The sequence below is a fragment of the Canis aureus genome, chromosome 30 (assembly GCF_053574225.1).
Source record: "Canis aureus isolate CA01 chromosome 30, VMU_Caureus_v.1.0, whole genome shotgun sequence".
In the NCBI taxonomy this organism is placed as follows: domain Eukaryota; kingdom Metazoa; phylum Chordata; class Mammalia; order Carnivora; family Canidae; genus Canis; species Canis aureus.
This window is the reverse complement of record NC_135640.1, coordinates 40,268,850-40,338,007: the sequence shown is the minus strand read 5'-3', so window position 1 is coordinate 40,338,007 and position 69,158 is coordinate 40,268,850. Positions and strand designations below refer to the sequence as shown.

General features: G+C 55.6%; 1 protein-coding gene and 1 long non-coding RNA gene across 2 annotated transcripts; both read left to right on the top strand.

Annotated features, from left to right (window-relative positions):
• Positions 1-12,935: 12,935 nt before the first annotated feature.
• On the top strand, positions 12,936-14,540 carry LOC144302004 (uncharacterized). Its single transcript, XR_013368924.1, has 2 exons — positions 12,936-13,091; positions 14,274-14,540. It is a non-coding gene; the product is annotated as an uncharacterized LOC144302004 (long non-coding RNA).
• Positions 14,541-16,390: 1,850 nt separating this feature from the next.
• On the top strand, positions 16,391-44,202 carry RIPK4 (receptor interacting serine/threonine kinase 4). The gene is made up of 8 exons (XM_077879280.1): positions 16,391-16,610; positions 27,938-28,229; positions 33,304-33,452; positions 34,938-34,987; positions 37,196-37,354; positions 38,122-38,225; positions 40,033-40,294; positions 41,691-44,202. The coding sequence occupies exons 1-8, from the start codon at positions 16,429-16,431 to the stop codon at positions 42,848-42,850; spliced, it is 2,358 nt and encodes a 785-aa protein (XP_077735406.1). The 5' UTR covers positions 16,391-16,428; the 3' UTR covers positions 42,851-44,202.
• The last annotated feature ends 24,956 nt before the right edge of the window (positions 44,203-69,158 follow it).

Sequence of the window (69,158 nt, the reverse complement as noted above, 5' to 3'; positions counted from 1 at the left end):
TCCTTGACATCTTTCTGTTACTGCAGAACTCTTCCAGGATGTAAGGTTAAGGAAAAGCCATTTACCAAAAAGCTAAAGTGCCTTTAACAGTATCCGTCTTCAAATCTTATAATTTTGGGTGACACAGACTTTTGCGGGCTTGACAGATTCGGGGCGGCCTCAGACTTTGTGTGGAATCAGGGTGATCCTGCTGTCTGGGTACAGCAGCAAGGGGAGAATTTAGCCTTCTTCTTTTCTGGAACGCACCCTAATTTTGTATTGATGTGGGGAGCTGATGGTCCCCGCCTCGTCCACTTACAAACCACTTAGGTCCTGAGCATCTCTGATGAATTAGAACAGGTCAGAAGGTCCTCAATCGCTCCACTTCCGAATGGGAAGCACGCGTGTCGGCACATTTTAAGATCAGGCAGCATGTGGCTGGGCTCGCATGACCCAAAATAAAATCTGCTGTCCGACTAATGATATTTTCCAAATTCGAGGCCCTGTTCACAGTAGCTTTTCTCATGGGAAATGTCAGTTGAAATAAAACATCTTCTTCTGTGCAGTCTCTCAAACACACACACACACACACACACACACACACACACACCCCGATTCACAAATTCAATCCAGGTTCTAAGATTTTCGGTTAGCATTTTATTTTATTTTTTTTCAAATTTTATTTTATTCATTGACTTAAATAATCTCCATGCTCAATGTGGGGCTCAAACTTATGACCCTGAGATCAAGAGTCTTGTGCTCAATGGACTGAGCCAGCCAGGTGCCCCTCGATTAGCATTTTAGAATAGATTTTTTTTAAAGATTTTATTTTTTTATTCATGAGAAACACACAGAGAGAGGCAGAGACACAGGCAGAGGGAGAAGCAGGCTCCATGCAGGGAGCCTGATGTGGGACTCGATCCCGGGTTCCCAGGACCATGCCCTGGGCCGAAGGTGGCGCTAAACCGGGGTGGCTTAAATATTCATTTAGTTTGTCTTTGCAAGTAAGTGTTAAACATGCATAAGGGGATCCCTGGATGGCTCAGCGGTTAAGCATCTGCCTTCATTGCCCAGGGCATGATCCTGGGGTCCTGGGATCGAGTCCCACATCGGGCTCCCTGCATGGAGCCTGCTTCTCCCTCTGCCTGTGTCTCTGCCTCTCTCTCTCTCTCTGTGTGTGTCTCTCATGAATAAATAGATAAAATCTTTTAAGAAATAAATAAAAATTGATTAATTAGAGTCTACCAAAGCCACAGAATGAACTAAGATGAATCCCCAGAGAAAGTGAACACTTAATTTTTTAGAATAACGGCAGTTGATGCTAGATCCTGAGTCTCCCTGTAATGAGGAGTTTTACGGGGTTGTTCCTTGGCCTGTGATTCGATGCTGAATACCCTAGAAACGAGTCTGGTTTGCCCAGCAATGACTATATCTCTCTCAATTTCTAGGTTTGCTCAATGGCTGTTTGCAACTTTTGTGCCCATCTGCCCTGTGGGCTGCCCTGTTCTCCCTAAACTGCCTTTAGAAGTTGCCAGAAGTACCACCCGCAAGTAGTTAGAGCTTATTGGAAACAGAATCCGTACACTTATTCCAGACAGTAGACATTCCTTTAATAATCTTTGATACTAAAGTAGGCTTTTGGAAAAAATCTTTTACGTATTTATTTGAGAGAGAGAATGGGGCAGGGAGAGCAGAGGGAGAGGGAGGAGCACGCTCCACGCTCAGCAGGGCTCGATCCCACAACCCCAGGATCATGACCTGAGCCAAAGGCAATTGTCGGACGTTTAACCAGGTGCCCTAAAAGCAGGCTTTTTGATAAGGAATACAAATTTCATGGTGGTTCCTTGCAGAGGCTTTTTTTTTGCAAATAGGAGAGTTGAAACCTTGAGTCAGAAAACCTGTCCTGGTTTAATGGTTCCCTTGGTTTCCTTGTCGTCGGCTGTTGGAGCGCGTTGCCCACCGTGCGGTGTGGCTTGCACGTGTCGTCTCTGACACGTATGGCCTTCCGCTGCGGTTTCTGTGATACCCGGGGAGCGTCGAGGGCAGGTGGGGAGACCGGGTAACAGGTTGGCCATAGATCAGGGGATCGGGGGCCCGGGTGGTGGGGCTGCAAAATGTCCACGTGGGACGTTTCATGGACCCTGTACCCCGAGTCTTCTGACTGTCCTGCAAGAGGGTAAGTAGAGTTCACAGAATCTGCAAGCAGGGCCAGGAGGGCAGGCTCCGCGTCCTGGGCCTCTCCCTGGGGCCTGCGTCCCCACTCCCTGGCCTGCGTCCACCAGGCCATGCAGCTCCGCAGGCGCCAGCCCTGGCCGTGTGCACCCGGCCTCCTTCTCCCCAGAACGCCTCTGCCCTTTCCTGCGCTCGCCCACAGATGCTTGCTAGTCTCGGGAACATTCCCTCCACAGAAAGTGAAAGTTTTAAAACCCTGATCTACAAGTGCGGAGAAAGGAGAGCCTTCGGAAAAGTCATTCACGTATTTAAAATGGTTTGTTAGTTTAAACGTTAATGAAAATTTCTGAGCCAAGGGTCAATAATCGGCGCTGCTTCATAACTGGGGACGAAGTAGCACATTCACGCCAGATGCCAGTAAGGCCGGGCCCTGGGCGACAGCGAGGGAGCCAGGGACCGAGGGTAGATGGGAATCCTGTGCTTTCCGCATCACGTTTCTAAAACATCACAACAAAAACCATTTTAAAACCGCTCTGAGAGAGGGACGCCCGGGTGGCTCAGTGGTTGAGCGTCTGCCTTCAGCCCAGGGCGTGACCCCGGGGTCCCGGGATCGAGTTCCACATCGGGCTCCCTTGCTCCTCCCTCTGCCTGTGTCTCTGCCTCTCTCTGGGTCTCTCGTGAATAAATAAATAAAATCTTTTAAAACAAAAACCTGCTCTGAAATGAGGTGTGCTGTTTTGTTAAAAGGCAATTAATTATTTTAAAGGTATGGATATAAAAAAATAATAAAGGTATGGATATATATGCAGACATACACGTGTGCATGCATGTATGTGTGCATACGTGTACGTGTATGTATATGCCTGTGGGTGTGTGTATAACCGTGTGTGTGGACATGCATATGTCTGTGCCAAGCATCCGTGGGCGGCCAGAAGGGCCGGGCGCCCATGGCCTGAGGGTCTGTGGGTGACCCGCACGTCTCCCCCTGCAGCCGAGCCCCGCGGCCGGGTTCCCCCGGGTGGGGGGAGATGCAGGCACACTGCGGGCCCCCCCGAAGGCGCATGGAGCGAGGGAGTGGGAAGGCAGGGGTGCGGCGCTGCCTTCTCATCCCCTCGCCTTTCTCAGGTCGGGTCGGGTCCCGCTTTCCAGACAGCGGCACACAGCGTGGGCTGGAGGGGCTGGGAGCGTCACCCAGGACCGAGCTGTGGCCCCCTCCCTCCGAGCCGGGCCTGCACGTCGGTGCCTCCCCTCTGGCTCTTGCGGTGTCCGCAGCGAGGCCTCGGCCTTTCCAGGTTCCAGGGTTGGCTGTCATCTGCCAATTCCTGAGACTTCTTTCTGCTTTGGGAGTCCTCTCTCTTCCCACCGCCGTGTCCCAGCGTCGCCGGTGCCGCATCTCCTCCCCGGGGTCACAGGGCTTCTGGAGCCAGGACGCCAGCCCTCCAGCCCATGTCTGCACGGTGTCCTCCCCCTCTGCTTTCCTGATTGCTTTCTCCCTCTCACGCTGGAGGAGCTCCCCGAATCCCCGGTCCCGAAGGTTCCTCGGGGACACATAAGCTGGCCGAGCAAGGTGCTTCCACACTCACTTCCCCAGAGCACCCCCAGATGCGGGATGTGGGACGTGCGGGGCTGCCATGTGGCGGGCGCTGGTTGTGGGGCTCTCCCGGCTGTGAACTGGCCTGGGGGTCCCGTGCGGCCGAGTGGGGAGACTGGCTCAGGCTCACACACATGTGCATGTATGCACACACGGGCACACACACATGTGTACAAATGTGCACGCATGTGCACACACGTGTACTCACGCAGATGTGTGCACACACATGGACACATGCAGATACACATGCAAGTGCTTATGCATGGGCAGGCACTTAGACGTGCACACATGCGGATGTGTGCACACTCACGCACGTGCATACATGCATACGCATGCACATGCATGCACACACATACACACACACATGCACGCACACACAGGGTAAAGTCCATCTGACCACAGGAGGGAGGCCGTCTGCAGATAAAGTCTCACATAAGTCACTTTTTTCATGTACTCTACAGTGGTTCCTTTGATCTCTTCCTGCTTCCGACGACACAGGTTTCACATTTGAGTCATTTTCTGGAAAAATAAATATTGGCTTTTCTCTCAACAAATTCAAAACGAGCATTTAAATGACGCACCATTTGCTTAAGCTTTAAAGTACACACGAAATCAGTCGTCACAAAGCGGGGTTGTGCTGCAAAATAACTGAAAGATCACATAACTGAAGTCGCTTTCGTCTGAGCCCCTCCAGCTGTAGGACCACGAGCGAGCACGTCCGAGCGTCGCGTGGCCCGTCTCCTGGGACAGGATGGGGGTGATTGTACCACCCGCACCTCCCAGACCTTCTCATCAGGACTCGAAACGGGAACTGGTCACGGAAAGCAGGCAAATCCCAATTCCTGCAGAGCCCATTCCGCACAGTCGCGTGTGTAACGTGGACCTACTGTCGTCTCGTAACTTTTAAACAATAGATTATTATAGAAAAGTGAATATGTTTTCTCTGGGCTCCCCCATCAATAGGGAACATAAAGTCCGACAACCTCCCCATTGCTTACAGACGGATGTCTTTCACCTTGTGTTCTCAGAAGGCCCTAAAGTTTCACTACACTAACTAAATCAATGCAGCTCATTTAGGTAGAAATGGGAGTTTCCTGTTTATATAAAATCAGTTGGCAGGAGGGGCAGAGGGAGAAGAGAGAATGTACTGCTGTTGGAGGAACCACCCGACCCCCCAGATGCAGATTCACAGTGCGATGGATAACTGGCCCGATTCACAGCATGTTGGCGTGTTTTTTAAATTAATTTTGCTTATTATTCTGTGCTATTTCCATGACGAATTCGGGGCTCCTAACCTTCTGTTCTCACATCAAATATCTCCGTTCCCCGTGACACAGGTGATGATAGAGTCTGGGCATCACATTTGCTTTATCCCTCAACACATGCCAGTCCCGGCATAATCACACCCACAGCATAACTACTGGGAAAGGTCCAAGGTTGCTCTTGGTTTTTCATAGTTCTTTTGTCTTTGTCATGTCTTTTCCTAGAAGAACTTTCTCACCTCCACTTTGTCAATGCACTTGGAGCAGCTCCCTCTGGTTGGTGAGGCCACCCAGCGCGTGGATACACACTCCGCTCGTCTTATTTTATTTCTGATAGATTTCGATACGCTTCGGACAGACTCGATACGTTTTTGCTTTTTAAAAGTTAATTTTGGGGAGCGCCTGGGTGGCTCAGCAGTTGAGAATCTGCTTTTGGCTCCCGGCGTGATCCCGGGGTCCTGGGATCAAGTCCTGCATCCGGCTCTCCGCAAGGAGCCTGCTTCTCCCTCTGCCTGTGTCTCTGCCTCTCTCTCTGTGTCTCTCATGAATAAATAAAATATTTAAAATTAATTAAATAACTTAAAAAGTTAATTTTGTTTTATAAGCATGTGAGATATTTACATGGTCCTCAAGTCCATCTATAAGACAAGGTGCATACAAAGAAGTTTTATCTCCATCCCACACCCTTCAAAAATGGATAACCTCCAAAAATGCTTATGGATTTTTCTCCCACTCCCTACTTTTTTTGAGATTTTTTTTTTTTTTATTCATGAGAGAAACACACAGAGAGGCAGAGACACAGGTAGAGGGAGAAGCAGGCCCCCTGAGGGGAGCCCAACACAGGACTTGATCCTGGGACCCCGGATCACGCCCTGAGCCACAGGCAGACGCTCCACCACTGAGCCACCCAGGCACCCCCACTCTTATTTTTAAAATAGAAGCAGATGAAGAGGTGACAAATACATAGAAGAAAAATGATAGATAGTAGATAAATTGTAGATAGATAAGTGGATGGATGGATGAATGGATGGATGATAGGTAGCTGCTTTTCTATTCTGCTTTTGCAAATTTTATGGTATTTTAACAGAAATGGGTCTCATTTTGGAAATGGCTGCAACTTGCTCTTTCACTGAATACATTTTGATATCATTGTATTTGTCCACGTTGATGGGCTTAGTGGGAGATTGCACGGCCTCAGAGCAGCCCTGAAAGCCGACCCAAGAGGGAAGACAGTCGAGGCAATGCTGGCCTGGGGCCCAGGGCATGCAGACACTGTGCCGCGGTCACAGTGTCTGTGAGGTAGGGACCCTCAGTTCCACCTTCTCATTCTACAGAGGGAGAAACTGAGGCAAGAGAGCCCACTTCGCCATCGGTAGGTCATGCTGCTGCCTCCTTCGGGCTGGATGCCTGGGATTTCACGGAGGCCCGGACGGAGAGACCCAGGAGGGCAGAGCCAGGCCACCATCACTCGTCTCTCATCCCTTGTCCCGAGGGCAGCGCCTGGGCCTACAGCAGGTGCACCGCAAATATTGGTCAAGTGAATAAAAGACCGCGTGGCTCCTCCGCGGATTCCCCGGCCGCCCGGCTGCAGTTCCCACGCTCCATCCGCAGATGGCAGATGGCCACCTCGTGGAAACGCTCCCTTGAGAATCTGGCACGGCCACCAGGGTGTGTGTGAGAAATAGTACCCGAGGAGCATTCCTTTCCAAATAGATGTCTTGGGGAGAAGAGTCTTGGCTGGTGATGTCTGATGAGGAGCCGCGATAGGAGAGACCCCGCTGGCAGAGCCACACGCGAGCAGGGCTCACAGCCCTGGGTGGGCGTGACTCACGTGGATGTTGGGGGGGAGGGCAGCCCCATCCTGGCCCAGGGCGGTGGGAAAGCTCAGCAGAGCCCGGCGGCTGGCCGACCGTCAGACGCCTTGTGTTAGGATCCTTTCAGTAGGGCTGGTTCGGCTTCCGAACGACAGCCCCTGACTTCCCTGCCTCTTTTTGTCAGAGGATGTGCCCAGACAAGTGAAGTTTCCTGCCCTGACTGCTCATTTCACTGACCTTGAACTCCCGGTAGCATCAAGCTTCACTGCAGAGGCTTAGAAATGACTTAAAACAAAACAAAACAAAACAAAACAAAAGGGGCGCCTGGGTGGCTCCCCCAGCTACATGTCTGACTCTTGGTTCTGGCTCAGGTCATGATCTCAGGGTCGTGAGACTCCTTATCAGGCAGAGTCTGCCTGGAATTCTCTCTCTCTCTCTCTCTTTCTCTCTCAAATAAATAAATTTTAAAAATCTTAAAAAAAAAAAAAAAGAAAATACAAAACTGCTTGCAGAAATGTGAGGCTACCATTTGGGCCGACGAGAAGACTGGCCTGGCTTCAGCAAACAGGATTGAAGTTAAACGGGAAGCTGCAAGGCCCTGCCTGAACTGGGGCTCTTCGGGGGAGCGGAACCCCTGGGTTCAGTCTTACAGATGCAGAGATTTATCATTAGGAACCGGCTCACATGATTTTGGAGGTTCACAAACCCCTAGATCTGCAGGCTGTGAGGTGAGCTCCAGACCCTGGGAGGGCTGATGTTTCAAAGGCCGTCAGGCCAGAGGAATGTTCTTACTTCCTTTTTCTATTCAGGCCTTCGCCTGATTAGACGAAGCTCACCCACAGGTGTGGGGACAGAAATCTGCCCTAGTTGATCCAGCGATCCCAAAGTTAGTCTTATTGAAAACACTTCACAGACACACCCAGAATGTCTGACCACCCTGGGCCAGTAGGGTGACACGTAGAATTAACCACACATTCCCCCCTACCCCAACCCCAAAACCCCCACCCCCTGAGATGACTTATTGACCAGCTACGGTCAGCCCAGAGTGAACACAGAGAAATTTAAATCTCTTGTTTTTGGACAAAATAAAGGATCCTTAGACACGTGGATGGGGCTGGCTCTGTTAGCCTCCCGAGGCTGCTGTACTCAAGCGCCAGGCACCGGGGCCTTAGCCATACAGAATGTTGTTCTCTCCCAGAAGCGTGAGGTCCAGGCGTCAGCAGGGCCAGGCTCCCTGTGAAGGCTCTAGGGAACATCCTTCCTGCACCTTCCAGCTCCTGGCGTTTGCCAGCTCCTGTTGGCTTCCAGATGCGTGACTGAAGTCACATGGCCGCCTTCTCCTTGTGCATCTTCCCGTCACCTGTCCTCCGTGCATATGGGTCGAAATGTCCCCTTGTTGTAGGGGACACGCTGCAGTAGCCTCCCCCCGACCCCCATGACCTCATCATCACTTGACCATCTGCAAAGACCCTATTTAGAAATAATGTCACCTCCGCATTTAGGAGCACAGCGGGTCTTTGTGGGAGAGTCTTGGGGTCTGGGCCATGCCCCCTGCCTCCATCGTCGGGTCCCTGCAGACCTGTGTGCTGGTTCGGCCACCAACGTCCTGGAAACAGCTCTGAGGACCCCACAGGCAGCTCGCAGCTTTAAGACGATGCCGATGAAACATGGGGGGCTGCCCCGTTCCTTTCAGCTCTGTGTCCCCGGGTCCGGGAATCAGTCGGGGGACCCTGCTCGCCAAGCTCTGCTCAGTGTCTGGGCTGTGTTCGCTGGCCTTGAACCTATTCCCCACAGGGCCCCCCTCCTGAAGGCCTGGCCCCCGCAGGTAGGCCCTTCCCCATGGCTCAGGCCGGTTCATCATCCGTGACCACCTGGCCCCCGAGGCTGTGAGCTCAGCAGGAGGCCCACCAGCTCTCCCCAGTGGGTGGTGTAACTGTGCAGACGTCCCCCGCGTGTCCAGTAAAAATAAACCAGGGTCACTTTCCGGTCCCAGTCCGCTGCTGGGCTCTGCCGACCTGCTTTTTGAAATCAGTTGGGCCTTTGCGAAACTGCTCGAGATAGGCATCCAGCTGCTGGAAAGGACCGTTTGGCTGCGATTCTGGACCCCCCACCCCGACCCAGGGCCTCTCGCCAGCCGTAGATAAGACGGGTCCAGTCGCTGCTTCGCCGCTGAGATCATCACCATTTCTGACACGAGATCTGGTTCCGATCTTTACAGCCCAGAGCGGACAGCTTCATCTCCCGCTCTCAGCTCCAGGCCGGTGATAACCTGGGAAGTGAAACGCTCTGCGGGACACACCTGTGACCACGCGGATGCAGGCCGCTTCCTCCCGCCGGTGCCTTCCCTACCTCCTCTCACCCATCTAGCCCCCGGGCGACACTTGGGTTGTCTCAACTCCCGTGAATAATGCTGCTAGGGATGCTTGTGCGCAAAGTTTTGTTTGAATTCCTGTCTTCTGGGTATGCACCTAGGGGAGGTGGCTGCTCAGGTGGGCCTTCTCCGCTTCACTTGTTAAGGAACCGCCACGCTGTTTTCCCATGAATGCTTTTCTTTTCTTTTTTCTTTTTTTTTTTAAAGATTTTATTTATTTATTCATGAGAGGCAGAGACACAGGCAGAGGGAGAAGCAGCCGGGACTCGATCCCAGGACCCTGGGATCACTCCCTGAGCTGCAGGCAGATAGATGCTCAACTGCTGAGCCACCCAGGCGCCCCTAAAGTTGTTCGATCCTAACTACCTAATAAACGGAAGTGCTGGGCATTTCTTTGTCCCCGGGGCCTCTGTAGAAAGATCCTAGAGGTACAAAGCTTGATCCTGCTGGCCCAGGCCCTGGGGGCGCTCTCTCAGTGACCACCCAGCACCCAGCCCAGAGTAACAAAGGGGCCATGCATTTCAGGATGCTGTGAACAGAAAGAGAATAACCTCCCAACCTCTGAGAGGCTCCAAGGGGTGGCATCGAGTTGGGCTGGATGGGTGCTTTTTAGATGGGTCACCTGGGAAGGCCTGGGGGAGGTGGTGACATTGCACAAAAGAGGGGAAGGCAGGTGAGGCCCCCTGGGGGTGAGCGCCTGCATATCCCCGGAGAGGAGCTGCAGGAGTGTGCTCAAGTTGTGGACGAACGAAAAGGCTGGTGTGGCCAGGACTGGGAAGTGTGATGGTCAGTGTCGAACCCGGACAGCGGGCAATGGAGGGACAGGGGATGGGTGTCATACAAGAGCTTCTGCCCGAGGAGCGGCCCAGAGTGGAGGAGCCAAGTATTCATCAGCAGACCCAATAAACACGCTGATACGCCCAGCTACGTGCCCCATGAGCTCGTTACGGAGGAATCTGACCGAGGTGGGCTGAGTGGGAGTAAACCAGGCATCAGCTGAACTTTCCCGACTGGCAGGACAGCTGGTGCAAAGGCCCTGTGGAGCTTGAGTCAGACGACTTGGGGTGGGGGCAATAGCCAGAGAGCTGAGAGCAGCAGACACCAGAGGATGAACCTAGAGAGGCAGGCCATTTCCACCCTAAGACGATGGGACGCCTGGGTGGCTCAGTGGTTGAGCGTCTGCCTTCGGCTCAGAGCGTGATCCTGGGGTTGTGGGATCGAGTCCGGCATCGGGCTCCCTGCAGGGAGCCTGCTTCTCCCTCTGCCTGTGTCTCTGCCTCTCTCTCTCTGTCTTTCATGCATAAATAAACAAAATCTAAAAAAACTTAAAAAGAACATCCAAAACATATACAGAACTAATATAACTCAACACCAAAAGCCCAAATAATCCAACTAAAAATGGGCAGAAGACACAGACATTTCTCTGAAGAAGACATCCAGATGGCCAACAGACACATGAAAAGATGCTCAACATCTCGTGGCATCAGGGAAATGCAAATCCAAACTACACTGCGAAGCTCCCTCCCACCTGTCACAATGACCAAAATCAACAGCACAAGCAACGACAACTGTTGGCAAAGATGTTGGGAAAAAGGAACCCTCGTGCACTGCAAGCTGGTGTAGCCACCGTGGGAAATAGTACGGAGGTTCCTCAAGAAGTTAAAAAGAGCATTACCCTGTGATCCAGTAAGTCCACTCCTGGGTATTTACCCCAAAACACTACTCCGAAGGGATCCACGCCCCCGTGTGTTTACTGCAGCAGTATTTACAACAGGAGGGTATGGACGCAGGCCCCGTGCCCAGTGCCCTGATTGGATACAGAAGTGGGGTGGACACACGAGGAAATATTTCTCAGCCCTGACAAAGAATGAGCTCTTGCCACCTGTGACACCGTGGATAGACTTAGAGGGTATGAGGTCAACAGAGAAAGACGGAGACCATGTGATTTCACTTATATGATCTAAAAAATAAAACATAAATGAGCAGGGGAACAAAAAAGCAGAAAAAGACGCTGAAATAGAGAACAAACTGGTGGTTGCCAGCCAGGGCTCGGGGTGCCCGGGGAGGGGGTGGACACATGGGTGAAGGGGGGCAGGAGGTCCAGGCGCCCAGCCGGGGCGGGTGAGTCAGGGGCTGAGCGCACAGCACAGGACTATAGCTAATGGTACTGTCACCGCGTGGCCTGGTGACAGGTGGTGGCTGCACTTGTGCTGAGCGCAGCAGGACCCGCAGAGATGGTGAATCACCGCGTCCTACCCTTGAACGCAACGTCGTGTGTCACCACGCTTCCACTGAGGCAAGGACAACACTTGGTGAGAGCTGGGAGCTGGAAGCCGGGCCCTCTCCCCTCCTGGGGCGGCCGTGGCCATGGGGGCGCGGGGGGCGGGGGCGCGCGATCTGGCTCCGGGGCCCTCACAGGCTAGGAACACGGAAGGCGGCGGGGACCCAGTCCTGCTCTTGAGCAAGTAACATCCAGATCCTGCAGGGAATTCTCAGGAACAGCCGAGCAAGTCGCAGCAGGAGGCGAGCGGGGCCACCTTCCTGGGGCGGAGCCTGCCGGGACCTGGGGGAGCCTGGGGGGAGGGGAGCGGGGGAGGGGCGGGGAGGGGAGAGGCGAGCTGGAGGCACCTGGGGGGAGCCTCCCGGGGAGATGGAGAGGGGCGGGGGCGGGGACGGGGCGGGGGCGGGGCCAGGGGCAGCCTCCCGAGGAGTGGGCGAGGGGCGGGGCGAGGCGAGCATGGTGGGGGCGGGACCTGGGGGAGCCTCCCGGGGTGTGGGGGAGGGGCGGGGAAGGGGAGAGGCGAGCAGCGGGAGGGGTGGGACCTGGGGGAGCCTCCTGGGGAGTGGGGAAGGGGGCGGGAAGAGGCGAGCAGCGGGAGGGGTGGGACCCAGGGGAGCCCCCCGGGAGATGGAGAGGGGCGGGGGGAGAGGGGGCGGGGCGCGGGCGGGGGCAGGGGAGGGGAGAGGCGAGCATGGGGAGGGGCGGGACCTGGGGGAGTCTCCCGGGAGTGGGGGAGGGGTGAGGGGGAGGGGAGAGGCGAGCAGCGGGAGGGGTGGGACCTGGGGGAGCCTCCTGGGGAGTGGGGAAGGGGGCGGGGAGAGGCGAGCAGCGGGAGGGGTGGGACCCAGGGGAGCCCCCCGGGAGATGGAGAGGGGCGGGGGGAGAGGGGGCGGGGCGGGGGCAGGGGAGGGGAGAGGCGAGCATGGGGAGGGGCGGGACCTGGGGGAGCCTCCCGGGAGTGGGGGAGGGGAGAGGCGAGCATGGGGAGGGGCGGGACCTGGGGGAGCCTCCCGGGAGTGGGGGAGGGGTGAGGGGGAGGGGAGAGGTGAGCAGCGGGAGAGGTGGGACCTGGGGGAGCCTCCTGGGGAGTGGGCGAGGGGCGGGGCGGGGGCGGGGTTGGGGAGAGGTGAGCATGGTGGGGGCGGGACCTGGGGGAGCCTCCCGGGGATTGGGGGAGGGGCGGGGGAGGGGAGAGGCGAGCATGGGGAGGGGCGGGACCTGGGGGAGCCTCCCGGGGATTGGGGGAGGGGCGGGGGAGGGGAGAGGCGAGCATGGGGAGGGGCGGGACCTGGGGGAGCCTCCCGGGGAGAGGGGGAGGGGCGGGGGCAGGGGAGGGGAGAGGCGAGCAGAGGGCGGGACCCGGGGGAGCGTCCCGGGAGCCGGGAAGGGGCGGGGGCGGGGGCAGGGGTGGGAGAGGGGAGCCAGCACCCGGCCCACGCCCTGCGCGCCCCCCCCCCCCCCCCGGCCCCCGCGGCCACCGGAGGCAGGGGCACCTGCCTGCTGCGGGGCGGCGGGGTCGGCGGGTTCCCCCCGAGGGGGAGAAGGGGACCTCCGGCCGCCGGGCACCCCGGGGCCCTGGACGGGGCTGGGGGGGCGCCCCTCGCGCTGCAAGGCCCCCGAGGTAGGACGCCGCAGCCTTGCCACTCGGTCGGGGAAGGGCCGCAGAGTCCCGGGGCTCGCCCTTCCCGCCCAGGGCCCTGCCCGCCTCGGCCCCCCGAGCTCCGGGACAGGTCGGCTGTCACTTCCCCGGGGGCTCCCCTCTCCCCTCCCCCGCCCTGGAGCCCCGGGGGGGGGGGTCCCACTTCTGCGCTGAGTTCTTGGGGGCGCGGGGGCCACCCGGGCTGTGCGCAGCCTTGGCCACTAACCCTCCCCACGGCCACTTCCAAGTCTGGGCTGCAAGGCTTGCACTCACATATTTGTCAGTCCATTTCTATTTTTCCCTAAAATATATTAGAAGCGAGGCAAATATATTATATGCCTTGATGAAAGGTTTTCATTGACCGCGTAGTGGATTCAATCATTTCAGAGAATAGGTGTGCTTACAGAATTATGGACAAGCTTTCTCTTTTGATGAAAATTGCTACCGCTCATTAAGATGGAAAATTCACCTTAATATACATTTTGCCTTATTTAATAATATTCTGATGACTTACTGTATTTTATTTTTTTATTTTTTGACTTACTGTATTTTAAAGCTAAGTTAAAAGCTTTAAATTCCAATGTGTTTATGCTTAATCTCATACCTAAAATGATATGTTAGTATTGATTTTTTTTAAAGCTTCTAAGTGATAGAACACTCAAAAATGACGATCTTTATATTGTGTCCTTTCAGTGATTTAGAGCACCTCAACTAACTGATTTGCCGTGTTCATTTTAGATCTTTTTACCTGTCACTTGTACTTGCCATGTATTTGTGTTAAATATCTGCACAACAAAATAAAACTAAATATTTATTCTCTTTAAGCACTTGAGTGACACCATACCTCAGTATAAAGCAAGTTTGTTTGTTTGTTTTTCTGTCAAAAATGGTAAGATATCTTCTACTTCTCAACTATCTTTGGGGTTTTCTTTAATGGGCACGGAGCAGCCACCAAGGCTCGTCTCCTCACATTATAAGATACACAATGGTAAAATAATCATTAAATTATTGAAACTGTAATCATTAAATTATTGAAATATACTTAGAAATGCCAGCCTGTGACCAGCGACCATTACCATAAACAACACTCCCCTATAATCCCATAGGCTCTAGAGCCTGGGCTCTGTTCACAATCCTGCAAGCTACTTTATTTTCCTTTTACAGATTAAAATACTGAACTTCCTACTGGGGTGAGTGGCCTGCGTGAGGAACGCCGCCAAGTCCAAGGAGGAGCCAGCCGGGTCCACCCAACTCGCCTTGATCTTTGTACCTGTCGGCTTGCTGCTGGGGACCGTCTACCCAGGCTGCTGCGGGCTCTGGTTGTCGGCCCAGGGACCCAGCGCGGGGCCTGCAGCAGCCACTCCATAAATATTTGTTAAGTGAAGCACCAGATGATTAAATAAATGAAATTGCTGTATTTTATTACTAGAACGGTGTGGGCGGTTAGTCACTTATGCTGCTGAACCTCTTGCAGGAAGATTCTAGAGCACAGGAAGTCTGGAGAAAGGTGCCTCTAGCTGAGTTCCGGAAACAGTGTCGCCAAGTGACTCATTTTCTAGTTGTCGATTCATTGTTTTTCTCCACCAAAACAACCACTATGTTTACTTTCACGTGATCTTGGTGTCTTTTTAAAATCCCAATTATTTTTAAGATGTGAGTGTAAATGTTTAGTTACATTTGCTACAATCCATAACCACTGGCCGCTCCAGTCTCCTCCAGGAGATCAATCCTGAGTTTAAGATTATGGGGAGAAGGAGGAGTGGGCCTCGGCTTCCTTCCTAAGAGGCCCACGGTGGGTGGGAGGGTGTGGGGGTGTGCTGGAGGGGTCAGCACTCTCCGAAGAGCACCCCTGTCAGGGAGGGGGCAGTCTGCAGCCCCAGAGTTCCATTACTGGCTGTAAAATAAGACAAGCATATGCCCCGTGGAAGGTAAAACCCATAGAAATAAGTTTGAGGCTTCCACATGCCACCTAGGTTCTCCTTCTTTGGGTAACACAAAAATAGTGCATTAGAGTACCCCCTCCTTGACCCCCTCCCCGGTCCCACCTCCATTCTTCACCTCATTGGGCCCAGAACAAATCTCCCCTCACTCTACACTCCTGCAGGACTGAATGTACAGTGGTTTTTAGGCTGGAAGTTTGCAGTCACACTGCTTGACCTCTGACTCAGATATCAGCTCATTCAGGGCTGGGGACTTTTTTTTTTTCTCCCAATGGTGGAAAAAAACACATCTTTCCTTCCGATTTAATCCACGTGTACAAAAGATACTGTTCTCTGGTAAAGGATGCAGGAACCCTACCGTCTTTCAAGCGTGCTTGAGATTTGCTGTTGGGGTGATTAAAAAAAGAAAACAAGTTACTTCCAATGTGGAACCTTCCATGTAGAAAAAAGCAAGACAACTAATTTCCAGGGAGTTATGCTTCGTGGAAAAAAAAAAAAAAAAGCGAGTTCCAGGGGCATTTGGGTGGCTCAGGGGCTGTGCATCTATCTGCCTTCTGCTCAGGGTGTGACCCCAGCGTCCCCAGATCGAGTCCGCATCAGGTTCCCCGCAGGGAAGCCTTCTCCCTCTGTCTGTCTCTGCCTCTCTCTGTCTGTGTGTCTCTCATGAATAAATCAAATCTTAAAAAAAAAAAAAAAAATCCAGTTGCAAAAGATCTCACGCTGTGTGATTCCTGTGTGCAAACACATATTTCGAAATAACACAATTTTAGAAATAGAGGAAAAAGACGCGTGAGGGCCAGGGCTCGGGGGTTCAGCTCTAAAGAGGGGTGCAGGAGGGGTCCTTCGGTGGTGGACCAGTTCTCCATCTGGACAGCGGTGGCAGGTCCGGGAGCTGCCGCAGGTGCAGAGCTGAAGGCCCCCTGATGAGAGAAGAGGTGAGCCCGGGGACCTCCCAGCAGGATCCGTGGCCGGTGGGAAGGTCAGTCTCCGGGGGGATGGGGGGGGGGGGGTTGGCTACCTTTTCCCTTTTTTGGCAAAGCTGTGCCCAGTGGTGGTGGCCGCGGGGAAACCGGCGCCGAGCCGCCCGCTTCTTACCATCGCGCAGGACTCTCCTGCGACCTGAGCCCACGCACCTGCCCGGTCCGGCCAGCAGGTGCGCACGCCCCACGCGGAACGCGGGGACCTCACGCGCGCCCCGGGGACTCCCGCGGGGGCCCCGGGCCGGCCCGGGTGGGGGTTGGGGTTGGGGGTGGGGGTGGGGGTGGGTCGGGCGCGGGGGGGCGGGGCCGGCGGGCGGCGGAAGTGACGTCAGCGGGCGGGGCGCACACCTGGGCACCTGGGCGGCCGCGGCGGCGCGGGGCGGCTGCGAGACGCGCGCGATGGAGGGCGAGAGCGGGCGCCCGTGGGCCCTGGGGCTGCTGCGCACCTTCGAGGCGGGCGAGTTCGCGGGCTGGGAGAAGGTGGGCTCGGGCGGCTTCGGGCAGGTGTACAAGGTGCGCCATGTGCACTGGAAGACGTGGCTCGCCATCAAGTGCTCGCCCAGCCTGCACGTCGACGACAGGTCAGCCGCCCGGGCGGGGGCGCTGGGGCGGGCGGGTCCCGCGGGGGGTGCAGCGGAGGGGGGTCCCCTCGCCACCTGGGTCGCCGCAGGTGCGCGCGGAGGGCGAGCGGGGCGCCCCCGGCGGGGTCCGCGGAGGCCGGGCCACCTCCGGGGCCCCCGGGCACACTCCCCCGAGGGGTCGCGTCGGGGGGCAGCCTTGCGGGGCGCCCCGGGGGCTGCTCCCTGGGCTGCGGTCTGCGCTCGGCTTAGAAAAATTGCCGTGTGGGGATCCGGGCTTTGTGAGCGAGTTAGGCTCCGTTCGACTCACTTAGTAATTTACGCCGGAGCACAAATTGGTGTAAGACGGTAATTATTTCGGTCGGAAGCCCTGGCTTGGCTTGGCCGGGCTTCCCCGGCGCCGCGGGGCTCGGGCTGGGCCCGGGGGTCGCGGGCCCCCAGCGCCGGAGCCTCCGGGGAGGGGCCTGCACTGTGACCCCCTGCGCCCCCGCGCCCCGGTCCCAAAGCCACAGCAGAACGGCTGCCCCAGAACAGGGGTGCTCTAATTAATCGCGATTGGAGAGCACGGGAAGCCCTCCCCGCCCCCCTCCACCACCACTTGAACCCAGTCGCAGCATTGAGATCTGTGCATCATTTTGGGGGGTGGAGGTGGGAGAAGCAGGTGTGGAGCAGCAGCTCTTTTGTGGTTTCCACCTTTTACGTTTGCATTTTAGTCGTTTCCGTGTAAGCTCCCGTGGAGCCCATTCAAATGCTCATTTGGTGAAAGTTCGCTTTCTACGCGGGCGGTGGAAGTCGTGTCTGTTAATGTTCTGTGTGGAGATTGCCCTTCCTTACAGAGTCAGCCCCGAACGCACAGCCGTAAGGAAATCAGCTTGTTTATTTATTTAGGATTTTATTTATTCGTGAGAGAGGCAGGAGGCAGAAGCAGGCTCCCTCCCCCGCATGTGAGACTTGATCCCAGGACCCCCCCCCCGCCCCATCACAACCTGACCTGAGCTGAAGGTAGTCACTCAACCACTGAGCCACCCAGGTGACCCCAAACGCCTCCTTTTACTTTATTATATATATATATTTAAAGATTTTATTTATTTATTCATGACAGACACAGAAAGAGAGAGAGGCAGGAGGCAGAGACAGGCAGAGGGAGAAGCAGGCTCCATGCAGGGAGCCCGACATGGAACTCGATCCCAAGGTCTCCAGGATCACATCCCGGGCCGAAGGCGGCGCCAAACCGCTGGGCCATCGGGGCTGCCCTTACTTTATTATATTTTATTTATTTATGAGAAACGCAGAGAGAGAGAGACAGAGAAGCAGAGACACAGGAGGAGGGAGAAGCAGGCTCCATTCAGGGAGCCCAACCTGGGACTCGATCCCGGGACTCCAGGATCACACCCTGGGCTGAAGGCAGACGCCAGACCACTGAGCCACCCAGGGATCCCAAATGCCTCCTTTTAAACCCCACATAGCCTTTGCTGTTTCAGACACCTGGTTTTTAATCCTTGGCTTATTGAATGTTGGGACCTCGGAACCGGTGGGCTGGTTGGCGGCAATGCTCTCTTTTCTCGGGGCTGTTTGGGTCCCCAGGACTAAGGTAGAAGGATTGCAGTGCTTTCTGCGGCACCCTACAGTAGCAAGTGGGCCCTGGGTGCTCGCTGCGCTGTGTTTGTGTCCGGGCCTAGGAGCTTAGACAGTGCAGCCTGTGGGGGCTCCTTGCTCTAAGCCTCAAACCCAGCGTTCCTGGGAAACCTCCGTAGAGTGGTGACAAGTGCCGGAAAAATAGCACCAACAAAGGTGAGGTGGTGTGCAAGGCCCTCCTCCCTTCTTTGCTGGGGACCCTGGGAACTTCTCAGGCCGGGAGGGGCGCTGTGGTTATTTTGATAAAATCCAAACCACTTTGAATAGCAGCCCAGGGTTAGAGCCTGAAAGGCAAGACCCTCGCCCTAGAGGCCTTTTTGTGCTCTTGGGGACATGTGACTGACAGGGGATCTTCTCATGAAAGCGAGCTTTATTCATCAGCAGTGCTTTTCACACCAGCTTCTTGTGTCGGGAGAGCAAACAAAAAGTACACAAGCCTGTCCCCGGGCTGACTCATCAGCCTGCATCCGCAGAATCTGTGATTTCCAGCCACCAGGCCCTCGTTCCCTGGGTGGCCCAGCTGGAGGTAGGGTTTCTCCACTTGAGGCGGATCACTGAGGATATTGCAGAGCCTGGGTGAAAAGTGTTTTGTCTTTTAACTGGAAGCCTTTCCTGCCCGGCCCGAAGCGGGCAGGTGGTGGCATGTCCTGGGCGGCCAGGCCGAGGTCAGCATCGCCCAACAGGAAGAGATTCACCTCTTGCACTCTGCCGGCCCGGTAGGGCAGGCTGGAGTTCTTCTGTATTTGCAGCAGTGGCTGATTCCTCCGACCGAGATGGCTAAGGCCTGCTCTTGGTGCAGCCGGCTCCCCGCCTCAGCTCCAGGTTCTGGGCAGGATTTTGCATCCCCTCCCGCAGTGGTGCTGCAGGAGCCGGGTGTGCTCAGGCCTGCAGAGTTGCGTCTAGGCCTCAAAATGGTGGCTGTATGACGTGTCCTGCCAAATTTTGGCAGGTCGGCCTCTGCTCTTTTGATGAACTGCCTCCCATCCCCACCCCGCTATTTGTAAGATGTCCCTTGAAGTGGGGAATAGGATTTTCATGGGGTTCTGGGTGCAGCCCTCACCGCTGCTGGGGCCACCCCAGCACCCGCCCCACACCCCTCGGAGCAGCAGGCTGCCTCAGGCCTGTGGGCATGGACTTCTGTGCAGGGGAGGTCAGGGGCCCCAGACAACCCTCGAGGGTCCCCGGGGGCAGAGAAGCACCTTTCAGAGGAGCTTCCAAGGAGATCTTCAGGGATTTCACAAGTGATACCCTATTGATCTGTGTTTCCCACTCCTTATGGGCATGTCTGGTGGCTTTGGGGAGGTGGGTGGTCTCCCTGGCTCACCCTGATTAGGGGGTCACGAGGGCTCGGGTGGAATCCAGGGATGGACAGGTTACTATTTAGACGAGCACAAGTGACCCCAAAGGCCCCATTTTTCAGCCCGCACCCCTCCCTTGGGCTAAGAGGAAGCCCTGAATAACAGAGCGCCCGGCCCGGGTGCCGGCCCCGGCAGCTAATGCGCCATCGGCCCCGGCTAGCCCGGACGAGCCCGAGCAAACCCCGGGTTTGCAGCTACAGAGCTGACAATCTGACAAGCCCGTTTCTTGTCAGTTTTAAAAATAGCAGTGTGGGAACCCTCGGAGGCTCCCTGGGAGCTGACTCCGGCCCGTGCGCCATGGGAAGGCCTAGCCCAGAGGCACCAGCTAACACATGATTAAAGCACCCATTTTCTCTGCTGCCTTTCCCAAAGCTGGCTCCTGGGTCCTGGCCCCCTTTCACCACACCCCGTCCTTCCTCTCCTCCTGCAGTGACTGCTCCCCTGCCATCAAGAGATCCCACTACCCGGTCACCTGGGTGGCTCAGCGGTTGAGCGTCTGATCATGCCCCAGGGCATGATCCCGGGGTCTTGGGATCGAGTCCCGCATCGGGCTCCCCGCAGGGAGCCTGCTTCTCCCTCTGCCTGTGTCTCTGCCTCTTTCTCTCTGAGTCTCTCATGAATAAATAAATAAAATATTTTTTTTGTTGATTTTTAAAAGACCAAAACCATTTCGTCCCGTTCCTTCCTCTTTTCCCCAGTAAATGCCTCCAGAAAGAGAAGCCTTGGTGTCCCTCCCCCACGACCTGTCTTTGGAATTTCTGATTGAACTGTGAGGAGAGCCCCTGGCTTTTTAGAAATGGTCTGATGCTATTTCTGGTATTTCCCCCTGTCCGGATGCCCTAAATGAGAAAAAAAAATGGAGTTAATGTAAGTTCTATTGAGAAAAAGGGTATTGAACACATTGAACCCCAACTTGGCCCTGGTAATGCCCAGCGATTTTCCACGGAGGACCAAGAGGAGGTCCTGGGGATGGGGACGCTTTGTCCATTCCTGCCTCAAGTGGCGAAGAAAAGGGGCCGGTTTTGAAATGATCACAGGAGGGAAGCGTGACGCCAGCCCTGCTGAACGGTGCCTGGTTTTATTTTATTTATTTTTTTTTAATTTTTTTTAAAGGTATTTATTTATTTATTTATGATAGTCACAGAGAGAGAGAGAGGCAGAGACACAGGCAGAGGGAGAAGCAGGCTCCATGCACCGGGAGCCCGACGTGGGATTCGATCCCGGGTCTCCAGGATCGCGCCCTGGGCCAAAGGCAGGCGCCAAACCGCTGCGCCATCCAGGGATCCGGTGCCTGGTTTTAGATACTGTTAGTGCATCACAATTCTTGGGATGCTTTAACAGAGGCTGGTGCCAGGGGATTCGGGGGGCCTCGAACTTGACTCCTGACATCCCGGAAAGGGATTTGCTGGTGTGGACGGTGACCCCGGTGGAGGTGGAGGTGGAGGCGGAGGCTGAAGTCCCACAGGCCTGGCTCCTCCGGGCGCGCCCGGCCCTGGATCTAGATTTTCTCCGTCGTCCACAGAAGCCAGAAACACAGCTTGGAGGGAAAGTGTATTTAAAATAAATAATTGCTGTTGACAAAAAAACAACTGGTGGTTTCTTTCTGTGTGAGGAGCGCCCTGTCTGGTGGCTCCCTGAGAGGCCTGATTTCAGGTGCGTTGCATTGCACATGCCTCCAGGGTTAGCCAGCTGGGCTAGGGGTGTAGCTTCCCTAAGCCCATGGCTCCTGCTGGGGCTAAGTTTGGGGGTGGGGGTGTCCCTGGGGCAAAGAAAAGCTGAGAGGTTGGGGTCATTTGGATTTGGGCTGAGTGCTGAGTAGACAGTAAAGCATTTTTGTGCCAGTGCTTCTGAGCAGAACCAGTGCTAGAGCTTAGGGGGCTCCGGTCAACCCCACTCCCACTCCCCAAGCCCGTGCAAGGAGTGTCCTCTCCTTGTGCCCTCAGACCTCCCTGGGGCTGCCCCAGGAACCCCTTCGTTGCCCCGGGGACGTGTGGTGACAGCTGGGGTCCCCTGAAGAACATTTGTCTTTGGAAACAGACTTATTTTCCAGGCCAGCTGGTTTTCCTTGATGAAATGTCCTTACCTGTGTGGTCAGTTGTGCAAAGCCTGCCTGGTGGTCCTTCACAGAGGGCTCGGGGCTCCTGGAACATTCAAGCTGTGATCAGCATTTGGGAGCAAGCCAGCACTGGGAGCCCTTTTTGACTTTTTTTTTTTTTTTTTGAATTCAGGTACTTGGGGGTCTCTATTCAGTGGGAAGGGCCTGCGGCAGGGGAGCTGCGAACCTGCTGAACTCCCCGGGGGCCGTGGGGAAGCAGGAGTGAGTGATCTGCTGCCAACCAGGCTGTGAAGTCTCTAATGAGCTCCACAATCAGAAGTCACCCTGGTTTTCTGCATTGTGCCCTTTGGGCAAATGGAAGAAAATATTTTATTTGCCGAGTAGCTCGGAGCTTCTAGTTAATGAGAAACTGCGCCTTGATGTAATTGGCTTTGTTCTCAGAATCCGCATTTGTTATCTGTCAGGCTTGGGGTGGAGGCCTCATCTCAGGGGGTCTCGGGCAGGAAGGTGACCCTCCCTCGTCACCATCCAGCCTGTAGTCCCCGAGCCTTGCCCGCTGCAGGTGGGCCTCTGCACATCCCGGGGGCGGGACACGGGCCCATGCCCCGTGGACACAGTGCCCTCCGAGGACGCACACGGGGAGGCCCGGGGCGACCAGCCTTTATTAAAGGAAAATAAAAGGGGTAGGAACAGACAAGTTCTAACACTGATTCGTCACCAAACAGGAAACAGAAGCGGCCGCCGGTGCTGCGTCCACTTGCCAGAGCTTAGGCGTGAATCCTGTTAGAAGCCGTAGCCAGTGGTCGTAGGGAGTGTTAGAAGTGCTGGTTGTCCCGGTTTAGTGCAGATAATTAGGTCTTCCCAGGAGGAGGACAGAAGACAAGAGCCAAGGGGGATCGTTTTTCTCTCTTTTAAATGACCGGTCTTCTCATGATGCTCAATGCTGGCATCCAGCCGCTCCCTCCCTTGGATGCCCCTGGAGACCAGGCGCAGGGGTGGGGGTCTGCCTCTGCGTGGGAGGGCTGGCTGCCCTGGGCTGGCACCAGAACCTGTGGCTCCAGTTTCCACCTGAGGGAGGGAGCAGCTCCTCGGCACCCCCGCAACCCCCCGCCCCTGTAGGGACCACCCCACAGGCACCATTGCACTCTGGTGGGCATTTTGGTTTCCATTCAGGGGCCACGTAACCAGAGGGCTAAGAAAGCAAAGCCATGCCAAGCTCAGGTTTGCTGCTTTTTTTTTTTTTTTTTTTAAAGATTTTATTTATTTATTCATGATAGACATAGGGGGAGAGAGAGGCAGAAACACAGGCAGAGGGAGAAGCAGGCTCCATGCAGGGAGCCCGATGCGGGACTTGATCCCGGGACTCCAGGATCGCACCCTGGGCCGAAGGCAGGCGCTAAACCGCTGAGCCACCCAGGGATCCCCTCAGGTTTGCTTTATAATAATTTCATTCTTCATTCCTGATACGTGTTTCACTTGCTCCTGAGGCCAGTTTGGAGTCTTTGCTCCTTGAGTTTGTTCAAAATCAAATTCTCAAAAAAGCCAAAACCAAAAACAAACAAACAAAAACAACCAAAAACCCACCCCCACAACAAATTCTCCACCTTCTTTGAGGTGTTCCCCTCCCCAGCACAGGTGAGGAGCCGCCCGCTGACTCCCACTGGAGATGGGGGCATCCTTGCTACCTCTCTCTCCTCCATCCCTATCAATCATCAAGTCTCATTGATTCTTTAGAATGTGCCCTGCGTCTGCCGTCTGCCCCGTTCTCTCCCCCCACCCCCACCCCCGCCCCGCCCCGCCCCACCTAGAGCTGTGGCTAAGAGCTGGGGCAGAGGTGCTCCATGCAGGTGGAGTTTGGGTGCTGCGGTCTGATGAACAGTGTAATCTGAGGTTCCTCTTTGCCAGCGGGCCCTCCTCCCTGGGAAGTGCTTCCGTACGCGCACGGGACGCGTGGCCGAGGTCTGGAAGAGATGGACTTGTTTGGTTGGTACAGTGTTGACTCCCCATCAGGCTAGCAAACGAGCGCAGGTGCAGGAACATGCCAGCTCCAGAAGAGCCCCTGCAGAAGGGTTCCGGGCAGGACCGCTTGTACTGGAACCTGCATTTTTGGGGGAGTCCCTGAGGCCACCCCAGCCTGCTGCCCGCATGCAGCATGCAGATGCTGGATCTGCTCAGTCCCCAGCAGTAGGGCATGTCTGGCCTGTAGTTCTGGACCTTTCCTTTAGGGGTTGATTAGAAAGCATGTTCCCCTGCATGCACCTGGAACCCATTCTCCAGGAAAAGACAGATTCACTTTTTTTTTTTTTGCATTGGATAAGTTTGACATTGTGCACCTTTACGGTGTGTAACTCTGATCTGTTTCTATATTGCCATGTGGTGCCATTGGGCGGATATTTCTCATATCGCGGACTTACTGTCTGTGTAGAATAAACTACATATTTATTCGACTGCGTGTGGCTGTGTCAGCTCTTGTTACAAGTTTGTGCCCTTAAACGACCTCAGTCTTACCGCCCCGCACCCCCATCCTCCTTCCCCGGGTCACCACCATTTAATTCTTTTTTAGACAAAAACGGGACCGTACAGTACTTTGTCCATCTGGCTTACTTCACTGAGCACAGTGTCCTCGAGGCCCATCTCTGTTGTTCCTACTGCTAGGATATCCTCCTTTCTCATGGCTGAATAATTGTCCATTGTGTGTACGTTCCACACTTTTTTTTTTTTTTTTTAAAATCCACTCATCCATTGATGGGCATTGGGGTTGTTTCCGTACCTTGGCTATTGTGAATAACGCTGTGATAAACACGGAGTGCAGCGATTTTCTGGAAATGTTGTTTCCGTGGCCTTTGGGTATACTATACCCTGATGGAGGATTGCTGCCTTGCGTGACAGTTCTATTTTAACTCTTTGGAGGAACGCTCATTTTGTTTCCCATCGCGGTTGAGTCAGTTTACATTCCCACCAAGAGCGTATAAGGATTGCCCTTTCCTCCCCGCGGCCTCGCCAGCCCCTGTTTTTCTCTTCTTCTTGATGTTAGCCCTTCCGACAGGTGTGAGGTGAGAGCTCATTGAGGTTTGGATCTGCAGTTCCCTGATGGCTGGCAATTTTCACAATTTTTAGCATCTTCTCATGTGCCTGTTGACCATTATGATGTCCTCTTTGGACAAATGTCTGTTTAGTTCTGCCCATTTTTAAATCAGATTTTTTTCTTTAGGTTGTGTTCATTTTTTTTTTTTTTTGAATTCGTGAGAGACACGCAGAGAGAGGCAGAGACACAGGCAGAGAGAGAAGCAGGCTCCCTGCAGGGGGCCCGATGGGGAACTCCATCCCAGGTCCCCGGGATGACGACCTGAGCCAAAGGTAGATGCTCAACCACTGAGCCACCCAAGGGTCCCAAGTTGTGTTCATTTGTTACCTACCTTGGATATTAAGCTCTTATCCATTATGTGGTTTGCAGAATTGTTCTCCCATCCTGTAGGCTTTCATTTTGTTTCCTTTGCTGTGCAGAAGCTTTGCAGTTGAATGTAGTCCCGTTAGCTCAGTTCGGCTTTTGTTGGTGGTGCTTTTGGTATCGTGTCCAAAAGATCATCACCAAGATGGATATTAATGAGCTTCTTCCAGTGTTTTCTTCTAGTTTTACTGTGGCAGATCTTATTTTTAAGATTTTGATCCATTTTGAGTTAATTTTTGTGAGCGATGTGAGGCAGCGTTGCATCATTGTCCTGCCTGTGTTTCTCCAGTTTTCTGAGCACCATTTATCAAGAAGACTGCCCTGTCCGTATTGGGTGCTTGTGGCTTCCTTGTTGAATATTAGTTGACCATAGAAACAGAGTAAAATTAATATAAATGTTGGGAGGGGCCACCTGGGTGGCTCAGTGGTTGAGCGCCTCTGCCTTTGGCTCAGGACGTGACCCTGGGGTCCTGGGATCGAGTCCTGCATCGGGCTCCCCACAGGGAGCCTGCTTTTCCCTCTGACTGTGTCTCTACCTCTCTCTGTGTCTCTCTCATGAATAAATAAATAAAATCTTTTAAAAATATATGCTGGGAGTACTTAAGTGGACAATTCCCAGACTGTAGTGGTTTATTTTAAATTTGACTGAGATGCACCTAGCTCACTCTATACCCGGGGTTCTCAGACTTGGCGCTATTCACATTTGGGGCTGCATAATTCTTTGCCTTGGGAGCTCTCGTATGTGTTGTGGGATGCTGAGCAGCATCCCTGGCCTCTACCCACCGGATGCCAGGAGCAGCCCTGAGTCGTGATGCCCAACACATCCCAGACGCTGCTCAGGGTCCCTGGGGGCACAGCTGCCCCTATGTGAGAATCACTGATCCACACTCAGGGATCCTCTCCCCGACACCCCCACTGTACAGCTACTTGGCCTGTGCTCACCTGAGACTCCCAACCACAGTGGTTGGATGTGTGGGCAGAGGGGCTGAGATCCTCTGGAGCACCTGTTGCCCACATGGGGACGGTGCCTGGGAGTCTTCATCTCAGCCAGCTTTCTGGGTGCTTTTGATATTGTCTGGTTTTGACAACCACTGACCCAAATGGCACATGGTCAGGCCCGTCCTTATGCGACTCAGCCCTCTTTCCTGGATGCACGCTGGGACTTTTGCCCCACGAGGCTAACACAGACCAGGATACGGGGATGCTAACCTGTGAGTACGCGGCTGCACCAGGCTGTGACCTTGGACCAGGGCTGGTGCATCACCTGTGGACGGCCCTGCAGGCCGTAGCCTCTGTGCCACGGCGGCCGGTCTCTGTGTTGAGTGGGAAAGCCGTCACAGCCATGCGGCCTGAACAAAGGAACCAAGGGTGGGCTGTGCACGGTGGTTGGTGTTTCTGAAAACGCTGGACATAGAACTAGCACGTGACCAGCCATCCTAGCCCTGGGTGTCCAGCCCAAAGGGTCAAAAACAGGAACGTGGATGGATATTTGTGCACCAGTGTGCACAGATGTTCAGCGTTATTCACAGTAGCCCAAAGGGGACAACAGCCCGGGTGGCCCTCCTCAGATGACTGGGTACCTAAGATGCGACGTGTTCATACAATGGAATATCATTCAGCCACAAAAAGGAATGAGGTTTGCACACGCACTTCAACACGGCTAAATCACAAACACGTTATGCTGAGATGCTGAGTCAGAAAGAAGCCAGTCACGGAAGGACACACACTGGGTGATTGTACCTATATGAGGTGCGTAGACACGTTCATGCAGACGGCAGGTAGCCCAGGAGTGAGTGAGTGAGAGGAAGGGGCTCCAGTTGAGCGGGGACAGAGTCCCTGCTGGGACGAGGTTTGGGTGTAGAGTATGGGGATGGTCGCACAGTCCCTTGAGTGCACGCGATGCCTTCGAATTTTACGCTTACCGGTGGTTAAAATAAAAACTCTGTTATGTACATTTTTTAAAAGATTTTATTTATTTATTCATGAGAGACACAGAGAAAGAGAGGCAGAGACACAGGCTGATGGAGAAGCAGGCTCCCTGCAGGGAACCCGATGCAAGACTTGATCCCAGGACCCCAGCATCATGCCCTGGGCCAAAGGCAGACGCTAGACCGCTGAGCCACCCGGGGGTCCCACGTTATGTACATTTTACTACAACTAAACTAATGGTTAGAAGAAGGCGGGCAGCAGCCTGCAGACTCCGGCCTCGCTGGCTGACATTCGCCAACATACGTGTGGGCTGGGTTCAGGGACACCTGGGCCAGATGGAGTGTCGGCCTTCACGAAGAAGGTGACCGAGGTTCTTCGGACGGATGCTTTGTTACAGCTTCCGTCACACAGAGACTTCTCTTCCCTTGTCCCAGGAGAAGGGGTCGCCAGCGTCACTCGGGGACCCCAGAGGGCAGTGGCTTATGGATGCTCCTGGGTTTTCAGAGGATGATTAGGATTTCTCTCCTCCCTGCATATGATAACCCAGGGTGGGGGCACCTGGGTGGCTCAGCGGTTGAGCATCTGCCCCCAGCCCAGGGCGTGATCCTGGAGATCTGGGATCGAGTCCCACGTCCCTACAGGGAGCCTGCTTCTCCCTCTGCCAGTGTCTCTGCCTCTCTCTGTGTGTCTCTCATGAATAAATAAATAAAATCTTTAAAAAAACAAACAGACCCAGGGTGCACAGAAGTGTCTGGTTAGCTGTAGGGCTGCTGACCTCGAGAGGCCCCAAATGGGATCATGCGAGTGCGTGGGGGTGGTTTTCTCCGGTGGCCCCTGGTCATGGTGCTTTGTGTCATTGCCTGGCTGAGCCCCGCCCACGTCTCATGTCTCCCAACTTTCTCAGGGAACGTGTGGAGCTTCTGGAAGAAGCCAAGAAGATGGAGATGGCCAAGTTCCGCTATATCCTGCCCGTGTACGGCATTTGCCAGGAGCCCGTGGGCCTGGTCATGGAGTACATGGAGACGGGCTCGCTGGAGAAGCTGCTGGCATCCGAGCCGCTGCCGTGGGATCTGCGCTTCCGCATCATCCACGAGACGGCCGTGGGCATGAACTTCCTGCACTGCATGGCCCCGCCTCTCCTCCACCTGGACCTCAAGCCCGCGAACATCTTGCTGGATGCCCACTACCACGTCAAGGTGGGGCTCGCCCGGCACCACATGCAGGGGTCCAGGCGGCCGGGGTGGCGCAGGGCGGACAGGGGATGGTTCTTGGGGGAAGGCACTCGAAGCAAAGGCCTCCTTCAGCTTAGGGGCTCCAGTGACCCCCAGGCTTGTTGGGGTCGGGAGAAGCCCCACGGAGCATGTCACTGAGACATGGACCTTTATGTGCACGGCTCACTCCTCTAGATCCCAGAGCAGGTGTCTAAATTCGGGGCACCCTGGGAACAAAAGAGCTTATGGGTTTGCGGATCTCGGTCTTGCTGGATGTCGCAGGAAATCCGCTTGGGAGTCAGACCGCGTGGGTGGGCGGTGGGTGGGCTGTCCCTGGGGGGCCTCGGGCCCCATGGTTATGGCTGCGTCCCCATCGGTGGTCTTGGGCATGGCGGTGGTGGGACAGGCAGATGTTCCAAGACGGAGGCTCCACGGAAAGAGGCTCCGAAGGGGCTCATTCTGTCCTCACCATGTGAGGCCTCTGAGATCTGCTCCTTTTTATTATTATTATTTTTTTGGATAAGTTTATAAAACAGAAAAGCATGAGGAATAATAGCTAAAAACCAAGCACCAGCCACGTGGAATTATAAATAGTAAGGTTGTCCGGTTTGTATTTCTTTGAATAAGTCTCTCCTTTGGACTGTTTTTGTGTCCTGAGTCCCGTGGTTGACACCGGTGTGTGTGGGACACATGTCATGTGTTTTCTCCATGTGAGGCACACACACGCTCGCTGGGGAGGCCCAGGGCAGGATGCCCTTGCCACCTCCCTTCCCCCCACCCAGCCCACGAGTGAGTGAGAAGGACCCACGAGCAGTGGCCTGAATCCCTTCCCCCTGTGGGGGCCGGGAAGGGACTCACCTGGTGCTCCGACACTTGGCTGTTCCCGGGTGGTTGCACAGCACTCGCAGGACCCCCTCCCCCTCTGCTGGGTGAGGGTTAGCAGGGGCCTGAGTTCAGCCCTCCCCAGCCCCCCGGGCTCTGTCCGGAAGGAGAGGTGCGACCAGGTGACACACACCTGCAGGCAGCTCCTTGTGCCGCAGCTCAGCAGCAGGCGCAGCCAACCTGGGGCTGATGGGGAGACCAATTTCCACGTTGGACCCTGACTGCGAATGTCCCTTGAATGGGTGTCGCCCAGAAATCAGGTCGTAGCGGGCAGATGGGAGTCCTCTCCTGCTCACCGCGGGTCTGGTTTGAATGAGTGCCACGGGGTCCCCAGTTTTTTTCCGGCTGTTTGGCTTCCCGCATGGACCTGCTGCCCCCACCGACGCTACAGGGTTGTCAAGGAGTGTGCGGTCCTCTGGGCACTAAGTGAAGAGGGAAGCTTTTAAGCTCGGGCTTGAATACACACAAGGAAGAGGTGGCAACAGCAGACCCTGTGGGTGCTAGAGGTCCCGCCTGCAGATGAGGGCCCCTGCGTGGTGGCCTGGTTCCTGCTAAGCTGCGGCTCAGAGGGGTGAAACCAGCGGCCAGGGTGGCCCAGCTGTAGGTCACCCAGCTGAGGGGACATCCGGGTTCTGTGCTGGGCACGAGATGCTCGCAAACACAGTGGGTGCCACAGGGGTGTCACATGAGGGTGGGAGAGTATCAGGGGGCAGGTGTCCTGCAGGCCACCCGTGGGTGGGGTGGGGGAGGAGTCACTCCAGCTGCCGGTGGGGATGCTGCTGGGTGGGACTGGGTTCTTTGGGGAGGAGCAGGCTTTGCAGCTGTCAGGAGGTGGGGGGGGGGGGGGCCACAGACAGAAGAGTCGCGGAAAATTCTAGATTTCTTAGTGGGAGGGAGAGCCGGAGGCTGAGCTAGACTAGGGGAGGTGGTGCTGGAAAGCTGTAGTGCTAGAGGCTGCCGGGAACACACCGTTCTGAGAGAGGGCCACTGGTGGGTGTGCAGGAGGGATGTGGATATTAGGGCACAGCCCCAGCCCCGGCTCCATCACCTGGAGGGTGGGGGGTCGTACCTCTGTGTTGTTGGGAGGGGCCAAAGGTGACGATGAAGTGCCACTGGGGCCATCGGTGTTGGTGCTTCGTGGCCAGATAGCCGTGTTTTGCACACCGGGGACATTGCCCTCCATCCAGGGAGCATCTCGCATGCTAGATCCACAGTAGACACTCACTGTTTGCTCGCTAGGGAAGCGAGTGCCGCGCGACACGCTGGGGACTTGCTTTCTCGGTGGCTCATCCCGCTTTGGCTCTGAGCTCCCTCTCCTTACGCACACCCGGCCCTGCGGCCCTGGCGCTCATGGCAGTTTTAGGAAACGGGTGAAGATTCCTGGTGAAGAACCCAGTGGGTCTCAAGGAGCCTGGGGCGGCTGAGGAGGGGGCTGTGCTGAAGCCCAGGGACCGGTCTCGGCAGACGGGAAGCGCAGTGACACCCCCAGCGCCCTCAAAGGCCCCGGTGGGGCCCTTTTCTGTGACCCCAAACAAACAGAGAACATAACTTCCATCACACATTTCCTTATTCTCAGAGACAGGGCGTGGAGGGCAGTGCTGGGTCCAAGTTGGCTGGAAGCTCCGTGCTGATTGCTCGGCCTCTGGATTCCCGGCCGCTGTGCAGTCTGCGGTTGTTTGGAGCAACGAAACTGTAATCTGGGATCTTGCAATGAGATCCTAAGTCCCTTGGGCCCCTCAGGACTCCCTCTCTGTACGCAGCAAGGGTGAGTGGAGCTCCGCATCTCAGAGCAACCCCCTACTTTGCAAAGTGTATCAAAGAGACTTAATAATAAAGCAATACTTGACGTCAGCCTTAACTAAGTTAAATACCAATGGAGTAAAAGCCCATTTCAAGTTGAAAAGGAGCTTAGTTTATTGTAGCTGTATTTTTTTTTTTTTAATAGACGCCACACCCAACCTGGGGCTTGAACTCATGATGGAGATCAAGAGTCCTATACTCCATCCGCTGAGCAGCCAGGCACCCCCACCCCACACCTTCCTCAAAATGGCTTAGTTTAAAATCTCAGGCTGCTTCTGGTCCAGTTCGCCCAGACCAGGCTGGATCCGTAGGGACCCTGTTCTGCGGCCAGGCCGGGCCCTTCCTTGGTCTTGTCCAGCTGGGCCTGGAAGGTGAAGGGGCCCATGACCCCGGGGGGCACCTGTGAGCACCGTACTGAGGCGGATGCTGAACGCGAAAGCGTGTTTGAAGATTCTAGGGCGTCTGCTGTGTGCGCCGTATCCACTGGGACTGCCAGGGCCGCAGTGTCCAGATCAGGCAGGACAAGTGGGAAAGGGCAGGAGGAGAAACCCGGCGGGGCGGAGGGTCAGAGGCCACCAGAGAATTCGGATTTCGGATTTGCATTTTGATGCCGTCGCTTTTATGTGGAATTCAATCTCTCTTTTTCCCCACATTTTTTTTTTCTAAGATTTTATTTATTTATTCATGAGAGACAGAGAGAGAGGCAGAGACACAGGCAGAGGGAGAAGCAGGATCCCTGCAGGGAGCCCGATGCAGGACTCGATCCCGAGACCCCGGGGTCACGACCTGGGCCAAAGGCAGATGCTCAATTGCTGAGCCACCCAGGGATCCCCCTTTCCCCCACATTTTGAGCCAGCTGGCTGCACCTGCAAACAGCAGACGTGAAGGGAAAGGCTGTGAGCGGGTGGGGGGTGTGGGGTGAGACCACCGTCTCCCAGTCGGTCTCCACTTCTCGACCTCAAAGTTTGAAGCTGCTGAGTTTGGACAGAAACACTTGCCCTCATCGACTTGTTGGCGGGGTGCCACGCATGGCTCTGTCCCGGCCCCGAGCCGCTTCGTGGATCTGCAGGGCCGGGTGATGCCAGACGGCAGCGCGAGCAGCCGGGTGCCCGGGAACGGCCAGGGCGGCCCTCCTGGTGTGACCTGTGCCGTCCTGGCCGGCCCGCTACAGCGAGGGAGGCCTGGGCCCATCCTGCGGGCTTTGTCCCGCCAGCTCCCTGCAGCCGTGGCTGGAGAGCCCTGCAAGGACCAGGTCACAGTCATAAAGTCTCCCTATGTCAGCAGTAAGGACATCAGCCTGTGGGCTCCCCTCGAGGGCACGGGGAGCCCAGAAGGCAGCCCCACTCACCCCGGGTCCCTGTCCCTCCATCCTCGGTTTGAGGAGCAGCCCTGGAGTCAAAATGATACCAAAGCCTTGGAACATAAACATAAAGGAGTTTTTCCCCGTGGTTCCCGGGGCCCTTACGGCCCCAGAGCGTGACCTAAGCCTACACACAGCCCTTCCTCCAGCTTCTGAGGATCCCAATTGACCCCAGAGCTGGGGAGCAGTTGAGGGGGGGGTGCCGTGATGCCTTTTCCTCCCTCACCATGGGGCTCGGTGAGCTTCAAGAGCTTTCCGGACCCCTCGGGCCAGAGGCAAGCAGGAGGCAGAGCTGTGGGGCCTGCGGAGCTGGGGTCCAGGTGCTCCTGCAGGTGGGTGGGCCTCGCACACGGAGGAGGTGTGCGTCACACCTTGCGGGGGTGCCTGGTGTTCGGCGAAGGAGCCAGCCAGTGCCTGTTTATCACCGCCGTCCCAGGTGGAAGGCAGATCCCCCTCGAGGTTGCGTGGTGTGTGTTTTGTTTGCTTTAAAGGGCATCTGAAGGCATATTTCCCTTTAAAGAACCTGCTGCCACTTGCCCGCCTCCCCGGCTGGGCCACGGCGTAACCAGTGGCCTTAGCACCGGGCCTCACTTTTCACGTGTCATCTGAAAACCTGTAGACTCCGAGGATCGCTTTTCCCCTTCGGGCCGACTTGGGCCGTCCCCAGTGGCAGAGGTGCCACCTGCCAGGACTGAGGTTGTAAAACTTCTCCCGGCGAGTTCCTTCCTTGGAGCGTCATCTTTCCCCTGCCCAGCAAGCTCCCCGTGGCCCGGGCTTGGCTCCTCCGAGGCCGGCTGTGCCTCCCTGCCTACCCCCCCTCCACCCCGAGGAGCACAGGACCCGGCTCTCGGGTGCAGGTCCCCGGATGTGGCTGCACAGCAGGGTTGGGACGGAGCCGTGCAACCCGGCAGAGGGGAGGTGTTGCTCCAGCTTCTGGAAGGCAGCCCTCACTCGCTGTGCGTCAGCGGGCGAGGCCCCAGGAAGCCCGCTGAGCCCCATGTGATTGCTGTGTTGCAGATTTCCGATTTTGGGCTGGCCAAGTGCAACGGGCTGTCCCACTCCCATGACCTCAGCATGGACGGCCTGTTTGGCACCATCGCCTACCTCCCACCAGAGCGCATCCGGGAGAAGAGCCGGCTCTTCGACACCAAGCACGACGTGTACAGGTGTGTGTGAGTGACAGGCGTGCGTGCGGGCCGCACAGGGGCTCTGCACCTTGATTCTCCGTGCTCCGAGTGGTTCAGTCCAGATGAAAGGGCTTGGGTCTCTAGCTGGTAGGTGCAGGCCGCCCCAGGTGCACGAGGCAGTTGTCCCCTGCGAGCGCGGCCAGCCGCGGGTGGAGAATGGCAGTGGTTGGGGCCCGTCAGTCACAGTGATGGGACCGGGCTGGCAGCCCTGTGCTGGAAGGGCTCCAGGGTTTTTTATGAAATTGGGATTTTCATAGCTCGTCCGCTGCAGGAGCCTGCTGCTCTAAGTGCTCCGTGTCTCTGTACGTGGGTGGACGTGGGCTCCTGACCCAGGCCCCTCCCGCCCAGCCGCTTAGGCCTCCAAAGTCTCTTACGTGTGACCGAGGAGCGCAGACACGCCAGGAGCCGTTCTCAAACGAGCATCAGCGGGATTTTTGTGCTCAAGAATAATCCCCAAGTCATTGGTGCCTGCTTTTTCCGAATTGCAAAAGTCTTAATCACGCAGACCTGTTGGAGGAGAAGAAAGGAGGGCGGAGGGTAGGGGGGGTGTGCACCTAAGCCCCTCATTGTGGCTCTTATGCATGATGACTGTGACCTGAAGCGCAGCGCCTGGCGGCCTGGCAGACTGGTTTGACAGTGACCGTGGTGCGTGCGCTCAGCCGGGCTCTGAACTGTCCGTCCCTGCCGGGTGGCACTTTGGAGGCCAGTCACGGCTTGTAGGGCTTACGGAGGAGAATAAGGTCGGTCCCATGTTTGTTTTGGAGCTGAGAGCTTCCACTTTTGAACTTGCAGACTTCAGTACATTTTCAACGGAGAAGTCTTGCGTCTCTGTGGGTAGCCGCTCTCCACTCCGTGCGGGGGCAACTCAGTGGGCTCCTGGTTTTGTTTTTTATTTTTGTTTTTTTCTAATGTATTAGATTGTGCTTTTCCGGGGTGTCTTCAGAGTAACTCTATACACTACAGAGAAAGAGAGAAAGAAAAGAAAGTGAACGTGTAATTTCCAACAACCCTATAAGGGCCTCGGGAAGGTCGGCTGGACCGGCCGGCGTGTCCTCTGCACGGCCTTCTGGGGCATCTCAGCGAGCAAGCATGCGGCCCGCCGGAGCGGGGGGCCCTGCACCTGCCAGCACGCAGGCGCTTCTCCCCGTGAGCTGGGGTCCGGCAGCAGAGGGGCGATCCTTCCCCTTCCCCACCCCCACTCCCCCCGGTGCTGTCTGAGCTTGCACGAGCCTGGGCGGCGGGGTCATGTCTGTTTGTGACATCTCAGCTGCCGCCCTGATGCGCTCCCCACGAGCAGTGCCCGTTTAACGAATCCACAAAAAAACATCTAGGGGTCCCCCGCCCCCTCACGCCCCTTCTTTGGAAGACCCTGGTTTTCTTCAAGCTCGTTGCTGTGTGGGAGAGCGTCCGGCTTTGTTGGAGGGTGATGCTCACAGACACTAACCTGGCCCATTTTCCTTCCAGCTTTGCCATCGTGATCTGGGGTGTGCTGACCCAGAAGAAGCCGTTTGCAGGTGAGTGGGCTTGTCCTTGCGGGTCGAGCATCCGTGTGTCCCGGAGCAGGGGAGGGCGGTATCTGGGGTCCAAGCTGTGCCTGCGATCTGTGTTGCCACGGTGGGCAGGGAGGGGTGGCTCTGGGCCGTGAAGCTGACGGGACCATCCTGCAGGTGGTCCCCATGGAGCCCCTTGCAGCGTCATTCACGCACAAGAAAAGCAGCGTTCTGAAGGGGTCTGTTTAGTGGATTTCTTTCCTAGGTACCAGCTAATTCTTGCATGTTTGTGATTTTATACACGACATGAAACGAACCCTCGTGTCCATTTAAAGTGTATAATTCGGTGGCATCAAGTGCATCGGCTGTTGTATAGTTGCTACCATTGCCTGGTACCGGCACATTCTCACCCTCCTGCAAGGAAACCCCAGGCCCATGCAGCAGTTCCTCCCCCTTCCCCCCACCCCAGCCCCTGACGACTACCTGGCTCCTTTCCCCTTTTCTGGATTTGCCAACTGTGGATATTTCCAGCCAATTCTTTTTTTCTTTTTTTAAATTTAAATATGGTAAAATATGAAATCGACCATCTTCTCCATTTTAAAGCATACAGCTCAGAGGTGTGACGCACATTCACACGGCTGTGCAACCATTCTCCAAGATCTGGGTGGATTTTGGCACAGCTCTGGGCACCCAGGTCACCAGCACCCTGCTCGAGGGCTGTGACGTCTCTTCCTCCTTCACACACCCGCTGTCCTGACGTCTGTCCTCAAAGTGCCAACGCCTTGACCTCTACAGGCATGTGTGGGTCACTCACGCTATTCTGTGGTTTGATCAGAAGAATCTGAAAATTCAGAGCAGAGTCAGCGCGTGGCCCCAGGTCAGGGGTCCCCTTCTGGTTGAGGCTCCGAGCGGGAGCCAGCGTGGGTCTGTGTCCGTGTTGGTCTCCCTGGCTCCTCCTCCTCCTCCTCCTCCTCCTCCTCCGTGGAGGCTGCAGTCTGAAGCCTCCGTGGTGTGGCAGCGTGTTGCTCTGACCCGAGATTGTCCCACAGTCCCGGCGCCCGAGGCAGGTACATGACATAAATGTCAAGAGCCGAGGCCCGCGTGTTTTATTGCCGGGGACGTAGGGAGTTCAAGGTACAGGAGTGGAAGGTGTTTTTTTGCATTTTTTCCATCTGTTTGGCAGCAGAAAATCCTCCCGGTGTTTACTTGCCTCTTATTGGGAGGGCCTGCTGGGGTTTGGAAGTCTGTGCTGTGGAAGTCACGTGTGGCTCCCTGGGACAGCGGTTGCACAAGACTTAACGGGAAGGCAGGTCGGAGCGACACAGTCGCATCCTGGTGGGCGGCGGGGACTTTGGGCCAAAGTTCCACACCTGCCGACATGTGGCGGCTGCCTCTGCACAGCTCCCTGGCCTGGGCGTGTTGGGAACTGCGGGGCGAGGCGAGGGGCCTGGGAACACGGAGCTCGGGGTCCAGCCCAATGGGGCATTGTGGTGTCAGGCTGAGCCAGGGGAGGGGGGCAAGTCTGCCTCCCAGGGAGTCACCTTGGGCCCCTTGGTCTGTGAGCAAGATGATGATGATGCTGGTCATGGGTCTGTCATGCTTATGAAGGTCGCCAAGGATGACAGGCAGGGCCCCCACGTTATGAATTTGCCAGAAAAAAGTCCCCCGTTTACACAGCCCAGGCCTGAGCCCGCGTGGAGGAGGCCAGGCGTCCCTGCCGGTGCAGCGGTGGCCGCTCCCCACTCGGGGCCCCCCGGGGCCTGCGCTTCAGTGTCCAGATCAGAATTTAGGAAGGGTTTTGCGTCATCACAGGGAGCTTTGGGTTCACTTAGAGGCTGCACCACGGGACTTCGTGATTTATACGTGTTGCCTCTCTTTGGCACGCACGGGCCACTTGGGAACATGTCTCATCAGATCCTTTTCTTCTTTGAACCCTGTTTTCCTTTGAGTTTGAGGCCCCGAAAGATCCGCCCTGTGATAGGGCGCGCTGGTTCCATTTGGTGCATCGCAGGGCGTTTGTAAAATCCGGAAAAGGGAGCACGGACGTGCCCCGCAAGGATAAGGGTTAGATAGAGCTCTGTGCTTTGCAAAGGAAGCGAGGTGGCCCCCCAGGTGACGCTGTGTGGACGGTGTGGGTGACGCGCGCCCCTTCCCCGGAGGGTGAAAACCACGGCCCCCCCACCCACCCCGGCCCCGCGGAGCTGCCCTGACTTACGCGCTTCTCCTTTGCAGATGAGAAGAACATCCTGCACATCATGGTGAAGGTGGTGAAGGGCCACCGCCCGGAGCTGCCGCCCGTGTGCAGAGCCCGGCCGCGGGCCTGCGGGGCCCTCCTGCGCCTCATGCAGAGGTGCTGGCACGGAGATCCCCGGGAGCGGCCCACCTTCCAGGGTGAGTGCCCGGGGGACCTGCTGCTCGACTGTGCCGCTGGGGGCACGGGGGAGGCTTGATGAGCAGGACAGGAGGGGCAGCCGCCCAGATGGGGCTGGCGGTGCAGACACAGGTGCCCGTGGCCCTCCAGCACCCGGGGCCGGGATGGGCGGCTGGCGCTCGGGGGTCGGTGGCAGCGCCCGCCCAGCTCTAGTCCAGGGCCGCCTTGCTCCCCGGAGGAGCGTGTGCTGCAGTCCTGCAAGTTCAGGTACGCCGGTGCCTCGCTGGGGGTCTGAGGAGACCGCTCGCCCGAGGCTGTCTTTGCATCTCCCTTGGGGTCTTGTCCGCCTCGGATGGATGCATCCTCGGGGTAGGAAAGTGATTCTGATGAAATCAGAATTTGTCGTTATATTGAAGACACACGGAGGAGACGATAGGAGCCTCCCCTGCCCGGTGCCAGCCACCCGGGGCCGTCGTGGGCACGGGGCTCCCCCCGGGGAAGGCTTCTCTGGGAAACTGGAATGGTGTGGGCCCTGCCTGGCGTCTGCAAGACACTGCAAATGGTGGCTAACAGGACGCCCCAGAGTGGCCCACGTGGAGGCTACGGGGCATCCTCCGCAAGCGCCGCCGAGCCAGCAGCCTGGGAAGTTGGGTGCTGGCCAGTCCCCTGGGGTGCAGCCGCCCCGGCTGCTGCCTCTTCTGTCCCTGCCTGAGGTCTACACGTGTGAGGAGTGGGTGTGGAGGTCATCGTCCCAGTGACCTGCCCTGTTTTGTTTTCTCCCCGAAAGAAATTACCTGTGAAACCGAGGACCTGTGTGAGAAGCCCGACAGTGACGTGAAGGAGACGGCACAAGATCTGGACACGAAGCAGCCCCCTGAGCCCAAGAGCCCGGTAAGAGCGACCTTCCTGGAGGCCATTTTTTGGGGGGCCCTTCCCCTCCTGTAGACTGGCCTGCCAGCTTGGACCAGGCCCTGGGGTCACCCCCACATGGAGAGAGGCCTGTCCCAGGTCGGTTGGCCTTGTGTCCCAGAGCCAGCCACAGGGTCCTGTGCCCCAGAGCAGGAGGGCAGGTCGGTGGCCAGCTGTCGCAGTGCCAGGTGTCTATCCTGTCCAGCTGCATCCTGTCCCCACCTCCCATCTGTGGTTAGGAGTGGACAGCGTGGGCCCGCTGGCCGGATGCTCTGGGAGCTGGGGGGATGCAAGGCCCATGTGGGCTCTGCTGGTCCAGCTCTCTCTGCTCCCTTGACTCGGGAATCTGGCCGCTTGCTAACCGCTGCCCATAAATGATTTGTTCTGGGAGGGCCACATGGGTTATGTAAGGTGCAATAACTAACTCCAAAGGCTGGGGCTCACCAAGCCCGCGGGGTGACGGGGCTGTGGCAGACGTGCGAGGCGAAGCCCAGTGTGTTATCTGCTATCGGGTGGTTTAGCCCCGGCTGCCGGCCGCGTAAGGCTAGGAGATAAGTCATTGTTTAAGGCGTGCCCGCTGTCTGAACATAAAGGGGTGTGTGTGAGGCTGGGGGGCAAAGGTGCCCGGGGTGAGGAACCTGGTGAGGAAGAGCCAGGCACCCAGTGCACGGGTGTGACTCTGCACCGAGCCACCGAGTCAGAGCGGATCTGCAGTTCCCAAGGAGAAGGGAGGATGGGGGCACGTGGGCTTGGGTCGGGGAGAGTCGGAGGCCACCTGGGGCTTAATCATTCACCAGAAGTCTGCCTTCCTGGAGGCCCGTGAGGGAGGCCCTGGGAGAGGCCACTTTGGCGCCCATTATATTGGAGTGCCCCTTTGTCGCTGTAGTTGGGCCGCCCCTCGTGTGGCCCCCACACAGCCCCCCGGCCCGACTCGCATGGCTAGGAGGAGGGGGCACAGGTGGTTGGCAGGAGGGGGCCCAGCCCCAGTCCCAGTCGCATGTCCTTCCTTCGTTTCTCACCAACAGTGGCCTGCCAGGGTGGGCATGGCCCAGCACTCAGGCTTCACACCCTCCCGGCACCATCACATCCTGCCTGTTGTCTAGGTGATGCTGCTCGTGCCACTCTAGCAATGGGCCAGGGCAGCATGGTGCCAGGCTTCCCATGTTCATCCGGCCAGCATTGGCTCACATGGTTGGCGTTGGCTCATGATAGCCAACGTTGGCTCATGATGACCAGCGTTTGCTCATGATGGTCGGTGCTGGCTCACAATGGCCAGCATTGGCACACTATGGTCGGTGTTGGCTCACTATGGTCGGCGTTGGCTCACAATGGTTAGCGTTGGCTCACGATGGTCAGTGTTGGCTCACGATGGCCAGCGTTGGCTTGCGATGGTCAGCGTTGGCTCATGATGGCGGCATTGGCTCACCATGGTCATCCTTGGCTCTCAATGGTCACCGTTGGCTCATGGTGGTCAGCGTTGGCTCGCAATGGCCAGTGTTGACTCGCGATGGTCAGTGTTGGCTCACGATGGCCAGTGTTGGCTTGTGATGCCCAGCGTTGGCTCACAATGGTCGGCATTGGCCCACGATGGTCAGCGTTGGCTCACGATGGTCTGCATTAGCTCATGATGCATCTGTGTCTCCCGGCTTTGGGCTGCCCTGGTGCTGTATCTATGGCATTGGACAGAGTGCCCCGTGTGGCTGTCCTGGCACCACACACCCTTTGCCCTCTGCCTGTACCCCCTGTGCCCTGGGTGGGTCTCATCTACCCCACTCTGCTCGGTTTGCAGAAGCCTGTGTGCACGCCCCTCAAGCGAGCCTCCGCGCCGACCTTCGACAGTGACTACAGCCTCTCGGAGCTCCTGTCCCAGCTGGACTCGGGTACCTCTCAGACCCTGGACGGCCCGGAGGAGCTGAGCCGCAGCTGCTCGGAATCCAGGCTGCCGTCGGCCAGCAGCGGCAAGAGGCTCTCGGGGGTGTCTTCGGTCGACTCTGCCTTCTCCTCCAGGGGGTCGCTATCTTTGTCCTTTGAGCGGGAGCCTTCGACGGGAGGTAAGCGAGGCCCCCAAACCCTGGGAAGTGAGGCCCTTAATCATGGGGCTGGGGGGCAGGCAGTGTGTGTAGGAGTCCATGTGTACCCGAAGGGACCGGGCACCCAGCTCCTGGCCCCAATTCTTCATTCCTGTATCGTGTACCCAATTGTTTTGGGGCGTCAGAGCATAGCTAGCTCACTGAGCGCAGGTCCGGAGAGGTGTACTCGCTAGTGGCCAGCCAAGGGGCTCCGTGCGGTGTCACTTCAGAGTAAGGGGGCCGGGCCGGGCCACCTGGCTGTACAGGAATAGTCCTACCTGTGCCAACCCTGGGTGGTGGGTCTGACCTCAGGTTTGCAGATTGAAACCCTGAGTTCATCAAGTGAGTCCAGCAGGTGAATGGAACCCCACACCTCGAGCTCTCTCTCTATAGAGGCCAGCCCCATAGCCTCTTTCTCCGAACCCCTTTCCCTTTTGTGAATGCCCCCCCCCCCCCAGTTTATTTGAGCCATGCGTTGTACTGCGTGAGTTATCCCTAGACAATTTAACACACTGGTCCCATCTCTACCACCTGCTGGCGTGGGGTCCTTCTCAGGTCACCTTCTATCTTTATGTTAATTTTGATGGGTTTCCCTTTGGAAGTGGCTTCTTCCCTGCCTGTACCCCAAATGCTGGTCCCTGGGTGCAGCGGCTGGTGCTCGCTGCAGCCCCATGAGGAAAATAGGGATGTTCACGCTCAGGGCAGCGGTGGCAGAGGGGTGGTGAGTGCCAGAGGGCTGTGGGAAGGGTGCAGACGCCAGGAGGAAGGGAAGTTGGCTTTTCCTGGTGGGTCAGGGAATTCCTTCTGGAAAGGAAGCCTCCTCCTACAGGCTGTGAGCCTCCTGGGAGTTTTAGAGTGGAATATTTGGGGCAAAAGAGGGCATATTGGGTTAAGGAGACGGCTCAAAAAGACACGTCGGTGGGGAAGGCCCATGTGGACAGCTTGACGGGGCGATGAGATTGAACAGGAAAGAGAAACCCCGTCTCCAGGGAGCAACATGTTCTAGAACTCTCTCTCGGTCTGATGTTCTCAGATGGCCTTGTGCTTGCAGGCGACCCGTTCCTGGCTCAGCTCTGAAGCCTGTGTAGAGACACTCACAGATTGTAGATTGGGAGGATTGTATCTTCTGGAATTCCACCTGTAACCCCCTGCCCCCCAAATGCAAGTCCCCTTGAGAGCATTTCATGTGAGCGAGGGGGTCCTGCTCCATGCAAGCCAGAACCCAGACACTATAGTGTCATCTGTATCAGGTGACTCTTGAGTGATTTCAGGCACATGGCGACCCCGGGGGCCTCCGGGGAGGCGTGGGTCAATGCCGGGCGCCTGCCAGGCCTCGGGAGTGGCCAGCGGCCTGATCCCCGCCTCTCTCTCCCCACAGACCTCGGCACGACCGACATCCAGAAGAAGAAGCTCGTGGACGCCATTGTGAGCGGGGACACCAGCAGACTGATGAAGATCCTGCAGCCGCAGGACGTCGACCTGGTCCTGGACGGCGGCGCCAGCCTGCTGCACCTGGCCGTGGAGGCCGGCCAGGAGGAGTGTGTCAAGTGGCTGCTCCTCAATAACGCCAACCCCAACCTGACCAACAGGAAGGGCTCCACCCCCCTGCACGTGGCCGTGGAGAAGAGGGTACGGGGCGTCGTGGAGCTCTTGCTGGCTCGCAAGATCAGCGTCAACGCTGCGGATGAGGACCAGTGGACGGCCCTGCACTTTGCGGCCCAGAACGGGGACGAGTGCAGCACCCGGCTGCTGCTGGAGAAGCACGCCTCCGTGAGCGAGGTGGACTGCGAGGGCCGGACGCCCATGCACGTGGCCTGCCAGCATGGCCAGGAGGGCATCGTGCGCATCCTGCTGCGCCGCGGCGTCGACGTGAGCCTGCGCGGGAAGGATGCCTGGGTGCCGCTGCACTATGCGGCCTGGCAGGGTCACCTGCCCATCGTCAGGCTGCTGGCCAAGCAGCCGGGGGTGAGTGTGAACGCGCAGACGCTGGACGGGAGGACGCCGCTGCACCTGGCCGCCCAGCGGGGGCACTACCGCGTGGCCCGTGTCCTCATCGACCTGCGCTCCGACGTCAACGTCTGCAGCCTGCTCTCGCAGACGCCCCTGCACGTGGCCGCAGAGACGGGCCACACGAGCACCGCCAGGCTGCTCCTGCACCGGGGCGCCGACAAGGAGGCCGTGACGGCCGAGGGCTATACCGCCTTGCACCTGGCTTCCCGGAACGGGCACCTGGCGACCGTCAAGCTGCTCGTGGAGGAGAAGGCCGACGTGCTGGCCCGGGGGCCCCGGAACCAGACGGCGCTGCACCTGGCGGCTGCCCGTGGGCACTCGGAGGTGGTGGAGGAGTTGGTCAGTGCCGATGCCCTCGACCTGTCCGACGAGCAGGGGCTCAGCGCGCTGCACCTGGCGGCCCAGGGCAAGCATACCAAGACCGTGGAGACGCTGCTCAAACACGGGGCGCATGTCAACCTGCAGAGCCTCAAGTTCCAGGGGGGCCGCAGCCCCGATGCCGCGCTCCTCCGGCGAAGCAAGACCTAGCCCGCTGCCCGTGGGGACGGGGGTCCCGCGTGGGGTTCTTGTTCCGTTGTCGCGTTCTGCTGTGGGGACAGAATGACGCTGTGCTGGTCGGCTCCACTCGCCTGGTCCGCGGCCTGGCGGAACAGTGACCGAGGGCCAGCAAGAGGCAGGTGGCTGCTGACTCTTCGTGCGTGTGGTGTCCGCGTGGGCGTGTTACTCTCCGGAGGCAGTTGGTTAGGATGCACTTGGCCATTGACCCATTCTCCCGATCGGCACGCCTGCTCTCAGAGGGACGATGGGTCGGAATCATTTCTCTGGGCTCCTTGCTCCTGACGTGGACGGGAGCGAGTTCTCCCTGCCATGAGCCACGCCGCCCGTGATGGCCCGGAGCACAGCCGCGTGGGGCAGCAGGTGCGGAAGGGGCTGTGTCTTCTATCTTTGTATCCGGCGGCAGGCTGCAAAAAGCCTGTTTCGGAACATTTTAGTGGAATTCTTGTTTGACAGCGTGTCTTTCATGGATGAACATGGGATCCACAGTTGCTTTAAACTTGTCAAGAACATTCACGTCATTGGGCCGTGTAGTCTGTGAAGATCGAGTGTAAAGTAAGAAGGTTGGTTTTTAAAAGCAAGCGGACGGTCATCCAACCAGTTCTTTTATACCCAAATTTTTTGTCCTCTGGTTCGGTGCTCGTGCAGGGGGCCGCACACATGCCCTGACACCAGTGTCAGCTCTTGCTCACCTCTAGCTTGCCCGAGATGGTTTTTGAACTCCAGAGCAAATGGACTAAGAGTCATTAAAAACCTCAGACTCTGCTCGTTTCAGTTTTGGACGGCCATCCGCGTTCCCAGCCAGATGGGCCACTCCCTGTTGGTCTCCTTCCAGCCCTGAGGTTTGCTGAGGTGCTTATTTGTGCAGAGCGCTGCCATCCTGGGGTTCCGGGGCTTTTCTGAGCTGCCGGACGAGCACCTACTCCGTGGGGGAGCCTTGGGCTTTTGAGGTGTAGCCCCCGGGGCAGCACACTCTTGGATATGAAAGACTGATTTTTACCCCCGTTCCTTCCTTGGCTCGTGTGTCCCGCGTGGCGCCCCCGATGCGGTCCTCTAGGTTTGCTGCGGGACACGACCCTGTGCGCAGACACACCCCGTGGCCTGGTGTACAATACAGAGATTGATATTAATGTACCGTGTATGTTAATGTGAATCTGTGGACAGGATACTTCTTTTCTATGACAGGAAATATCCACACTGCTTAGAACTGGCTATGTTTTAATATGCCTCGTGCTTTCACTACACTGTACCACCGTTGTATATAGGATGTGTGGAAGACGAATAGTTCTGTTTGATGTCAATAAAACGAAGCCCCCTTCTACCTTTTTGGGAGTCAGCGAGATTTATTATTGTTTTTTTTTTTTTATGAAAGAATGCAAATAATCTGATTTCTGAAAACCAGAGATTTCGGTCAGTCATGTGGTTGGAGGTGCCCTTCCGGAAGGGTAATCTGGGGGCACTGAATTAACCTGTGATATGAGGAGGGGATTAAGGTAGGGGAGGGGTGGCCCCAGGCTTCCTGGCCCCTCAGCTAGGACCTTCCCCGTGTGTGAACCAGCAGAGAGATGACCTAACCTTCCCAGAGGAAGCTCCCCACGCCAGTGTTTTTTATGCCTTTTTAAGAGCTTACAATTCTTATTTTACGTGTTAAACTTTGGTTTTGAAATAGTTACAGGATAGTCATAATACATAGATCTGTGGTGTACCTGTTACCTAGCATCCCTGTTCATTTACGTTTACCTCATTAGCCTGATCATTCTCTTTTCTTTCACACCTACCCAAGTACCTATTTATCCACCCATCATCTGTCTACTCACCTACCTACCCATCTACCCATCCACCCACCTGCCCATCCACCCATCCATTCACCTGCCCATTTACCCATCCACCTATCTCCATCCATTGACTTGTCTGTCCATCCATCCATCCGCCCATCCACCCATCTGTTCACCTGCCCGTTTACCCATCCACCTATCCATCCATTGACTTGTCCATCCATCCATCCATCTATTCATCTATCCATCCATCCTTCCATCCATTCATCCATCCATCCACCTCCCCATTTACTCATTTCATACATCGACCTGTCCATCCATCCATCCATGCATCTGTCCATCCACCTACCTGCCCATCCATCCACCGATCCACCTATCCATTCACCTGCCCATTTACTCATTCATCCATTGACCTGTCCACTCACTCACCCATCCATCCATCCATCCATCCATCCATCCATCCATCCATCCATCCATTTGCCCATCCACCCATCTATTCACCTGCCCATTTACCCATCTACCTATCCATCCATTGACTTGTCCATCCATCCATCCATCCATCCATCCATCCATCCACCTATCCATTCACCCACCCATTTACTCATTCTTCCATTGACCTGTCCACTCATTCACCCATCCATCTATCCATCCATCCATCCATCCATCCATCCATCCATCTACCCATCTCCTGTCCACCCATCCATCTGTCTGAGTAGGTTGCACAGAGTATGCCCCATGACCCCTAAATACTTCAATATGTATTTCCCCAAAATAAGGACGGTCTACTATATAGCCATAGTGTATCCATCAGAATCAGGAAATTGACGTTGCTGCAAATACTACCATCTAATCCACAAATCCCTTTCAAATTTTGTTGACTGTCTCAAAAATGTTCTTTTTAGAAAAAAACTACCAACAAGCGAATCTTCCTTTCCCCTCTCTGGCTCAGGACCCCACCGTGTTTTGTTGTCCTGACTCTAGAGTCTTCAGGACTCTGTTCCTCAGTCTTCTTTTATCTTTTATAACTTTGCCTTTTGAGGGGGAAACACAGTCAATTATTCTGTAGAATGCCCTCAATATAGGTTTGCCTTAATTCTCATGATTTGCTTTTGTTATATATTTTTAGTACAAATAACACAGACATGATATGGGGTATAAAGGGTAGCTGTTCCTTTCCTCTTTAATTTTAATTTATATCAGTGTGCAGTCACGGAGTCCCACTTAATCAGTGGGTTCTAGTCCATTATGGTCATTTATTTTCATGTTCAAATGATTCCCAGTTTGGCCAATTACAGCGCCTCCATGCTGACTCTTATGCCCCTTTCATGCGTCCCCATCGTCCTTTGAGCTTTTCTTCTTTTCTGACACAATGGCAGTTCAGACTCATCTTGTCCTTCCTCCACCCCAGCCTCAGATGCAGCGAGTTCTCCAAGGAAGGTGGTTTCTTTCAGTGAGTGGTGTTTAGATACCAGGATCTGGGGCTTAGCTGGGCTCATTGTTCCAGGGGTGTCATTACCTCTGGGCTTCAGCAGACAGATCTGGAAAACAGTGGATGTAACCCACATCCATATATACACACACAGATCTCTGTATCCTATTAGGGAGCATGGTTTCGTGTCAGTGCCTTCAATTCTAATCCAACATCCCCGAGTTTCATCTGTATTTGTGTCTACTTCCTGGATGGTGAGAAGGTTAGTTCCCATTGTCCTGAACGCATGTGCACTTGTGCTCAGCCCCTGCCTGTGTGACAAACCTCCCTGCCATGCTGGCTGGTGCCTCAGCCTGTGCCTCTTCCCCTGGGCTCAGCCAGCCAGGATTCACTCAGCCCCATTCAGAGATGGTGCATCAGCCAAGTTCCCTGGCCCTGCAGAAATGAGGGTTAAAATGAGGATTCCCCCCTTTTTAAAAAATTTTATTTATTTATTCATGAGAGACACAGAGAAAGACATAGGCAGAGGGAGAAGCAGGCTCCATGCAGGGAGCCCGATGTGGGACTCGACCCCGGGACTCCAGGATCACACCCTGGGCCGAAGGCAGGCACCAAAACCATTGAGCCATACAGGGATCCCCGGATTCCCCCTTTTTAAAAAATCCATTTGTGAGAGACACAGAGGGGGGTGGAGACATAGGCAGAGGATTCTTTTAAAAGCGTTTTATGCCAGGGATCAAGACTTAGGAACCCTTACTAAGACTGCCACTGGGCTTAACTTTCCTTCCTCTTTTCCCTAGGTGCCCACATCATTTCAGTTCCTGCCTTGAGGTAGTGATAGTTTAACATTACGTTTCCTTCTTTGCTTCTCTGAGAACCTGAGCATTTTCCCCTCTGTTTCCTCTGATCCCTATTCCATGCTTTTTTATTTAGGAGCTTCTTTCTGTTTGAGGACTGCGTGAATCTTTTAGACCTTCTGCTGTAAGAAGAAGCTACCCCTTTGATGCTGGGAGGACCCAAAGGGGAGTCTTCTATTTCATGTGTTCTGTTGCTCTAGGACCGAGGGTCCCTTAGGGCACCCCCAGCTGGTCCCTCCTGCACCCTACCCCTGAGCAGCATCAGAAACACATGCCAACCTTTCTTCAGCAGCTCTGGGACATGGAGATGGTAGTAGGTTCTGGAAGAGAAGCGGTTCGTCCCTGGCTGGAGCAGGTACAGGGCAGCACCCTCATGCCCTGACATTTAGGTTCACAGACTCCCACCCACAGCACCCTGGGATGATGTCAGAACCAGGAGAAGGGGGACAGGGCACCAAATATTTTCTTGTTACTGGCCAAGATATCCAGGTTGGGGACTACCTGGCAAGTGGTAGCAGAGGCCTCAACCCCAGCCTCGGGTTCAGAGCTGCCATGGTTCCCACTCCGCAGAGCCGGGCACAGAGGACCCTAGTCCGAGCACCGCTTTCTTCCCATGCCTGCCCCTGCTCACCTCCAGCAGGATGAGAGGTGCGGGCCTCTGGGCTCAGGTGCACCGTGACTTTCCTGCCAGCGGATCTCCTTTCTTGATGTGCACCTGAAGCCTCGGAGAGGTTGGGCACTTGGCTTCCTCAGCAAACAACTGGCTCACCACTTGCCTGCCCCACTCCCGGCATGGATTAGCCAAGTCACCATCTTTATCCAGGTCACTGAACCTGAATCCAGTTCTTCAGGGACTCTGATTGCCGGAGGCATTTCACCGTGCCCAGCTCTAGCTGCTTATTTCAGAAGCGTGGGTGTGGCGGGCGGTGTTATGAAGGCCTCCTGTTGACACCGCAGCGGAAAGGGAGCAGGCGATTGGAGAAGATGCCATTCAGAGGAGAGAGAATCCTTGCCCCTAAGCTTACACTTTGGTGGCCGGTTCTTGGAAACAGTGGCTCCTAACCCTGGACGGGTTTTCCTCCCCTCCCTCTCCTTGCTTCCTGCCCTCCCTGTCTCCCTACCTCCCTTGATTATTAATTATCATTGTGAAGTCAGGAGTTCACAGGCCCTGCACTGGATGCTCTCAGGTGTGAGAGCTCTAGGCCTTCTGCTTTCTGTGCACTAACATCTGAGAAGAGGCGCATGGTGACACCAACAGTGATTATGACATGAGGAGAAGCACCGGATGAGCAGTCCCTTCCATGAAATGGCACTAGTCACTGATTTAGGCGCCCTGGCAGACAGTGTACTACCTCATGAAAGGCCAGTGTCGGGAATGGCTGGATCCAGATGTTCCCAGAGTCACCTTACCTTGATGTTGGCTTTATTAATGAGCAGAACATGATCTGACGTCTCCAAGCTTGAACAATCTTGGCTCAAGGATTCCAATAGAGAAGCTTTTTCTTCCATAGTTTGGTTTTCCCAAAGCTCGGATGGAACATAATTCCTAGATTCTTAGCCACCCTTCCCCCATCACCCCCATGTTTTAACAACTGTGAGAGATGATGGCTTCTTACACTTGAACTTGGCAGTGTCTTTTCTCCTTTGGAGATGCTTGAGATAATGGTACATTTTACAATTTGTTGGTGTCTCAGAATTTTTGCAATGTGGTGGCCCATCTGCCCTGGCTGTGCCCGTCCCTAAACTCCAGCATGGCAGCCAGGGGAAGAGAATGTTCTGGTCAACCGGGTGGGGTGGGTCAGGCTGGTTGGTCTTACCCCTGAACGTGGGGTTGGTAGTTTCATGAAGGAAAATCAGGATGTTCTTACTGGAAAAGGTGGACTGGGGGCTGAGGAGTGACAGCCACATAGGGGGACCCTCTGTGGAGAGTCCACAGAACACCTGGAGCCACCTATGAGTGTTTGGAGTTGTGCGGGGTGTGTGTTTGCATTTTCTCAGGAAAACAGATAGTAGGCTCCCCGATCCAGAGCACTCCCCCTCGGAACCCTGCTACAAGGACAGTGCATGTTCTGGAAAGCTATTTCTGGGAGCCAGGCAGCAGAGCCACTGCCCAATGGCTTTGAAGGTGCAGCAAGTGGGTCAGAGAGAGAGAATCTGGGATCACCTGCTAGATGCATCAGAAATGGGGGAAGAGATCTAGGGGCCAGTGCTCAGGGGAGCCCCCAAATGACATCTAGATGGGGAAGAGAGTTCTCTTTAGCCACTGAGCTCTGCCTGGAAGGGGAGGCACAGAGCCAGGATCCCTGCAGGAGCCAGGCTGCCCAATGGGGGCATGAGTGGCTGGGGGGCGGGGGGTGGGGGGTTGTGTTCCCAACCCCAGCAGCACCTAAAAGATCGCCCACCTAACTGGAGGGACAAAGCCACGGAATAAGGGGGAAAGGCTTGTAGGAACAGTTCCCTTGCTCAGGGCAACCACTCTGCCGAGCGCAGGAGGGAAAGAACATTCTGGAGCCTCCTGAGTTGGTAGCTGCCGTGGGCCATGACGATGAAGAGACTAACACAGAGTAAGTTGTCTCCCCGGACAATGCAAAGTGCTAAAATCTATATTAAAAATGCACTAAAAGAAGTAAGCACAAATTTTAAGAAAGTGTTTCGATGCTGGGGGAGGAACCAGGCTGTGGGGCAGAGGTGCTCTCTGCTCGTCACCTCCACGCAGGGCTACGCGCAGTTAAAAAAACGCAGGTAGAGTTGTGTGTGGTTCTTCCTCAAGTGTGAGTGGTGCTGCCCCAGACAGTGGGGCCCCGGGGTTCTGGGAGTACCCCGCTTTTTATATGACAGCATCTAGGTCAGACCTTGCCACTTGGGATGGGGCCTGGAGGTTTCATCAAGCCTCTGTCCCCTCTGTGACAAACAAGAAGACTGAGGTCTCCCTGCAAGTGACCCTCTTCCTCCTCCCTGCCTGGACCAGCTGTGCCACTGGAAAACGAGGCCAAGTGAGGGGGCACCTGGAGGGGACTGCAAGTGGGGTCGGCGCAGAGGTGACCCTTGGGCAGAACGTGGATCACAGGGTGGCTGGGCCACGGGACCTGGTTTTTCTCTTTCTTGGGTGGCTGGGGGAAAGAGGCTGGCACACGGTGGAAGCCCTGCTAATTCATGAGGGCCAACCAGCTCCCCAGGAGAGAGCCCCTGCCCCCCACTCCCACCCTCCCCCACCCCTCCTCCACCTCAAAGCCAGGAGAGGAGGAGGGACTCGCTGTGGGGGCTGCCCTGCTTGGGCCTTGGAAGGGCACAGAGTGGTGGGCTCCTCCCTGCCCCCAGGGCAGTGGCAATCCCATGGGGGACGGAGAGGCGTGGAGGGCAGTGTGGCCCTGTGCAAGGTGGTGTGGCCCCAGCGCACTGGCTCTGTGAGCTCAGAGAGGGAGACAGGAGCCAGCCCGAGCTGGACTTTCCACGGCGGGTGGGAAGGGATGGGTGGGGAGCAGAGGCGCTCCTCCTGAAGGTAGGATCGGGGGTGGGAGGAGGGGGAAGCAATGGATACACCTCAAGAAAGGAGCTTCGAAGCACCAGGTGTGTTTTCAACACAAAAGAGACCCATGTGTCTGTCTCGAGAACCACCTGCTCAGCCCGGGGTAGCACATCCCAGCCGGGGCCTGGATGCTGTCACCGGCAGACCCGCCACGGGCCAGGTGACACCACGGGCCAGGCGACGCCACGTGGGAGATGGCACTGATCCATCTGCCGGCGGCGTGGTCTGCAAGCTCGGCCTTCCCAGTCCACAGAGACAGGCCCAGAGCCTGAGAACGAGCACTTAGGAAACGTGGAGCCGGGTGACAGAGCAGTCGTGTGACCGCTGCACCCGGCAAGAGTAGGGGGTCCTCAGGGGTGAGGGCACCGGCTTCTGGAGGCCGAGGAGGAGCCCGGGGCAGGGGTGGGGGCTGCCGACCGGCTGTCGGGGAGCGGTTTACTAGGCCTCTGCCCACCCTGCCCTGCACTACCGCCGCCGGCTCTCTCCCTGCCCGCTCCTAAGATGGGACCAGCTCGAACTAGAGGTGCCTGGACCCGATGACATCTGGAGAGGGGCTGGAGACAGGGCTCGGTGGAGATCAGGTCAGTTCCAGAAGGTGGGGACCCGCCAGCCTGCTCTCCAGCCAGCTCTCCAGCCCTCACCCCTGTCTCAGCACCCAGCTCCTCCGGGGGAGGTGATTGCAGCTTGGACAAGGTAGAGGCCCCGCCCCCACCGTCCTGCAGAGACCAGGACACAGGGTCTCCAGGGCTTCAGTCACTGACTCGCATCTGCCAGATAGGCAGAGAGCTCACTAGACGCAAAGAATGTCCCCTCACAGCAGGAGAGAGACACCACCCCAACCCACCAACAAGCAGGGAGGAAAAAAGTGCAGATGAAGGACCAGGAGAAAAGTCCTTAAAAATCTGCAATGATTTTAGCGAGAAAACAGGACACTTTATTTTAAGATTTATTTATTTATTCATGAGACACACACAGAGAGAGGCAGAGACACAGGCAGAGGGAGAAGCAGGCTCCTCACAGGAAGCCCAATGCAGGACTCGATCTCAGGACCCCTGAGCCGAAGGCAGGTGCCCAACTGCTGAGCCACCCAGGCGCCCCAAAACAGGACACTTTAAACAAATGGCAAGCAGAACGGGAGTTTGCATGTGCACATGTGCCTATCGACATCTACACAACAGAAATGGGAAACTTCGTGAATGTGATGAGAGAAATAAAACTCTTAAAAGAAGGAAGGAAGGTCAGAATCATGCCAGGTGGCCCAACATCCCCGTGGCAGGCGTCCCAGCAACAGAGGGTGAGCTGAAGGTCAGGGGTCCGCAGTGGAGGCGGCAGCAGGTGCACAGAGCGCCACGGGCAAGACAGCGCCTACCACCCACGGTGCCCTGGAACAGCAGGGCGGGGCTCAGGGGCCAACCTGACAGCCCCGGGGGCTGGGGGATAAATCCACTGCGTCAGACTTCTAGACAGAAAAGGACAAGCCAGCAAACAGCCACTGGCGTCATCGACATTCTGAGGACAGTGCTCTAATTTTCTCCTTAAATCTCAGCATCCTGGCCTCATTCCCACCTCCCACCTCCCCGTGCTACTGTCTGCACCGCCAGCCACACAGGAGCCGAACCTTCTCGCCGCTGAGTGGATCTGACCTGGCCGTGAGGAGGCTGGTCCAATCTGCAGCTAGCCTGCCCACCGGCACTTTTCTCTCAATCCCTGTGGTTTTCATTCCTAAAAGTCCTCAAAAGTTGTCTCCAACTCCCTGTTTTACATCTGTGATCACTGTAGACGTGTTTAACCTAAAGCTGAGGATCATCTGACTTCCTGAGATCATCTGACTTCCTGAGATTCTTAGGAATCTCATTTCTCTCTTTACCGGATCTGCAGGGGGATCGTCCTCCTTGCGCGTTGTAATTTTGGATTGTGAGCTCATGTTTGGCAGAGCAGTGCCCGTGGGAACCTGTGGTGCCTGGGCTGAGGATTCGTGGTTGTCAGACTTGGGGTTGTCCTGCCAGCCTGGGATCAGCCTTGTGCTGAGTTCAGGGCTGGGAAGGGGCCAGGCCCAACCCCACCAACTCTCAAGGGGGATTTTTTTTTTTTCCCATTCACAGCACCGGCCAAGATCAATATGCTCTTGGGTGTTGTTCCTTTGCTACTTGGGGGCCCTTTAAGGGTTTCACCACCAGCCATGGGCCAGGCCTTACCTCCTGCCCCTGAGATGCTCAACCCAAGCCCCCTGGTGCAGAGATGGTGCTTGTCTTTATGTCTCTCTTCTCTTGGCCTCTGGAGATTTCGCTCCTTTATGTTTAGCTGGTCCCGTAAAAGGAGACCCACATGTTATCCGACCTTCCTCGCTGTGTGGTAGGAAAGTTCTCATTTGTGCCCATATGGGCAAGGGGCAGGTCTCATCGTATTGACCATCACAGTGATATACAAACAGTGAATTTTGCTTTCATTGTAAGCGGCAGTATGACTCACCGAGTGGCTGTGGGCATGAGTGAGGTTGTTGTGAACAAGCTAAATCTCCATCTTCCACAGTTGGAAATTAAAGCCTAAAATATCAAACAGGAAAAGCAAACCAACAGAGGGGTAAACGTGATGAACAAGCGCTAGAAGAAACGGGGGCAAGATTTGACCACAGCCGACTACGTGAGAGAGCTGGTGTGGGGTGGGCTAGCCATGAGCAGGGGACACCTTCTCCCTGTGGGGTCTCGATGTACCAGAATCAAGGGGATCTGCTTTCACCTTTTAGGGCAGCTGCCATGACTTTCACCATCCATGCATCGAGCTTTCTCTCACTTCCCCCAGCGCCAACGACTGGGGCAGGCGTGGAGAGCTTCAGCGCTCTTGTGCGGGAGAAGGGAGGGTGCGCAGCCATGACGCCCTCATCGATGTGCATCGCAATTGACCCCAAGACCTGCCCCATTGATTTAGAACTGGTCGCCTGGTCTTGTGATTAATCCACACCTGCTTTCCCTCTCCCTGCAGATAAGCCTCAAAGGCTCACAGTGGCTTCTTGGGAAGGCAGCATGACCAGGAAACTTTCCTTCTCATCCCTTTAGCCCCGAGTGGGAATAATAGATGTTTACTTGGCGCTGAGTAACTGGGTGGGGCTTCCCTCATAAGCTCGTTCCTCCTGCTTGCCTCCCTCCACCCAGACTCAGGATTAGCCTCCCAAGGAAACACAGGCCTTTGCCTCGGACCATGGGATCCTGCACTCAGGCCCCAACCAGGGCTCTTCCAGTTGCTCTGGCATGTGGGCAAACCCAGCTACTTCACGTGGCCTTGGTGGGTGGTGGAAGGCCACGGGGCTGGCATTTGATGACATTGCCTGTGGCCGACCTGGTGGCTGTTAGGCCAACCTACTAAGGCAGGTAAAACACACCTCCCATTTCCTTGCACGGGGACCTTTATCATGAAGGTGGCCACCACAGAGAGAGAGCACGGTGCTCGGTCAGGACAGCTCAGTCTTGGGCCTGGCCCCACCATGCCTGACTGGTGTCCTTGATCAAGTCGTGATGCCTGAAAACTGAGCAGGTCTGAAATTTGATGAAGTGTGAAACACCACAGGTGGTCCGTACCTCGAAAGAATTGCAAATAGGGACTTACATAAGCTCCCGTACACCGTAGCACCACCCACAACAGCCCAGAGGGGGTAACAAGCAGATGTCTATCCGTGGGTGAAGGGATAGACAAATGTGCTCCATCCGTACGCTGGCATATTATCAGCTATAAAAGAAGCGGAGTCCTGCTGAAAGGTCACATATTATACGATTCGACGTACGTGAAATGTCCAGAATGGGCAGATCCGTGAGATGGACCGGCGGCTGGCAGGCACCGGCAGAGGGGGAAGGGGGAGAAACCATTGGATGGGTGGAGGGTGTCACGTTGGGGGATGGAGATGCGGGAGCTAGACGGGGCCGTGGTAGCCCGACGTTGTGAATGTGCTGCCACCGATGGTTCACCTGGAAATGCGGTGTGCATTTCACCTCCATAAATTAAAGAAATGTACGTCGGCTCTCACCAGAGGCAAGTCGGAGGACAGTGGGAACCTGAACACCGCGGTTCACGTCTCTCTCGCCAGCCCGCTAACAAAGTGGGTGGTGAAGCGGCTCACCAGGCACGGAGCCCGGGTGCTCCCATTTCTTGCATAGACTTTCTTCTTGTTTTTATGATTTGCCCAGTTGCTTTTACAGGCGTGTTAAAGCCACAGAACCCCAGCTATGCAGGAGGAAGGAGCCGGACTGGAGCGTTCACTCATCATGCATGTCCTCTGTCCTTGGATAGGTGTCTGTTGCACAGGACCGTGTCCCTGTCGAGCACTGTGGGTCATTTCCTGACCTCTTGGTTATAAAGGGCAGCGCCACCGAGCCCCACTGCCTTCCCCGTCCCTCTGTCCACTTTATGAAGGACGGTGGGTGATGGAGAGAGCTGGCCTCAGGGGCGGGGGGCGGAGAGGGGGAGTGAAGGGAGGAAGCCGGAGGTCCCCAACCTGGAGAGTGAGACTTCGGGTGGCCGCTGGCTGGAGGTCCTGGGAGGCCGGCATGCTGGGGTGTGTCAGGGCCAGGCTGTGGGTCTCACCTTGATGCTGGTGGGGAATGGGAGCAGCCTGGGGTCACCCTCAGAGCAGATCCTGGACCCTTCCTGGAGCAGCCAGGCAGTAGCTGAGAACACCGTCCCCTCCTTTGGCTCCAGCATATGAATGGGGTGTCCATGAGGAGGGAGCCTCCCGGCCCTTTCTGGACTCTTCCCAACCGGTCAATAAGCTCCTAGGACCCGGCTTCTCTGGGCTGGAGGGATGGGCTCCCACCAAGGTGGCTGTTCAGGTCTCCCCATCCCCCGCCTGCGCTCCTGCTGTCTCCACCCAGGCAAACTCCACGATGGGACCTTCGTCTCCGGGAAAGGGGGAGTTCAGGTAGTTGTGCCCCAAACCACACCTTTTGTGGGAGTTCTTCTGAAACAGAAAAACAAAAATACTCCCAGGGAAGCAGAGGAGACTGGCACGGAGCCCTGAGGGGGGGGTGGGTGGGAAGCACAGCGTGGCTGCAAGGGGCTTGGTGACGAGGAGCAGCGACAGTCATGGTCCCCACACTCCGGCCGTAGAGATGTTGAGGATGGAGGGCCCTGGCCAATTTGGGGGCGGAAGGAGGGGGTCTTCTGATGCTTGTCACCCACACTGCCGAGGGCGTGGCTTCCCTCCTGGTCGTGGGGGAAGGAGCCGCTCAGCCGGCCTGAGACTCCCTGTTTGTTGGGGATTTCCAAAGAAACAGCACAAGAGTAGATGGATATATAAATATTTAGAGGTTCAGTTTAAGGACTCGGTTCACACAAGTGTGGTGGGTGGCGTGTCCCACAGCTGCAGGGGGAGCCCGCAGTTCAAGTTAAGATCCAGTGCGGGCAGCGTGGCCTCTTCTTCAGGGGAATCAGTTTTAGTGCCATTAAGTCCTTCCACTGATTGGACGAGGCCCACCCACGTTATGGAGGGCAATCTGCTTGACTCAAAGTCCATCAATTTAAATGTTCACCTGTCTCATCCCAAAGCACTCTCGCAGTAACATCCGGAATAACGTCTGACTGAATGTTTGGGCAGTCCAGCCCAGCCAAGCTGACACGTGGGATTAACAGTCCCATTCCCCTGACCCTCAGGAGCAGCCCTGGGTGCTGAGGGTGGCCCGGGATGACTAAATACTCCACCCGGGCTCCTCCTGGGCATCCCCCTCCCCACCACTGGATGAACGTCGTTGTCCCCACTTGGCATCCTGGTGAGCTCAGGAGACCAAGGGGACCAAGGGGGCCAAGGGGGCCGGCTGCCTCAGGGACGTGGGGTGACTGGGTGGCCCCAATTGGTGCTGGGCCACACCTCCCACCTGCGGGGGAGCATTAGGAGGGAGGAGTGGATGCTGATAACCACGCAGCTGCTGAGGATGCAAGTCACCAGAACCGCTTCTACTTATCTGGGCACATTTTTCCGTCATTTATCAAAGCTGGCGGTGGCCTGTTGGGACCTGTCACAGGAAGCTGTCACCCCAGCCTACCCAAGCAAGGCTTTCCTGGGGCGGGCCGGCCTCAACCTTCTGGTGGCCTCCCCAGCATCCTCACGGCCAGCCTCTCTGCACTGTCCACCGAGGGGGAGGGCTCCCCAGGGTCCCACCTCCCCTGGAGGGAAGCTTCCGAGCTCCCGCCAGAGTCAGGGCAGCCCAGCCGGGGAGCACCTTGCCCTGACGCCCGTGCCGCCCCTCGTCCCCTGGGAGGGCGCCCTGTCTGACCCCACCTGGGAGGCTGAGTGTGCCTCGGCTCCTCACACACGGGGAGGACTGCGGTCAAGGGCATGGGGCCGGGTGCTGGGGAGCCTCGGGGCAACTCCCACGCGGCACACGGGACCCCGTGGAGGGCCATCCACTGTGCTGGTCGCCCCCGCCTCCCTTCCCCGCACACCTGCCTCTTCCTCCCCGCCCAGGCTAGGACCCCTGCAACCTCCCTCGGCCTCGCCCTCCTGCCCCTCTGAGGCTTAACTTTTGGCACCAGCCCTCGGCTTTCCGCCAGGCCTTCTCTAGGGCCTGGAATCTCACTCTGCTTCTTGTCGTGGTTACATTTGGAAAGAAAGAAAGGAAACAGAGGAAAGGGAAGAGAAGAAGCAGCGAGGGGGGGGAGGCAGGGAGATGGAGGGAGGGAAAGGAGAGGGGAGCGGGGAGGGGAGGCATGGGGCTCGGACCACATACACAGGGCTGTTTCATTCTTGGAATTGGGGGGACAGACGCAACCTTGTCATCACGGCAGGTCCACTGGGCTCCCAGCTCCGCTCTCAGGTGGGGGCCCTTCTGCCCCTGAGGAGGGGAGCGACTCCTCTGGGGAGGCCCTGGCTGGGCCGCTGAGGACCCTGCTCTGTGCAGGGAGGGAGGCCCACGGAGCCCCGACACCTTGCCACCGGGCAGCCCTGGCCTAGAGACGTCCCCGTCCTCCACAATGCCTCTGACGTGGCCAGTTCAACACGGGTTTTTAGGGAAACTGAGGAAAGCAATTCTGAGCTCCAGAAGCCTCTGGAAAGAAGAGCACGCATCACAAGGAAGGGTGCTGGGTTGGAAAACAGACTCAGACTGGCCGTGAGCCGTGGCCGGCATGCTAGACATTTGGTCACGGAAAGAAGCACCCCCCGCCCCGAAGGGACAGGACCCGCTGGTGTCTCCCCAGCATCAAGACGTGGCACGTCCGGGGCTGCCTCCCCCTGGGGTGCACAGCTCCACCTCATACCCTTCTCCCATTGGGACAGTTCCTGACCGATCTGCATGTGGGGGATGCAGATGGGAGTGTGGGGAGCGAGCCTGGGAGGGAACTGGTGCCCCCACCTTAGAGGTGCTGACACCAAGGCCAGAGAAGAGTGAGGCCAAAGCCCAAGGCCCAGAGCCTGGACAGAGCTCCGTCCACCTCCACCAGCCGACCACCACTCTCCAGTGGCGTCGTCCAGCACGTGGCCACTGGATCGTCTTGCACACCCCATGGGAATGTGTGAGCGGCAGGTGGCAAGACGCACCCGGTCCTTACAAAGGGCAGGCCCGTCCCCACGCATCCCTGGCCTGGTAAAGCTCCTTGGGGGCCGAGCAAATAAAAACACAGGACGGGAAAGAGTACAGGGTGCCCGGTTTACGTTTGAATTTCGGGTAAATGATGAATCATTTTTTAGTTGTACGTATGTCCTACATGTTGCATAAGACAATATCAGAAAGTCATGCATAAAAATAGTTCATTAATTTTTATTAAAACTGAAAACTCTTGTTTCTACTAACATCTTATCTGAAATTTGTCCTAAAAATTATTCATAATTTTAAGCATAAGTATATCCCCGATGTTGCGTGGGACTTCTCAAAGTCTCTGACTAGTTTATGAGTATTCAGAGTTTATACCTGTACTTTATTATTTATGAATGCTCATGCTGACAATCGTTTTTTTATCCGAAATTCATATTTAACTGGGCGCCTCGTGGTTTATCTGGCAACCTTATTTATACAACATGTTCGCAGCAACGCTTGGTGATTTGAAAAATATTAACGCTTTGTTTTTAAGTGCTCCAGAATGTGGATTTCTTCCAAGGAGGTTTATGCTACAGGCTTCGCCGTAACCCACACACCTAGGATAACTGTGTGAGCACAGAAGTTACGTTACCTACATTACGAGGAATGCATTCTTCGTTACTTGCAAAAATGGGCATAAAGTGAAGGGATCAGGATTCTTTCCAAAATGTTAAGTCTCGGGGCGCCTGGGTGGCTCGGTTGGTTAAGCATTTGCCTGTGGCTCGGCTCATGGTCCCCAGGGTCCTGGGATCCTGCCCAGCGGGAGCCTGCTTCTCCCTCTCCCTGCCCTCCCCGTCCCTGCTCACTCTCTCTCTCAAATAAATAAATCTTAAAAAAAAAAAAAAAAAAAGGCTAAGTCCCTTAGCGGCTTGTTCCTGTCTTTGGCCACCCCGGGCTGAGGACTCTGGGGGTACTGTCCATACGATGGGGTCTGAGGAGACGCGGCCCCTGTGTGCAGAGGCTGCCAGAGATCACTGGGAAGGGCCCCCAGGCCTGAGCCTGACCACGTAGCCGATGGGCCAGGAGAGGCCGAGAGGAGGTGAGGATGGACACCCCCAGGGTGTCGTCAGGGTTCCTTGGGGTCCTGGGTACGAAGTGTGCTGGATAACATAAGCCAGCAGCGAGCACTCGGCTCCTGTTAGCTGCTGGCCAGGGGCATCTGCTTGGGGCCCTGCGGGAACTCGGCTCCTGAGGGTGTCAGGACGGTCCCTCGGAGAGGTTCACGGGCTCTGTCTCGCCCCTCTGGGTCCATCACCCCTGCCCCACAGTGACCAGAAGACCCTAAGGGAACTGGACTCTCACTCCCAGGCCCGAGGCCCCCGCAAACCTCTTTGCCCCGTGAAGGCCCCCTTGCTCTAACCTGCCCCCTGGTCACTGTCCCAGCCCTCCATCCCAGCCCCGGGGTGGGGGACAGTTCCCACATCCGTCCCCTCCTCCTGGTGCATCCGGCCCGGCCTGCAGCCCCGCCCGCCTTCCTCCTGGACTGGCACGGCCACTTTCTCCAGGAAGCCTCCCCACCCCATGCCCAGGTGTGTCCTGTCCCCACCTCAGACCCTATAGGAGGCTCTACTTGGTCACCTGATTGCACTTTCCCACATGTCTGTGCCGGAGGAACCAGCGAGTCGTCCTCCGGGACATCTCTCCCCCAAAGCACCAAAGAATCCCACAGCGGGGCCACCTCCCAGCGGGAGACGGGTCTCTTTCTTTCCGGCAGGTGCCAGGCAGACGGAGGTATCAGGTGGCCGGGGCCTGGGGGGAGAGCCAGGGCAGGGGACGTTCACGCAGACTGCTTTGAGCAGGTCTTCCGATAATAAACTTTCACATTCGTTGAGGAGCGGGAAGGGAGGATGCTGTGTGTGTGCCTGTGCGTGCGTACGCGCGTGTGTGTTTGGCGCTTCCTAAAAAATTCTAACCCTCCAGAACTCGAAGCCCTCCTGCTCGCCGGCCAGCTAGTCCCAGAGCCCCTGCTGGACATTCAAGCCCTTTAAAGAAACAGGAGCAGGGTTGGGGGCTCCCTGAAGCTCCAGTGTCTGCAGTGAACATCCCAGAAACGTCCTCTAAGCCCAGGAGCCCGAGATGTGGGCTGCGGAGGGTTCGGTGCATTTCTGTCCCGTTTTGTTCCCTTGGGTATAGCAGGGTCAGCTATAGAAAATCAGAAGTGTCCCCAGTTCCCGCCGGGGGCCCCACCCCAGTTCCGGTGGGAGGGGTGTGGGACCTTGAGGAGCTGGGCAGGGTCCCTCCCTGTGGAGGGTCCTGGAGGGGACGCCAGAGTGGCCAGTGGGTGGTTGGGTGGGGATGCGTCTGGCTGCAGAAACAGTCTAGGCTAGGTTTGCACGTGACCCCGGTGACCGTGACCACCAGTGTCCTGCAAGGTGGCCTTGGAAAGGTGGGTGCAGACAGAACCAGGGAGTGGGGCTCGCTCCCCGCTCACAGACCAGTCTCAGACCCGGGGCACAGCGTGACCCCACGAGCCCTGGAGCGGCTGGCAGCACGGCCTGACCTCTCTGATCCCTGTGGGTGCCAGGTCCTCATGGGGCCCCCGAGGCCTCCCACGAGGGTTAATTATTCACGTGGCCCTGGGACCCACAGCTGCCAAAGTCCACCCCCCGCCCCCGCCCCCAAGCCCACAGACGCTGCCCTTTGAGACTCCGGAGCCAAGGAGGAGGGAGCAGCTGGTCCTGTAACCTCCGGTTAGCCACCGCAGGCAAGGACCAAGGAGGAAGTGAAAAGGACCTGCAAGCCTACTAACGGGAGACAAAAGCCATTAACGTTCCACGTGTGTGAGTGTCCAGCGTCCCCACGAGGACGTCGAGGCCTCTCTCCATGTTCAGCACGTGGTGCGGTTCATGCGTTTCCTGACGGCCCAAGAGCAAGCAGCAGAAGCAGCGGCTGTAAGACGCCAGGGGCAGCTTAGGACATCTAGTTATGTGTGAATTCCAGATCAACCACGAAGAGTGGGGTTTATTTTATTTATTTATTCATGAGAGACACAGAAGGAGAGGCAGAAACATAGGCAGAGGGAGAAGCAGGCTCCCTGCGGGGAGCCCGATGCGGGACTCGATCCCAGGACCCCGGGGTCACGGCCTGGGCTGAAGGCAGACGCTCATCCGCTGAGCCACCTGGGCGCCCCAGGAGTATTTTAGTATAAGTATATCCCACTCAATACTCAATATCTGAAACTCAAGCTCAAATGTAAGGGGGCATCGTTCTCCCTCCATAAATCTGGCCACGCGAGGTGGAGAGGAGCCCAGGGACAGCATCCCCAGGGGACCCACATAGAGCTCATACACGCACGGACGCGTGCACATACGTAGAGTGCACACGGTCCACACACACACGAGCATCCGTCTGGAGCATTCCCCCTGTGGGTCCTGGCAGGTGTTGACAGGGCACAGAGAACCAGGTCAAGGCTCCGTCTGCTGCTGTGAGAAAAAAGACAGCCCTGCGTGTGGAACCGGCCTCGCGCTGCCCTGGCTCCATGGGCTTCGTGAGATGCCAGGCCCCGAGCCCCGGTGTCTTCCTCCAGAATTGGGGCTAGCAAACGTCTACATTGCAGGGGTTCTGGGGGCACGAGTGGAATTCTGGGTGAGGAGTCTTGGGCCCCGAGCAGGTGCATAATGGTGCATATTCTTTGTAACCACGGGCCGTGTGGGTGCTCGTTCGGGAGAGCTGAGTGGGAAGCTCCTCTCATGGAAGGTCAGGGGGGTCAGTCAATGACTCCGGGGCACGGGCCTGGGTCATCTGTGGCCTCAGAGAGGGATGATTCCGCTCAGCCGAGTCATCTGGGGCACTGGCGAGCAGGGGGTGCTGCTGTAGGGGCCCCTGGGGGGAGGGGGCTGGCAAGAGGCCGTCGCTGTCAGCCCGAAGTGACCAGCTGCTGTCCTGGGTGGTGCCGGTCAGGGCGGCGAGGGACCCCAAGGTGCAACGGGAAGGAGCCCCCGGTGCAGATGCAGATGGTGGAGGGGGAAGACCCAGTGAGAGCAGCGGGCTGGGGTGAGTGGGGTGCTGGTCGACTTTTACGCACCCGGGGTGCAGTGTCCCATCACCCACATTGCTCCTGGGTGGCTTGTGGTTGAGCTCAGGTCACGACCCCGTTGTCCTGGGATCGAGTCCTGCATCGGGCTCCCTGCATGGAGCCTGCTTCTCCCCCTGCCTGTGTCTCTGCCTCTCTCTGAGTGTCTCTCAGGAATAAATAAATAAAATCTTAAAGAAAAAAAAAAAAGACATAATTAAAAAAAAAAAAAGAACTTGTCTTGCAAAAGAAAGAACCTCTTTGCAGATCACCTGGATACACTTATTTTATCTATATTGTCACCGGCTTGCTTTGCTCAGAAACAACAAACTCATGTTCATTGTTTAAATGTTACGGCATTAAAAAAAAAAAAATGCATGAGGTCAGTCCCTGTCCCAGGACTTGGTTGCGACCATAGCCTTGGCCGCCCTTGCTCTGGGAGCCACCGTGTGAGTTCTGGTGCCTACCACCCAGTTTTCAAAGTTTCCTTCTGCCCCCGGGGTGGAGGGGGCTGCTTGGGGCGAGCGAGGACGGAACAAAGATCTGCGTTGTCAGCCTGGGCCGATGCCTGGTGTGGAAAACATGACGGTGTCCACGCTGGCTGCAGGGTGGGAGTATTTTTAGCAGTTGGGGTTAGGAGGCAGGAGACTCCCCCCGGGAGGGCAGGTTCCATGGAGGCTGGGGTGGGGGGAAGCCCTCCAGGGAGGAACGAGCACCCACACTGCGGCTGGCATCTCCCTCTGCAGCTGGAATTCCGTGTGAGTGCTCCCTGCTGGGCACTGAGTCCCCTCCCTGCGTGCGCGTGGGACACACCCTGGGGGGCCGTGGAGACCGGAAGAGAGCACGGAGGTTTGGAGCCAGCCCTGCTGTCATCCCACAGGGCAGATGGCCCACACCTTGGAGAAGATGGTTCTGGCCTGGCTGGTGCTGGGCTCTGAGCCCCGAGGAGGCCTCAAGGCAGGCGGTGAGGGGCCACACCTCCTTCAAGGGGGTCACGCGCAGCGGGGACCCAGTGCCCTAGGCCACGTGTGACTGGCCAGCCAGCGTTCGCCGTTCTGATGGGGCCACTGTGCCCTGGCTGGCCGCAGGCACTGTCCCCAGGCCTGGCCTCAGCATCCCTCCCCTCTCCTAGAGGGCGCGGACCCACAAATGGCCCACCCTGCTTCCCCCTTTGGGGGGCTGCAGGAGAGGCCGCGTGTGAAAGCGGAGAGGAGGTGGCCGTCTTCAAAGAGACCTAAATGCCCAGCCCGAAGACCACTTCCCGGAGTCACCCGCAGGGAGGACGTGGGCCCTAAGCGCCCCCGGGTCACCGACTACCTCACCGAGGGGCTCCACATCATCCCCGGAGGTTCGCCAAAGCCTGTCACTCGGAAAAGGGTTTGGAGAACGAATCGTCTTGGTTAAACGGTCTGCGGGACCGCCCCGGGCCTTGGCCGTGCCCACGCGCTCAGGGCCTCGGTAGCCGTGAGCATTTCCCGGGTGGATCTGACTTCAACTTATTTTTAAGAGTCAGGTTTACGGAGACGTAATTCACGCCGAGCCGGACTCCTTCTCTTCAGTGTCCTGCTCTGTGAGGTTTGACGGAGGCACGTTCTGGAGAACCGCTCCCTCCGGCTAGACACAGAAGCCAGCTCCCAGCCCCAGAGTGCCCCCACCCCGCTGTGCCCCAGCCCCCGGCAGCCACCGATTGGTTCCCGGTCTCCACCACTGTGCCTTTTCCAGAATGACGTCTCAACAGAGTCGTATAGTGTCTGGCCTCTTTCATTCAGCCACACGCGTCGGAGTTTCATCCACGCTGTTGTGCGTACCTGTAGCTTGTTGCTTCCTGCTGAATAGTATCCATCACTGGAATTACCGTAGTCCCTTAATTCAGCTACCGGTTCACGGGTATATGGGTTGTCTCCAGTTGGGGGCGATTATGAGTATAGCTGCCATAGACACTTGGCTACACGTTTTGGCATAAACATTAGTTAGGATTTCTCGGGTCAATGCCTAGGATTAGAATTTCTGGGTCATTCAGTTAAATATATGTTCAGCTTTGTAAGAAGCTGCCAACCTGTTGTCCGACGGGGCTGTGCCACTTTGCGTTCTTACTGGCGAGTCATTCATTTGCTCTGCTTCCTCACCAGTGCTTGGATTTGTGAGATGATTTTTCTTCCTCTTCTTCTTCTTCTTCTTCTTCTTCTTCTTCTTCTTCTTCTTCTTCTTCTTCTTTCTTCTTCTTCTTCTTCTTCTTCTTCTTCTTCTTCTTCTTCTTCTTCTTCTTTTTCTTCTTCCTCCTCCTCCTCCTCCTTCTTCTTCCTTCTTCTTTTTCTTTGTCTTCGTCTTCATCTTCTTCCTATTATTATTTTAGCCACTCTGTTGGGTGTGTAATAGGATCTCACCGTGGTTTTAATTTGAATTTCTCTAATAATTACTGATTGAGCGTCTTTTCCTGAGCCTCTTTGCTGCTTGTTCATCTTTTCCAGGAGCACCTGTTTTGCTTTTTTTGTTTTTGTTTTTTTGCTGGAGTATCCCATGGAAAATGTTTTCCTCACCCAGTCTCTTCACTTTAAAGATGAAGAGGAAAGTCAGGTCCAGAAAGGTCATGTCACGTGTTAGAAGTTGCTCAGTAGCAGCGCACCTGGGTTGAGAACTCACTCTCAGCTCTGGTAGGAGGCTCTCTTCCTTGAACAGAGAGGAAGAATAAAACCCAAAGTAACTGAGTGCGATTGCTCTTTCTCCTCAACTCAAGATATGAAGTATCCCCACTTTCGAGGAAACAGATTAGCTCCATGTCCCTTGATCTTTCTTGGGCTTCAGGTTAAACATGGTAGATGGAATGTATACATTGATTTCTGATCCTTCAAAAGAAATCCTGTAAAACACCAGCACTAGAAAAGTCAGAAGTCAATTCATCAGAACAAAGGGAAGGGAGAGGAGGCAACAGGCAAGGGCTGTCCATGAAAATTCCTATAGTCAGGACTACCAACCTGTGATAGACCACACCAATGGCCTCCCCAAACTCCCTCTTCCTCCTCCTTGCCTACAGCATCCCAACTTCAGTAGGGGCGGTAGTGTTCTAATTGACTTGTTTCCCTCCACTCCTTGTGCCTAAGGATGTCCACATGACTCCATGTAAACAGAAGTCTGCTGGAGACTCTAGGAAAATCCTATTCCTGATATTGGGGTGGGGGGGTGTCACTCTTTTTTCTTTCTTTCTTTCTTTCTTTCTTTCTTTCTTTCTTTCTTTCTTTCTTTCTTTCTTTTCTTTCTTTCTTTCTTTCTTTCTTTTCTTTCTTTCTTTCTTTCTTTCTTTCTTTCTTTCTTTCTTTCTTTCTTCTCTTTCTTTCTTTCTTTCTTTCTTTCTTCTCTTTCTTCTTTCTTTCTTTCTTTCTTTCTTTTATTTCTTCTCTTTCTTCTTTCTTTCTTTCTTTCTTTCTCTTGACTTGGTATGTGGACAAGAGGCTGGAGTGGAGGGAGCTGTCTTGTGACCATGAAACAACTCTGAGGATGGGAGTCACCTAAGAAGCATGGTAGAGAAGAAAGATAGAAGGAGCTCAGGACAGTGCTAACATCATGGGCCTCTGTAATAGCCATGGTTTGCTTATTTTTGGTAAGACAATTAAAATGCTGTTTGGTTGAGCCATTGATAGGGTGTCGCTACTCACAATCAAACAAAGATGTTTGGAGGTAGATGAGATTTAAAATTTCTACCCTGCATGTATCCTTTTCCAGGAAGTTCCTGGAGGATATTCTCCACTTGAGCAAGAAAGTAAATCCAGAAAGAAAAAGACAAAGGGCACAGGACATGCTATAGCTAACATGGAAAAGTAAAAAAAAGTTCTTGCTAAAGTTGAAGGGAGTTCTGAGGGGGGGGCGCTGTGTGCCACAAGCTAAGAGATGAACCAGTCCAGATACATACAGGAGGGCAGAGGTCTCCAGAAGTGATATCTCTATGGGAAAAACAAAAAACAAAAAACCAAAACTGAATGATTACCTGATGTGTGTGACTTTGTTGAGAGGAGCTTTTCAGATTTATCAAATAATTTCTGGGAATAATTGGTAAGTAGTACATAAATAGTCAAGTGTATGAAAAAAAATGAAGCAATAGTGAAGTCCAGGAAAAACAAAAAGGTTGCACAAGAAAGGAAAAGGCCATTTGAGTGTCCTAACTGGCTGATTCACAGCAATATTTATGGAGTCATAGTCATACCGACACTAATTGTTGATTTGGTCAAAGATTGTGATATAAGTAAATTATGAAGATGGTGGACAGGGTGAAGGAGGTTGAGAGTGTGTGTGGAGGGTGGTGAAAGTGAATTTAAACTAAAAAACCAAGAAATCATAGGCTAAGTATGTTAGGCTAAGTTAGTTAAAAATGCAGGGGTAAAGATTTAAAAGACAACTGTCAAAAGACTTGAAAGGAGAGACTCAAAGGTGAAGTGACAGGAGGTGGGAAGGTGTGCTGTGATAACCGCTATTTATTATCACAAGCTTTGCAACACGCTTTGACTTTTGAGACTATTAAATTTTAAAAAGAAAGAATGATAATCCGGTAAAAGTTGTGTACACTCCCTTCCAGAGAAAATCAGCATGAGCACACCAGGCACTCCCTCTGAGTTGGTTTTAGGAACCCCAAGCCCAGCGGTGTGGACCTTGAGGCAGGCAACATAGTGGCCTGAGATTCTCCTCTTTGCTCTGCCCAGTGGCTCCAATGAGGGTGGAGCCTCAGCTCCAAGCTGAGCACAGGCTCATGTGACGAATTCAGAATCATCTCTGGCCTTTGGCAGATTTATAAGTCAGTACAGCTGGATTTATTGCTATGCCACCAGCCACCAGTTAATAAATGAGGAATCCCAAGGTGTCCTACTAGCAACACAGACAGTGGGGACAATAGAAACTGTCCGTCCAACACTGTTCTTCCTTTCCTCACTGTCTTCTTCAGAGTCTGCTTGTTTTTCCTCCTGGTGGACCCCAAATACTAGTGATTCAAGCAGCAAAGGAGCTTGGGAGCTTTCTCCAGCCAGATGATGGGTTTCCTGCTTGTCATTTCTTGTCCTGTTCGGATACTCTGATGTGCCTTCTTTGGACACTGGATGGGGGAGTCTCCCATGGCAGGGCTCCTAGAGGTTCCTCAGGTTCCTGCTGCCCTAGGGGAGAATGCGGAAGGGAAAGTGGCCTGCCCTATGTCAGGCTCATCCCTCGCTCAGACTACAAGAGCACATCTGATTGTGTGTCCAACGCCGAGAAATCAGAGCTGAGCTGTTTACCCTCTGCATTAGTTTCCTGTGGCTGTTCTAACAAATGATTTGGAGGCTTAAACAACAGAAAAGAAATATCTCACAGTTCTGGAGGCTAGAAGTTTGAAATCAAGGTGCTGGTAGGACCTTGTTTGAAGGCTTTGTGGGAGGATCCTTCTGTGCTCCTCTATTAGCTTTTGGAGGTTGCCAGCAATCCTTGGTGTTCCTTGGCCTGTAGACAGCTCACCAAACTCCCGGCCTCCACCTTCACATGGCATTAGCCTCTTTGTGTCTCTTCATCGTCCTCCCCTGTGTGTACCTGTGTCCAAATTCCCTTTATCTTCTAGCGGCACCAGTCATGTGAGTCATGCGAGCCCACTGCCTCTTGAACAACCTCATCTTAACTTGGTTACACCTGCAAAGACCCTACTTCCAATAAGGTCATGTTCATGGATACCGGGGGGGTGGGGCTAGGAAATGGATATATCTTTTGAGGGGATGCATCTCAACACCCTCCCAGCTAGTGCCACCCTCTTGGCCACTTAGAACATTCCCATCCTGAAAAACTCCATCTTGAACATGCTGACCTGGAAGCCACATGCCTGTTGCTGTCCTTTGTCCCTTGTCACCAAACTTCTTTAAAAAGTTCTTTCTTTATTTTTTTTTAAAGATTTTATTTATTCATTTATTTGAGAGAGAGAGAGAGTGAGAGAGCACCAGCAGGTGGAGGGGCAGAGGGAGGAGAAGAGACTCCCCACTGACCAGGGAGCCTGATGCGGGGTGTGACCCCAGGACACTGGGACCATGACCTGAGCTGAAGGCAGATGCTTAACCCGCTGAGCCACCCAGGAGCCCCTAAAAAGTCCTTTATATCCCCACTTTCCCATCAGCACTGTCTCTCTAACCCACGTTTCCCCTTGCTCACACCCCGGCACCCCGTGCACACTGTACATACTTTTGACAGCAGCCTCCCGTTGACAGCACTCTCGAGGGCACACACCTCTGTGACCTCTGCACACTCATCCAGGGCAGAGCAGACCATAGAAAGCCCGATCTAGCCAACTCAATGCAGACAAGTACTTCTAGAGCCATTATTTGGGGTGGGGGCTCCATCTGGGTCAGATGTCACAGCCGTTGTCAGAAGGATGCCCGGAGGCTCTCCACGGGAGCTTTCCTTCTAGAGCGCCACAGGTAACTGCTGTACCCATCACTAAAGAGGGCCACTTTTTTTTTTTTTAAGTTGTACTTTTTAACTAACAACATCATCTCGCTGCATCACCCACTTCCCTTGGTTCTGAACAATTTTGTCTACTTCCAAAATCTATTGCACTCTCAAAGGGCAGAGGTCAAACCAATGTGCTAGAGACAGAGAAGGGGCCACAGAAGGACTTCCCATCTGCCTGACCCATGTGGGGCAGGTCATCTGCCCTTTTGAAACCTTGGCACCCTCACCTGGAGTGGGAGTCCAGAGCATTCCCCGTTGGGTGACCTTAGGGATTAAGTTATGATAAGCAAAATGCTCTGGTGCAATGCATGGTGTGTAACAGGAACGCCACATAGAGTAACTATAATTCTTCATTCAATTTACCTTTCCAATAAGCGGTGGCTCCACAAAGCTCCCCAGTGAGCTTCTCAGTGTGCGATTGGGGTCAATTCCTGAGTCGAAGGGCACACCTGCTATTACTCACCCGCTGCAGGGGCTATCCCAGGGTCAGGCTGTGCCTCCCTGGGCCTGTGACAATGGTGATCCCTGGCCAAATGGAGACAAACAAGTCGACACTGTCGGCCAGGCTCAGCCGGGGCTTTCCAAGAAGTGCCTGTGCTCCATGCCCCACAAAGGCCACTACGGGTGCTTCGGCCACAGGGTCCAATGGAAGATCAGCTTGGAATTGGAACTGCAGGCC

Bases quoted from the DNA above. Each gene is read 5' to 3' on its own strand.
- RIPK4 (XM_077879280.1), top strand. From the start codon at position 16,429: ATGGAGGGCGAGAGCGGGCGCCCGTGGGCCCTGGGGCTGCTGCGCACC. The intron at 16,611-27,937 runs GTCAGCCGCCCG...CAACTTTCTCAG, and splicing joins AGCCTGCACGTCGACGACAG to GGAACGTGTGGAGCTTCTGG. The intron at 38,226-40,032 runs GTAAGAGCGACC...CTCGGTTTGCAG, and splicing joins CCCCTGAGCCCAAGAGCCCG to AAGCCTGTGTGCACGCCCCT.